Raw genomic sequence first — 70,522 nt, 5'->3', positions numbered from 1 at the left:
TTTAGTGTTTGACTCTAATTTTTAGGATCAAAATGCGTCACAATTTAGTGTTTTTCTTTGAAAACGCATTGTGGCTTCTTCAATGACCATTAAAACTCATTTAAAAGCATCAAAACCCTCCTTTTTTGGAAGGAATGGTGTCAAGCATTTCTTCATTTTGTTAAGTACCAAGGTGTAGGTACTACTGCACTTTACACTGGAGCACTATTTCACCAATAGTAGGCTGAGAATTGTATCTAGTTTTATTTATTTCCAGTGTTTGTGTTATCCTTTGCTTGCCTTTATTTTCAATTCATGTGCATTTGTACGGATTCAGGACTATGGCAGGTAATCATGGTTCCTTTGTTTGCATAGCTGAACTACGACTCTAGATTCGTAGTCTCGTAGGAGTCCAATTCTCAATATTCGATAGTTGTTTGTTGCCTGATTTGCAACTTGAGTACTTGCTAATCTTTTATTATGTAGTCTTCTTTTTGGTGTCTATTTATTATAATGTATATATCATTAAGCTGATCCCACTGTAATTAGCTAGTAACTGGACTAGATTGCATGAAGTCATGTGAATTTTTGGCTACTTGACTACTTGTACTATTTTTCAAGTACCCTTGATTTCTATTATAGTTATGATTTTAAGATTTGAAACTTGAAAGTGTGCATAGTCTGCTGATTTCTCATAGAGTGGCTGGTCACAAGAACATCCCCAATTTCCATCATTTTCTTTGTTGGGTTCTTGAATATCATAAAGCTAAGTTATTAAATAACACGACTCAATGATTTTCATGCTTTCAGACCATAAAAAAGATTGAATATCACAGGAAAAACTTAGAAAACTTTACCTTTCACATTCCTAGAAATGTCATTTACTGACAATTTTGTTGTAGTGAGTAGCATTTTTTTCCCTCTCTTTTTTGGCTATTTTATTGGCCAATGAATACCTATTGCTGCTAGATGTTGTAACTCCCCAATCAAACTGCACTTCTATTTTCTTTTGGGTGATAAATAAAGTTTCATATACTGGTAACACTAAATGTAAGGGTGCATTTGCTTCTCTGAACATCATTTTACCAGCCTAAAGAAAGAGTCTATTACATTTCTAGCATGTCTTAATGTCATGTTCTTGGTTAGCAATTGTCATATTCAATATAATCAGGTGGGGTTTATGCTTTCTCTTATTTTATCTGTTGATTAATAAAGTTTTCTTCTTTCTAATTGAAGGGCAAGTTTAGAGTAGACAAGTTCTTTTCACTTGGTGGATTTTATAGCATGATAAGAGTAGTATGTTGATTTTCTAAACGTTGGACCTCTTGTCTTATTGTCAAAGAAATAGGCTTGCCCACTTGATTGAAGTGATGGAGATGCTGAATTATTATTTGAAGCCAAAGGTACTATTTATATTTATATGTCATGCTTTCTTTGTATCCCTTCTTTCTTTCCTAAGCCTCCAAGTAGGACCTTCTGTATGTATACCATATACTAGTCAAGTGTCAATTCTTTTGCTTTCCAGCATAGTTGAGCTGTTTTAGCTTTCAAGTTGTTGAGTGTATCTTTCTTTGCTTGGAGTGTGGTTTCTTGGAACTGCTCTTCAATGTATCTTTCTCTGATGTAGTACTTTTGGTCCCTTGAATTTGTTTATGTTTGTAGTGCTTTTGGTAGTCTTGTGTCTTTATCCAATTTTACATGACAATACTTGCTAAAGAGGCTAGTACATTTTTCCCTTAACATTTAGAATCAATGGTGCATGCGGTAAGGAAGCCTTATGCAACCAACCCTTTGACAGTTCTATTATGGTGATATGCTACTTATAAGCTACTTATTTCACTTGTTTATTACATCTGTTTTGTTTATCAACTTGCCCACAACGACATTTTCTTTATGTTCGGTGGTACTCTTTGTGCCTATCACACCATATATTTCATTTGTTGCTAACAAATTTATATATGCCTCTTTCCTTTAGCGTGTTCTCCCACCTATACAAATGTTTTAAGTGCTCCATATAGTAAATTATAATTTGTTCATATGTTTCTTTTGTTTTAGTTTCTTCTAACGATCAAGTGCACGTTTTCGAAGATGGAATGTTTCGCTGATGAAGAGCATGAAGGTTTGGGATAACTTAAATAGCTCAGAAAATTCAATACATGCTGAATAACAGGTGTGCATGTAACATTAGTGGATTGATTGATTAACTATTGCTCATTCAGGACACTTAATTTTTTCCCCACTATATTGGATTTTGTATAATAGATAGATATTATTAATATGATTAACATATTGGCAAGCGTTCTGTCATAGAGTATTTTCTATAGTTATTTCTAGTAGTAGAAGTATATGAGTGTTCTACTGTGACTAGTCCATTATGCAGCTTGAGGAGGTATTGTGTAATAGACATTCCCTTTGTCAAATCCAACTATTTAATCCATTGTTTTAGTTTGGGTACCGCTTGGCAGTTTAGTTATTAACCATGTGAACATTTGTTTTGTATATGTTCTAACCAAATTAATGAAATGTGAACTTCATATGTTTACAGAGAGGCAATGTCAGGAATCAAAGGGCACACTTAATCATACTACTTGCAAATGCTCATATATGGCCTGGTACCCAAGGCCAAGGCAAGTACTCTTGATAAATTACAAATTTGGGTTTAAGCATTCCTATTAGGAAAATTAATATGATACAGATATCTAAACATATAAAATCAATCTGGTTGTCACTTTGTTGCATATGGAGCGGTAGATGATGTATGTCCACACTTTTTCTCCCTTCTTTAATAGTGTAATATTGGTCTTAATTTATCAGAGTAGCGGAATACAAGGAATTCTATGTATGTGGTTCTCATCTTATTTTTCAGAGGTGCATTGGTTTCACACATGTTGTTGGTCCTCATCCGTTTTGGTAGTTGCAAAAGTATTTTGGCCAAAAGTGGTACTCCAAAGACAAATGGCTAATTTATTGTTGAGATGATTGAAGAGAAGAAGGCATGTAATGAGATGCAGACAAATAAATGCATTGCTCACTATTTAAGGAATTAGTCAGGGGTCACAAATGTAAATGTCTACAAACTCTACATCTGATCAGGTATGCTTAGAGCTAGATTTATGTTCTTACGACTGAGCTAGGTTTGGGTGCTGTCACGTTTGAGTGAATTTATTGTTGGATTTGTTTCTCTTAGGACACGTTAGTATGTATATATTTGTTGATATTTAAACCTTTTTTTTATTAATTCTTCGTTTGCACACCATATCTATATGCTCAATTTTTTTTATGGTTACGGTTCCTATTTTAATTTATTGACCCATTTTAATTTTCTTTATTTTGTAGGGCCTTGGAGTGGATGAATTCTTTTTTACTTTGTTGGATTATAAGTTGGTGGAAGGAGCTTTCTTTGTGCAACAACTTGGAAACTGTTCCAGATACTTTGGTATATAGTTACAAGCATATGTATTAAACAATTTGTACAAGTGTAAATGCTTATAAATTTGAGTGTTACTATTTGGTAATTTTGAGCTATATTGAAAATTAAATTGTTGAAGTTATACGTGTATTATTTGAAGCAGATTGTTTTTTAAATGAGTTATCTTTTAGTTATAGAGTGCAGGACTGACTGTTCATATGGTATATAATAATAATTATTTTAAAAAAAAATTAAATATGATTAGTGATGCAAAAATGTCGTCACAAATATTTGTGATGTCATAATGTTGTCACAAATTTTTGACGCCAAAATGCCGTCACGAAAATTTGTAACGCCATTTTAGTGATGCCAAAATAGCGTCACAAAAAAAATAACGCCAAAATGCCATTACAAAAAATTGCGACACCAAATTTTTGATGCCAAAATGACGTCACTAAAATTATTTGTGACACCAAATAGGTATGACAAAATTGCTGTTATGGTGTAGTGAGTGGTCGAACTCCTGTGCACTATAGAGTATAAGGCTCTGAATGTAGCGAGCTACATGCTGACTAGGACACGTGCTGCCGTCGTACATTGAGAACCGAGGTTGAATGAAATCTTGAGGGGAAGCTTTATTGAGTACCTCGAGTGTGAAGGGTGATGCCCGATACGTTTTCAACATCTTATAGACGACCTGAGTGGCGTCCTTCTTCCCATTGCTCTGTTCGATCTGCTGGGAGAGGCTATTAATCTGTTGGTTGACCTTATTGATCCCGTCCTCAGCGGTAACTCCGTTCGAGTTCTGAGACTCGACCTGGGTTTTGAGAGTGGCATTCTCTTGTCGGAGCTGGGTGATGCTACCGATCATGGCTTCCATCTGGGTAGCCATATTCTTCACTTGTTCTTGACGGCTTTCCATGCTTCGTGGGCTTGAAAATTTTGGAATCTAAGAAGATTGTTGGAAGTGATGTAAATTATGAGTAGATGAATTTTTAAGAAATTTGATCTACAGACGACGCCAATGTAAAGGATGCTTTTAGTAATCCTTACAAATACAGGTTTAATGAGGGGATTGGGATGATTAGATAGGGTTGACCGAGTTCGTATGGACGAACTGCCTACGTATCAAGTTCTTTTTACTAGAGGGAGACTTGAATCAGGTCAGACGTAGTTCCTTATCCTCTTTATATAGGCAAGGAGCCCGCGCCTCGTGCCTTCTTGCTTCAGGTCAGATCCAAGTCTTCAGGACACTTATGAGCCGTGATGGTGAGTTATGAAGAATCAATGAGCTGCAGGCCTGAAGCTTTGGTCTTGATGGTCGTAATAAAAACATACGTTACCAGTCGTTATGGAGCGAGAGGGGCGAGCGCTAGGGAGGTCGTCTTGGGATGAGATCGTCTACTTGACTTGCCTCTCTGAAGCGAGCTCACAGGTCGAGTACGTGAGATCGGTTGGTGGTGATACTGCTTTGGGTGCGAGTTGAATAAGCTACTTCCCTGAGTGGAGTCACTATGAAGCGAACTTTGAGGACGACGATACTAGGTTGGTTGGTAATTCTGTATATGTTGAACACGTGTGTGATATTTATTGGATGTGAATATTACTCTCTCACACCAGCTATTCAAATTGTATTGGTACGGGTTGAAGTATACTTAATTTTTGCGCTTCATTATCGATACAAACTTATAACCTCGTAAATAATGGAAGATAAGCGGAATGGACATTCTTTTATTGTTTAGCATGAACTCGGATGAGACATGGTGGAACAATTTGGAGTGCGAAGATGAACCCGTCAAGTCCAAATTCACACCCTTTTTCAAAGATTATCTACGAACAGGTGTTGTTATATTAATTATTTTGAAAAATATTTACAACTATGCATAACTATTATATATTAATATTATATTGATCACTCATCCAAATTTCTTATAACGTGAAAATCTTACTCTCCATTAAAAAAAAATCACCTTTGATAAAATCCTTCAACTTCATTTTGTTATTTAACTAGTGAATGCCTATGCCATTCGGCACTCTAAACACAACGGCAGTAATGCACATTAGGTGAAGCAATAAGTTATTTCATACATTCTAAAAAATAATGAGAAAAACGTAATGAAATTTTGTAAGCAACTTTGTAGGTGGGGAGTCGCAACACAGGTTCACATTAAAAAGGGCAATAACAAAAGTTTCTCATTTTTCATAATTCCAACTTTCAAAATGTTATTTTATCAATACAAAGTGGACTGCCATTGTCTGTGCAAGTTGTGTCAGATATCGTAGCGAAAGACCACAACATATAGAAGTCGCAAGCTTTCTTATTGTAAATTTTGTACTTCTAACTATCCTAAGTCGACAGCAGACAAAGGAGGTGTGAACATCAAATGTGTGTCTTTTAAGCATGAATTATCAGAAGAAAGCATAATCAGAGTCCAATACTCCGGGGGAATTGAAAACTTGTGTTCATACTTCATATCATATAGAGCATGTCTTTGAAGTGGTCTGAACTCACGACCATATTTATATTATTCATCATGTTGCACAACAAACTACGACAATTATTTATCTTGTTTATATTAGTACTATTGTCACTCCACTTTCAACAGTACGTGTATGAATTGTGAAGACTATTTTACACATAAAAGGTTTTTGAAGGGGAGAGATGTTCAAATTTTTGCAATAAGCGCTTTGGAGCAAGGATTTTACAAACAGTACACATATGCAAGTGTGGAGGCTCTTAGGAGACTCCTACGTACGTAGACACGTAGTCGTAAACTTCTCCTCGAGAAAGCTCATTTTGTTCCTCTGCCTTACTCGCAAAAAATATAGTTCGCTTCAAAGTAAAAGGGCATTTAAGGGCATCCAAGGACAAAGAATCATCTCCAACCAAAAGAGATATATCTAAGAGTACCTTCAAGATCGGATTTGGCTTCAGTAAAATCCATCTTCACTCACACTTTCTTCTTCTTTCCTTTTTTTTGTTTAACTTCACGTCCACCCAAACAACAAAAATTTATAATTAAAATTAAAGTTGTCTAAAAACGGAACCGGGGTGGTCAATTTCCTACTATTTCATGCAAATATAAGTGTCACAAAATTGAAGTCAAGAGTCTTCGCCATAGCTGTATTAAGAGCACGTTATTGAAAGTAAAGTAGGACAACAAAATCGCATCAAGAAACACTTAGAAGCCAGACTATAGCCAAAGAGGACAACTGAAAATAAGAGCTGATGACTTCTCCACCTAGAAGGTAATAGCAAAATTGTGTGGGACAACCGTCGCCCTGAAAATCAATAAAACTAAATTCTTAAAGGTGAAAATGGATCTTAAAGGTTGTTTATGAAGAAAATTGGTATGTCAAAGAATGGGTTTCATTCTGTTCAGTAGCAAAACATTACTTTTTCCCATTTAGTTCGGGAAGAAAAAAAATTATCACGATAGCAATAAATGTTTTCCTTTACGTAAAAATAATAATAATAATTACAATAGCTGGAAATATATACTTAACCCATAAACTGAAGTGGATATTCGTGTAAACACACAGACAAACAAAGCACTTTATATAACAAAGGGTAAACCCTAGGAAAGAATATGTGAGAATGATGAAAATGATACTAAGCCTAGAAGCAAAACACAAAACAATATCGTAATACAACATACACATAATATAAACACATTGACGCATAATGATAAATACTCTAACAAACTTGTAATATGTCACAAACGATAGGTAAACACAAAGTATCAGTACATTGACAACATCTCTAACCACCATCCCCTCAAAAAGCTCCCGAGCAGCCTCCATATCGCCGACTCCAACATATCCCGCAATCATCGAATTCTAACTCCAAATATCCCTTTCAGGCATTACATCAAAACACACCCTCGCAATATCAACTTCCCCATTCTTCACATACCCAACAATCATATATCGAATTCCACGACACCAAATCCAACTCACACCTCTCATCAAACACCTTCCTCGCATCCCAAATTCTCCTAATCGAATAATACATGTAAATTAGAGAATTCTGCCCAAACAAATCTACTGCAAACCCTCTCTTCACAATCCTAGCATGGGCTTTCTCCCTTCATAAACCGACCCAAGTTCCACACAAACCTTAACTAAAAAAGGAAAAAATATAACAGTTATGCCCAACCCCTTTCCTAACCATACGTTCATAATAAAACTTAATAGCATTATCATACTCATTTAACTTAAAAGCATCAGGTTCATCTATACTTAAAAAATAACGACATCATAATTAATCATATAAGGGTAAGTGGAAAGCTTCTGGATTTTGATCATGTACACTTGAAATAAGAGAAAATGGTTGTGGCTTGTAAAAAACAATATGTGCAAGTAAGGTCACCTTCGCTTGAGTTCATGACTTGGAAGCCATAACTCCATTACTCTTTTTTGGTATTGTTCTAGTAAGAATAGAAATGAGAACAACCTTGATCTGCTTCTTCAGTTGTAGTTGTTGTTCCTTCTTCAATGGCTACTCAATCAATCAAGAAGACATGATGATTCACTTTTACAGCAGCAAGATAAGGTCACCTTCACTTGAGTTCAGGACTTGGAAGCCATAACTCCATTACTCTTTCTTGGTATTATTCAAGTAAGAATAGAAATGAGAATAACCTTGATCTGCTTCTTCAGTTGTAGTTGATGTTCCTTCTTCAATGGCTACTCAATCAATCAAGAAGACATGATGATTCACTTTTATAGCAGCAAGATGGAATCCAAAAACTTGATTTGCTAAAAGTAGGGACACAAAGATTTGGCAAAGTGAATTAATTTTAATACATTCTTACAAAAAACCCTCAAGTTTCAATGGCTCGAACATGCGACCTTATGGAAACAAAGCCCATAAAAACCAAATCAGAGCCGTTCCATTAGTGTCCCAATTCAACAATTAAAATTATCAAAGTACAGTAGCCGTTAGATTTCGTTATCAAAGTACAGTAGCAAAAAAAAAACCTTATTAGATAGATAATAGAAGTTTGATTGAGGTTTTGTGAGATTGTCTAATAATGCGAAGTTCATATTGAAGCTACTTGAATAGCAAGGAGTTCCCAATCATACGAAAAGAGATAAGATAAACACCATTTTAAAAGAAAAATTATACTTATCGAGACATTCCCACAACATATAACCCAACTATGTTTTAAGGTTAGTTCACTGTATTTGCATCCAATTTCTAATTTTTCGTTATTTATATTTTGAGGTTGGTTCAATGCAGTTGCATCCATTTCTGATTTCCGTTATTTATTTTTTGAGGTTAGTTCAATGTAGTTGCATCCAATTTCCGATTCCCGTTATTTATTTTCTGAGGTTATTTCAATGCAGTTGCATCCACAATCCAATTTCTCGTTAATTATTTTTTGCGGTTAGTTCAATACATTTGTATCCAATTTCTAATTTCCAGTTAATTATTCTTTGAGGTCAATTCAATGCATTTGCATCAAGTTTTCGATCTCCCGTTAATTATTCTTTGAGATTAGTGTAATGCATTTGCACCCAGTTTCCGATTTCTCGTTTATTATTTGATAAGGTTGCATTTGCATCCAGTTTTCGATTTCCCAACAATTATTTTTTTATATTAGTTTGATATATTTGCATCCAAGTTTTGATTTCCCGTTAATTATTCTTTGAGATTAGTTTAATGTAGTTGTATCTATATTCTGATTTTCTATTAATTTACTTTTTAAGATTAGTTTAATGTTTGCATTTGCATCAAGTTTCCGATTTACTGTTAAATATTATTTGAGGTTAGTTCGATGCATTTGCATCCAGTTTTCGGTTCCCCGTTAATTGTTCTTTGACGTTAGTTTCATGAAGTATAATATATATTTTAAAATATTTGTCATTATTGGTTTATCGTTATTTTATTTTATCAAGCACAAAAAGCCTTGTTACCAACAAAAATGTGGATATCAGGCATATCGTCAAAAGCCCTCGTATCAAAATTCGATGCAGATACTGGGCCCAAAATGCCCTGGTACCAACAGAAATATGGGTATCAGGCATATTGTCAAAAGTCCTGGAATCAAAAATTGTCAAAAGACAAGGAAACTTATCAAAAATCATCTAATAGTTAAGGTATGATTTCCAGAGCTATATATTGTTATATATCAAGGATACTTTTTTGGTTATGGGTACCAAAAATTTCATTATCATAGATATATGTCTAAGTATCAATGATACTCTTTCTCTGTTAGAGGGTATCGAAAATTTTGTTTTTTCAAAGATATATATTCTAAGTATCATTGATACTCTCTCTTTGTGGGAGGGTAGCGAAAATGTCATTCTCATAGATATATGTCTAAGTATCAATGATACTCTTTCTCTGTTGGAGGGTATCAAAAATTTCGTTTCTTCAAAGATATTTATTCAAGGTATCATTAATACTCTCTCTTTGTGGGAGGGTTGTGGGAGGGTAGGGAAAATTTCATTCTCGTAGATATATGTCTAAGTATCAATGATACTCTTTCTATGCTTGAGGGTATCAAAAATTTTGGTTTTGTTTATTGCAATGTAAAAAAATTGAATTTTAGGCACAAATAGTACGATAATAAACTATTTATTTTATTTTATTTTCAAAAATAAACAGAACGATTGGAAAGTAAATAGCATAAAGAAAACATCACTCATCATCTTCATCTTCATCTTCATCCTCATCATCACCATCATCACCATCAGTTGAACACCCATCATCACTTTTTTCATAGTAATAATTTAAGGGTCTCGAAGCCATTCATCTTCATTTTCTTCTTCTTCTTCATCGTCTGAGTACTCGCTGGTAAGGCAATCCGACCAATGAGACCACTCAGGCAGAACCATCTTTGTTGCTTTCAATAAGAGATTTACACAAATGCAAGTTAGACTCATGCAGGTTGAGGGTCTTTTTAAAGAAGTAAAAAGTTATAAAAATGAGGAAATTTAAGGGGGATTAGCAAGAAAACGAAGAGGTTTAATGGGATTAGTTGAAAATTTAATTTTTTGGTTATCTGTGTGCGGGACGGTTTAAGAGTGTTAATTCATTGAATGGTAATTCATTAAAATTTAATGGGATGTTAATTCAATGCATGTTGGTTTTTGAGTCAGTTTTCTTATTTCATTTATTGATGATAAGGTGAGTCTTTAAGTTGAGTAAATATTCAAGACATTGGATAAATATTACAAGATTCATTACCAAAATTGTCATCAAGAGAAATGCTACTAGTTCAAATCCCGATATCTGTAGTACCCTTGACTCGATACCAGGTCAAAGAAAGTTCAAAGATAACGGTATCTGTAGAGCTAAATCGATATCCAAGGTATGTTATCAATTGATACTACTTTTAAGTAGAGTAGTATCGAAATTCTAAATTTCTTTTCAAAATATTGTTAAGTATCAATTGATATTATTTTTAAGTGGAGTAGTATCAAAATTCTAAATTTCTTTTCAAAATATTGCTAAGTATCAATTGATACTACTTTTAAGTGGAGTAGTATCGAAACTCTAACTTTCTTTTCAAAATATTGTTAAGTATCAATTAATACTACTTTTAAGTGGAGTAGTATCGAAATTCTAAATTTCTTTTCAAAATATTGTTAAATATCAATTGATACTACTTCTAAGTGGCGTAGTATCGAAATTCCGGATATCTTTTCAAATATTTATAAGTATCAAAAGCTATTAACAGATATATTGTAAATATTAAACAAACCACAAAGAGCAAAATAGATCTATTTCATAAGTAAAAGAAAGTTTAAGACAATATTGTAGGGGGGATTTCCCGTCACTAAACAGATGACACGTGTATGGGAAATAACCTAAGACTATAGATGTCCAGAATGAGACAAGAACCATCAGATCAGTTCTGTGAGTAAGTAATCTCATGCGTAGCACGAGTGTTTAGTGGACATGTGTCAGGCACATGACTGACCGTCTTCCAACATAACAGTTACCCCAGTCGTTAGGAACTGATGTAGACAGTTCCTGAATAGAAGGAAACTGAAGATAGCGATCTTTGATGATAAGGAAAGAATCGTGAAGACATATCTTAGGAGTTACCTTGTAGGTATAATCTTCCCATACACGATGGGACATTATGATCAGCAATGAAACTTACCTCTCATAAAGATATGGTCTAGATTCAGACTTCTATAAAGAGGGAATTCTTAATAGGAAGATAGAGTCCAAAGATGGAAGGGAACTCACAAGCGGTGAAGATAGCCCTAACCCTAGGACTCTCAAAGCTCTTCCTATATAAACCATAGGGATTTCGCTCTTAGGAACTATGCAAGATAGGGTATAATTCTCCATAATAAACAAGGAGATACGTAGGCAGCCGTCAGACAATTCAACCCTGAACTCACAATCATCTCATCCCTTCTCCATTCATTTAAAGGTTCCAAGATCACAAGGCACAGAGGAAGATCAGGGAAAACTCGAAAAATCCCCTACATCTAGTGGCGCCGTCTGTGGGGACGAAAATAGATAAATATTTGTTTCAGACGATTGATTTAGCCTAAAAACTCTTACTGTTGTGATGGCAGGAGCAAAGAAAACAAAGGGTGGCGCTACCACACGCAGTGTCGCTGTGAGAGAAGAAGAGCATGAGACACCTGAAGCTGAAGGGGGACAACGCTGGTCACCACGACGCGAACAACCCCCTCCAAAGACCCATGACTAGCACCGACGCACTAGCAATTCCCGGTGCAGACCCCAGGAATAATGCTCAAGAAGAGCATCAAGATGGTGAGAATGCTGTCCTCACAAATCCAGAGTTTGTTCAGGCAAGCCAAGCAGTACAGGCTCTGGAACAGCAAAGGAGAAATCTTAAACGAGAAGTACAGCTACTGAGGCATTTGTATCAATCTAACACAAGGAAGGAGCCACTCATCAATCTCGATGATGACGACCTTCCAGAAGGTGGTCGTGCAAAGAACCCAAGGCATGGGGGTCTAGCTCGACGCAAGACATCTGAGTCGGAATACAACAACTCAGATAAGGACTCGAATACAGCATCCAAACCAGAGTCAACCGACCAGGATCGTGATGTCAACCCTTGACACAGAAAAAGAGCTCATACCGAGGAGCATTCTACCAAAGAAGCTGCATGGGAAACTGAGAAGAATGACCTGATCTGTCAGATGCATCGGATGACAAGCAAGGGGAGAAAAATGCAAGACTCCCTTGTTCAATCTGCCATAATGGGGGCATGCAGATCTCCTTTTGCATCACAGGTGATGAGGAAACCATATCCCCGAGGTTACAGACAACCGAAGTTCAGTGTCTTTAGTGGCAAGTCAGATCCGGTGGATCACGTATTCAGGTATTGTGCCACTATGGGACAATATGAGAGATATGACCATGTCATGTGTCAAAAATTCAAAGCCTCCTTGTCTGGATCTACGCTCCAGTGGTACCACAGATTACCTGAGCGTCAGATCAGGTCCTTAGAAAAACTATTTAGGACCTTCATAGACAGGTACTCATGCAACAAGCATCAACCTAAACGGATCGATGCACTGTTCAACATCAAGAAAAAAAATGGAGAGGCATTGAGATCCTACATGCAACGGTTCATGGAAATTTCAATCCAAATAGAGTCTTGTGATGAACAGACTGCTATAATAGCTTTTAAACAAGGGTTGGATGAAAACAACGCCTTATTCGGATCTCTCTCCAGGAAACCACCCCGTGATTTAGAGGAACTCCTTGATAGGGTTGAAACTCATGCGGGGTGGGAAAAAGATGTCCTGAACAGACGTCAAGAAGTGAAGAAAACTAGTCGGACAATTCCTGGAGTTCCTCAAGAAGGGAATGGAAATTCTTCCCCTCAAAAATCAAAGAGAGACCATAATCGTGGTCACCAAAGGGCCGAATGCCCAGAGGGCAATACCAAAATGTAGCCAATAGTGTAGATGGAAAGCAGCAGAAGAAGCCACGTGTGGAAGGAGCTGAAGAAGCTCTTCCCTCAATGGACAGAAACTTTGCCCTTTTGAACAAAATGCCAGATGAGGTTCTGGACTCGATAAAAAATCAGAGTTACCTCAAATGGCCAGCTCCGCTTAAGCCAGGTTCCCTGGGTACCAGAAACCAAAGAACCTACTGTTAGTTCTATAAGAGTAAGGGTCACAACACCAGAGCCTACAGGACCCTGAAAAATGAACTACAGGATCTGATTGAAAGGGGGTATTTGAAGCAATTTGTGGCACACGAACATGCAAACACAAAGATGACTGAGGAGATCAAACGCGTCGGTTTAGGACCCCGTGTCTTGAACCGCTCAATGGCTGACTCCAGATAAATATGATTTCTAGTAAAGCAAGTAAACGAAGTGGACAGGTCACTGACAAGGGTGCGTAATATCAAATACGGATTGCCAAACAGATGAGGATCATGAACAGCGAGCTGACTACAGGAGCTCAGGTCAATGTGGTACCCCAGAAAGATCCGCTTATTCTTTTCACTGAAGCTGACTGCCTTAACATCCAAAGTCCATATGAGGATGCGCTGGTTCTCACATTCTCTTTTGGAGATTATGATTTGCATCGCATATTGGTGGACCCAGGCAATTCAGCAGATGTACTCTACTATGATGCATTCAAAAAGTTGCAGATCCCGGATCGCGGAGATGGTTGCCACCACCCAACCCTGTATGGATTCAATGGGGACAAAGCTCTCATTTGTTGGGGAGATCCGCCACCAGAGCCACCGGGTCGGTAACTCTTATCATAAATTTTGTTGTGGTAAAAGCTAACACACCATATCACATGATTTTAGGCAGGACCTGGCTACACAGACTCAGAGCCGTTCCCAGCACCTATCACCAATGTCTAAAATTCCCAAATCATAGGAAAATTTAGACAATCAGAGGAGATCGGGTGGTTGTCAAGACGTGCTATGCTTTGGCAACAAAGCAGTCCCCACTCCCTTTTGAACCAATGGAGCAACCCGCCAAATAGCAATTACAGTTAGATCCCCCTCTCTCGGACCTGGTCCTAAGAGAGAGGGAGGATCCCCTCTCACTGGAGCCATTGGAGGAAGTGGATATTGGGGGAGGCATCTCACCAAAAACCACTTTCATCTGCACCATGTTGAGTTCTGAAGAGTGCATGGCTCTGATACAGTTCCTCTGAGAGCACAAGGACGTGTTTGCTTGGTCGTTTGAATAAATGCCAGGAATTGATCCCCATGTGGCATGCCACTGAAAGAAGAATGGGTCATGGAGAATCTGTATCGACTTCACGGATCTGAACCGTACATGTTTGAAGTACAGCTACCCTCTGCCACGAATTGATAAATTGGTGGATACAACGCCTGAACATGAACTATTGTCTTTCACAGATGGGTCGTCTGGTTACAACCAGATCCCTTTGCATGAAGAGGACCACAAGCATGATAGTTTCACAATCGAGGATGGCCTGTACTACTATCAGGTCATGCCATTTAGACTGAAAAATGCAGGGACTACATACCAGCGATTGGTAAACAAGATGTTCAAAGGATTGATAGGTGACATTGTGGAGGTGTATGTAGACGATCTTTTGATCAAAAGCCTAAGACGAGGAGATCATCTCTCCCACCTGAAGCGTGCATTCGACATTCTCAGGGAGTTTCGCATGAAGCTCAACCCTGCAAAGTGTGCTTTCGCTGTCTCATCAGGGAAGTTTTTGGGGTATCTAGTTACTAAAAGAGAAATCGAGGCAAACCCAGATCAAATCCGGGCACTCCTAGATATGCCCTCACCTAAAAATATGAAAGAGGTTCAAAAAGTTACGGGCAGGTTAGCAGCTCTGAACAGGTTCATCTCTAAGAGTTCAGATAAGTGCAAACCTCTCTTTTAGTTACTGCGAAAGAATACCTCATTTGCATGGATAGAAAAATGCCAGAAAGCATTTAATTAACTCAAAACATACCTGGGGGCACTACCAATCCTTTCCAAGCCAATTGAGGGAGAAGTCTTGGATCTTTGTCTTTGTTCGTCTAACTACGGTATTAGTTATGTACTAATATGCGTGGATGAAAAGAATGTTAAAAAGCATGTCTATTTCTTGAGCTGCACGCTTCTTCCAGCAGAAACAAGGTAGCCAAAACTCGAAAGAGTCGCTCTAGCACTTGTTTTTGCAGCAGAGAAGTTGCGACCATACTTCCAGTCCCACACTATCAGAGTAACCACATAGTACCAATTGCGGTCAATTCTAGAAAGACCGAATAGGTCAGGGTGGTTAGCAAAATGGTCTGTGCAACTGTCAGAATATGATATTATTTACGTTCCCAGAATCTCAGAGAAGGGTCAGGCACTAGCAGAATTCTTGGGAGATTTCCCAATGACCTACGCATACGCAGGGTACAACTCAACTACCCCCAGTTCAGATGATCGCATCCAGTCTGAATCTCCAGAAAACCGTCTAGATCCCTAGGAACCAAGCTCCGGGTGGCAGTTGTTTGTGGATGGATCTTCGAATGACAAAAGCACAGGAATTGGAGCTGTGTTAATCACTCTTGACATTATACGATTGGAGAAATCCATCTGGTTAGGTTGGAATGCTTCCAATAACGAGGCAAAATATGAAGCCATTCTTGCTGGCCTCATCATAATGGCTCTCGATCTGGGCCTAACACAACTCACAGTTTTTAGTGACTCACACCTGGTTGTTTTTCAAGTTGATGGTGGATACGAGGCCAGGGATGAACGAATGGCAAAATACCTGGAACTGGTAAGGGGCCTTCAGAGCAAGTTTGAGAACATTTAGTTCTATCAACTGCCTCGGTCAGCCAATAGACACGTAGATGCTTTGGCATATGTTGCTTCAATATTGGGCAACAGAGAATCTCGTTCAATCCTTATCGAGTTTCAGGAGAAATCTAGCATTCAGGCCCCAGTTACAACAGTTTGTGTTGTTCCAGCCATTACTCCAACTTGGATGGATCCATATAAGTCCTGTAGGAACCGTTATTCAGAATGCAAATATTTCTACAAACCGCGAGAACCACGCGCAGCGGAATTAATAGGTTCTCACTATTTGTGATTGGAAAACATACCTTTGAATCCGATTTAGATAACTCTGAGAATCCAAGCTTTATCAAATCCGAAATCATCCCCTTGATCTTCTGTTGTATTCCTTTAGAACAGATTGGACGTTGTGTGGACAACGATCTACCAACCCCCTTCTTTCTCTCAAGATCATAAACGAATTCAAATCTACTTTTCTTGCCTCTTTTTCAGAACTAGTGAATAGTGAATTTTGGCCAGAGAGAAAGAGTATTCTATTTATAGGCTACAACAGGGACTATGAGGATAAATTAGGGTTGGGCCTCCTGACGGGCTTGGGCTTACCATGTTTGCCCTGAACACACGACCCAAGTCCGTCAACAAATGGCTTATTCCACTAAAGGCCATTGTTGCACTACAGCCCTAATCCCAAATTATGTGTCAGCATTTATGGGCTCCATATTATATGCTCGTTGATCTCCCCGTGTTTAAGATATCGAATGTCCGTTGATTAAGTCAAGTTACTGACAACTACATTAATCAACTTCTTATGTCCTTGAGTAGTACCACTCAACCTCATTGTCATGTCGGAATAAATCCACCTGCAGGGTTTACATGACAATCTTTTTGAGCTCCTCAAGGGGACATCATCAACCTGACTTCTTGTGGGACACAGATTCCTTCTATAATCAATAGTACACCTTACATACAATGTCATTACCCAATCCATCGAGTTTGTTGATTCACAAATGAATCTCACTCATTGATGATTTAAAGCAATGTACAATGCATATAAGTGCCCGTTATTATATCCGGATTAGGAGGACAAGCATCCATAAGAACAGAGGTGTTTGTTCTCTTATATAGTCAGTATAAGGAGAAACAACCTCACTTGGTCCTATTCAATATACACAAAGTGTATTAGTGTAATCCTATAGTCAAGATAGACTAATACCAGATTATACTACAACCGTACCAATGGTTTGTCCAAATCTATCTAGGTTGTGAACGATTACTTATACTTTATAAGGTACTGATGATATGATCTTCTGTGCGTTCACACCATATCCTCTACAACATAAAGTATTAGACACATGTATATAACTAATAACATATATAATATGCATAACATTTGCCCATATGATTCTCATTCAAAATATAAAGAATTAGAGTTAATACAAAAGTAATGCTTTTAGTATATAACCCTATCAAGTCCTACCTCAAAGAAGGGACATTCCCTGAAGATAAGAGTATAGTAAGGCGTCTGCTTGCAAAGATACAAAGATTCACCCTCGTAGGAGACGATCTGTACAAGAAGTCCTTTATGGGACCTTATCTCATATGTCTCTCCCTAGATCTTGTTGAACAGGTTATGCGAGAAGTTCATGAAAGAATTTGTGGCAACCATGCTGGGGGAAGAACTCTAGCTTTCAAGATCCTAAGGCAAGGATACTTTTGGCCTTATATGCAAAAGGACGCGCAAGTTTTTGCCCGCAAGTGTGAAAAGTGTCAACGATTTGCTCCACTTATCCATGCTCTAGCAACAGAACTGCACCCATTGGCCAGCCCATGGCCATTCGCATAGTGGGGAACTGACATTGTAGGACCCCTACCACCCGCTCCTGGCAATGTCAGATTCTTGTTGGTCGCAACGGATTACTTCACCAAATGGATAGAAGCAGTTCCCCTTGTCTTCATTCGAGAACAGGACATCAGAAAGTTCATTTGGAACAACATTGTCTGCAGGTTTGGCATACCCAAAGTTATCATTTCAGATAATGGGTAACGGTTAAGCTAGAGAGGGGTTTGCCGAAGCGTGTGAGGAGTTTCACATCACCCATCTGTTCTCAACTCCAAGGTATCCACAAGGTAATGGCCAGGCTGAAGCCTCTAACAGGGTCATCTTGGATAACATAAAGCGTAAATTAGATGACGAGAAAGGTTTATGGGTCGAAGAAATGCCTAAGGTCCTATGGGCGTCAACTACACCCAAAGGTCAATCAAGTGGTGAGTCTCCATTTTCATCGACCTCTGTAAACTGAAGCTATCATACCTCCAGAACTAGTAGCTCCCACTCAGAAGTCAGATATGGTTCACACTCTGGACAACGAGGAGTTGTTATGTAGAGAAATGGATCTCCTAGATGAAAAGCGAGAAGGTGCCACACTTCGCTTAGCTGCTAACCAACAGACTTTGAAGAGATCATACGACAAAAGAGTCCGGATTCGATCTTTCAAAACTAGCGATCTAGTTTTCCGTGAGAACCCAGAGCCCAACGACAAACTTCGACCTAACTAGGAAGGACCATATATCATCGACAAGGTTGGTCAAACTGGTTTGTACTACCTACGCACTGTTAAAGGTGACGTTCTTGTCAAACCATGGAACGGACAGTACCTTTGCAAGTACTATCAGTAAATTGTTATTTCATGCTTTGTTATGCATATTTTACCATCAATAAAGTTCTTCACCTTGCAATCAAATATATTCCTTGCACGTTCTTTATTATCCTCAATAGACTAAGCCTTTAGGGAATTATTTGCTCACTATCTGTTCAAGAATATTGTATGCCAATTTGCTTTGGAACCAGTGATACTGAGTAAGGGAAAGTCTAACTATCAGTTCCTTTCTTAGCCCCATGCAGCTGGAACTATATGCTAGTTATTTTAAACTACAAATATCCTCGATGGGTTAAGCCTTTAGGGAATATAACCACGTTAACTGTCCAATAAACTGTATGCCGGTTTGACTTAGAACAAGAGATAGTGTTCTTGTGAGCTTGAACTGTATGCCAGTTTCGGCCGCTCTCAAAACATCAAACGCAGGGGTTGCTAGGAAGATCTGGGTGGGATCCAAATTCTAGCACACCATCATTAGCTTGGAACTATATCAGCATGATGGTGCTGAGGAAGACTCCTCCACTACTGTTCAGGCGATACCCTTTTTATTTTTTAAAAATAAATTGGACCTATCATTATTAAACACAGTGTTGTGCTCATGGCACCAAGTTGCTTTTGCAAAGGCATATGCTTCTATGCGATCGAACTCTCAGTTACAGTTAAGTTGAAATGGCTCCCATGAGATCCTGATCAGATTCTAGTTATGCTTCATATTAATCTGTTTAGCCTGCTAGGGTCACCTATTGTTGTTCCAAATGAACTTTGGGGGCAACAGGGGTAGAGTATGCACAATAATATATGTAATATAACATAAAGTACTTCGAAGGCATACATAAAATAGAAGAGCTGCAGAGCTCAGTAAGTAAATAACATGAATAAAATAGAAGAGCTACAGAGCTCAGTAAAGTAAATTGTATGTGAGCTACATAGATCGATATTATAGACCCATAGAATAACTGTTTAAGAATAAATGTTTTTGTGAATCATCACCTGAAAAGCTTATGAAGCAGGGGTAGAGTCAAACTTTGGTTCACCATCAGTGCTTGCTATTGCACCAGCATTAGGAACTCGTGCTTCACTCTCAGGAACAGACTGTGTTATTGGATTAACTGGAACGGTTAAAGGCTTAACAAAATACTCACTTGAAATTAGAACTGGCAAAAAAAAAAAAAAAAAAAGTTGAATGGGAGGCATGTCATTATCGGTGAAAACGCCCAATGGTAAAGACGATGAACATCAGCGTTTTCACTATTAATCAAAGTTTAGAACTAAATTATGTGTACTTGTGAAGTTGTGATGCCTTGGTCTGGAGGAGAATACTAGTTTCTAGTGCTAAAATTGGTCTTAAGCCACGAAGAGAAAAGAAAGCAATCCAAAGATGAAAGATGTCATTGGTCCAAGACAAACAATTTGGTTTGTAAAAGCAATGAGGGCCAATGCGAAATCCGAAAAAAGTTAGTGGTCGTGTGAAAGCATTTAGCCAATCAACCATCTACCAAGTGGTCGAAGTCTCTCAAAGCTTGCATAGTTTACATGGGCTTTATCATTTTGTTGTTTTGATATTGATTTGTCTCAATTTATATCAAGTTACCAACTTCTGTTTAAGTGTTATATTCCTGTGCTTTATTTTGGGTTTTAGGCTTTTAGCTCAAATTGCATCCAGAGTTGAGACGAGACTCAGGTGGATGGTTAAAACTTCCGTGTGATGGGTTGGGTTCGGAGTCAACTCAATAGCAATCCATCTATGCATCTAGTGTTCATCGACACGTTACTATATCAATGTCTTGATCATTTGGTTCCACACCAAGACCAAACAATGAGGCTAAACTGATCCAAGAAAAAGATAATAAACGTTCAGTGGAAATTCCTTATTTGTCTGATTTTTCTTAGTGTCAATTCTTTATTTGCCTGATTTTTCCTTAAAAGTCTCATATATTTTTTGGAATTAGCCTAAGTGTTTTGCAAAGAAGGTATAGCTATAATATATATATATATAGATAAAACCAATTTAGCTGATATTAATTGACAAATGTTAGTACTCGGCGCTAAGGGCATCCAGATTTAGGATTGGCCCGGCCCTCGTTATTGGTGGTGAGTGAACTTATTATTATAGTTAAGTTGGTTAGCATTTCTAATTTGCTTTTCGGCTCTCTTCCTTCCTTCCCTCCCAAGAATGTCGAATCTTCCAGAAGAAATGATAACAAACATTCTTTCCAGACTTCCTGTGAAGCCTCTCTTGCAATTTAAGTCTGTATGTAAGTCTTGGTACTCTTTAATCAATGATCCTATATTTATTAAAATGCACCTTAAGCATGCTACTCGAAACAATAACTTGAATGCTATGTATTTTGATGCTTCTAATATCTATACCACAGACTATGATACATTATTAACAGAAGCAATAGAGGTCAATTTTCCATTTAAGTCTTCTAAAACTGTTGTTGATTATTATGGTTCTTGTAATGGTTTAGTATGCCTTGATGTTAATAGTAATATTGTTATATGGAATCCAAGTACTAAAGAATTCAAGAAATTGCCGTTGTCGTGTGAGGTGTTTTCGAAACGTGCAAAGGGTTCAGTGGCAACCTTATTGTCTGGTTTTGGATATGATCCTAATTTAGATGATTATAAGGTTGTGAAGGCGATGCAGTATTCCAATGGTAATGACTTTGTTGGTTCGGAATTTGAGGTTTATTCATTGGAAAAGGATTCATGGAGAAAGGTTGATGGTGCCCCTTACTACATTTGTGGTGGGAATAGTTTGTTTGGATTTGAAAATCCTCATTGGCTAGCCATGACCGGACGTTGGACGTTTGAATCGAAATGCATTGTTTATTTTGATCTCGTGGAAGAAAAGTTTTATGAGATTCAGCATCCTGACTGTGTAAACAATTTAATGAAGGTGGGTCTGTTAGGAGGGTCTCTTTATATACTCGATGATAACGAGACTTGGTCTGACATATGGGTGATGAAGGATTATGGTGTAAAGGGTTTATGGAATAAATTGTTTACCATTTCCCATACATGTCAATATTTCGAATACTCACGCTTTTCTGAAAATGGCAAAGTTCTTTTGGGCGATAAACCAGGATCTTGTTTTTATGCGACCCAGAACTTGAAAAGGCAAAGTATCTTGAGGTTCACGGTATTTCAAAGATGTGTTGTGCAGAGGTATATGTGGGGAGCCTTGTATCACTTAAAACGGGTACTTATGTGGGGCAAGAACAAGCAAAAAGGGATAGCATCAGAACAACGGGTTTAAAAAGGTAGAATCTATCATTATCTCTTTTGTTCCTTCTTTAGTAAATGGCATTGTATTAAATATTTACATAATGAGATAACCGTTTTATGAGTTTAAGGTTGAACACCATAGGTATTAGATAACAGCCCAATGTCAAATGCATTTATTACATATGGTTAAGGGAATTTTCAGTGCCCTTTACACTACTTAGTTTCCATGATGGCATATCGTAACTCAGATGTGGATTATCGTTTCTATTACAGAGGATTTTTACTCTTAGTGATGACAATGTAGAGGGCAGTAAAATTGAAGTACAAAGAAAGAAACAAGTAGAAGAATTAGCATAGTATCTATTCTTTCTGTCTATTAATCCATATAGAGTTGTTTCGAAAAATTCAGAATTAATTCCTTATGCTCTGTCTGTTATATTGCTCTTGTCTGTAAAGTAGGTTTTATTTGATATTTTCTAAAGTAATAGTCGTTTGTTTTATTGCATATCTGTGAAACCATATCATTTTCATCTTTGATGGATTAACGAAATGCACTTGAAGATTGCTTTAAAAATCTTGTCCTAGTTTTGTACTCCTTTCATCCTAACCCAATGCTTTTGGTTCGGATTTGTGTTGCAAGTTTTAAAAAGAGAAGCTGGGTTTAACTGTTTAAGACCCTAACTAGCTAATTGTATAACATAAATGATTACTATTCTAGTGTACCCATCACCTCTTGTGTAGCTATTTTTACGTGTATCATTAAAATGGTGAAAGAAAAGAAAACCGTCTAGATACATGGCTACCACGGGTGGTGTGACTGGGTTTATTGGTATTTTTTCCCCCATTTATAGTCATTTGTGACAGTTTCTTGATTATTAGTCTGTCTTTTCTCTGTTTTTCTTTTGTCTGTTTTCTACACATGATCTTATAGTAGTGTTCCATATAAGGAAATAATATTCAATTTATAGTAATTTAATAATAACGTCGTCGACAAAATGATTCTTCTTCAACAAGATACGTACATAATGTGATTTACATATGTTAACCTTTTGCTTCAATCGAAAAAAAATCATTTTATTAATCAATTCAAATATTTTTGGCTGTCCAAATGGAAAGTAGAAGGAAAGAGTTACGAACAATCTAGGCAATAGTTAGTTTGTGTACGTATGTTTGTGTTCAACAATAATGACAACAGTAACGTCACTCATTCGCAGATCTTTTTTTCTTATATTATTTTCTCTAATAACCTTCTAAACTGCTTTTGAAGTTGAATGCTTGAGTAAAACCTTTTCACTCAGTGATAACTAGATAAAATTGTTTTGTGCTGTAAAAAAAGTCTTGTGTTCTTCCAGTATCTCTTAGGGTCCCAAGTCCTCGTTCCATAACGCCTACATTCGGATGACTCCATAATAACTGTTTTTGGCAAGGCTGTTTTAAATGAGATTGGTAACTCAGTGATGCTGGCGGGGTATGAACCTGGACCCCTGGTATCATCACCCAAAGGTTTTACTGACTAAGCTAGCTGGCACCTGCATGAGTCCCATAATCAACTATACTACTAGGGTAAATAATTTGATCGCAGTTGTGAATAATACCAATCATTGCCCCCAATCTAATATGGTTGCGGAGATCTCATTAGAGGGTTTCTTGTTCCTCTTTACGTTTGTATGTGCTCCGCAACGCTTACTGGTACTATTCACGACTGAATCAAATATGGACATCATCCTCAACTTCGTCAAATAACCATTCACAGAGTTGATTGTTTCCTTCCTTTCTGAGAGGGAGGAGTATCTACTGCATTCTTGTAATGAGGATATGCTGGATTGTGGATACTGATATGAATGAATGACTTGATTGTAAATGACCACTCTAGAAGCAAATTAGCGACTGAAGCTGCTCCACCTGCAAGTCATTCAATGTGATGTCAATATATCATTCTTCAAGCCCATAGGAAAACCAATTCAAAATGGAACACCGGTTCATGTTGATCGAGTAGTGGTGGATACCAAGGCAGTGGCGTGGTATTGGGTTGGCGGCACTATTAAGAACTGAGGCTATAGTTTTCAGGACTTGATGGCCTGTTGGAAAGCCCTATTTAGGGACTATTATAATTATGTTGGTGTGCTGTTTTGGGATGATCGCGGTGATTCAGGGCTAAACAAGTCCAATTGTGGAAAGTAGGAGTTGTTCCTTTACAGGGGGTTATGTCTGTTGGTTTGGGTGTGCTGAAATCCTCCCTCACTCAGCCTTTCCATCAGACAATGGTAAGCATAAGAGAAGTTTGTCCATATCCTTCCTGGTTCAGACACTTTTATGTCAGTAGATTGTAACTTATATTTTATATGTTTCTCATGAATAAAGTTTTGTTCATAAAAAAGAAAAGAAAAAAAAGGCTAGAGCATTCCTCAAGCTATTGAGAAAGCAGGAAACTCATTAATGGCTCTTTTTTTTTTTTTTTGATCGGCAAGCGAGGTTGTTAACGGGGTCCCCTACCCCTTCTCATTAATAAGAATAATAGAGTGAGTTACAATCGGATATAAGTTTGTCCCATAGCATCATCATTTACAATTTTCTTTATATCCTCAGAAAATGAGCTAGGGACAACTTCAATGAATCTAACATATGGAATATTACAAGCTAAAGCATCTGCTAACTTATTGCATTCCCTGTAAATATGCTTAATAGAAAACTCATTAATGGCTTTCATGTAGACTAGAAACACTATTTGCATGTTTTTTGTTTGTATCATGATTTATACTCTCAATTTTCCTTGCGGGATATATTAGAAAGGTTTAGATGTTCTATCAATTTTCTGGTTTTATTTGAACTTACTTTGATTGTCTCTGACTAGCTAACGAATATCACTTTGCTTTTTCTGACTAGCGTTGTTGCAGTCTTTGTGAAATCGTTGTCATCTAGCTAGTGTAAATCAGACCTATGGTGTCTATCCTTTCATCTTTTGGTTCTTTATTTCGTGAATTCCATATGAATGAAATTCTAAGCAGCACGTAAAATGATATATCTGATGATACAGCTAAGCTAAGTAGCATTGACATGGCTATGCGTGTCGGTGGCCGACGTGGTGACCTATATGAAGTAGGACATGGGGACACCTCTAAAAACAAAATTACTATTACTCTTCTTTAGTTGCAGAACTAATTAACGGGCCCAAGTGAAGTCTGACATGGGGACACCTCTAGGTGGCATATCATGGAGTCGTGACTGTGTTAATGGTTTGTGTCCTTAGTCTTTTGGAGTTGAAAAACCCTAGTTCGAAATCTATTCATAATGTATTTGTGTGTCTGCCACGGATACCTATTCGACACAAATCTTTTTTAGAATATGAAGTTTCCATGTTACGTAGCAGCTGACCAATACTGCTATAAAAGTCTCTTATATATAACTTTTTTGTATTTGTTGGTTAATTTCTTTCTCTGAATGTCGTGATATTAAACAGGCGAATCAGTCTCCGTGTACTTGCTAATCTGCTTCCTCCTGCTCAAAGCATCATTTCTAACTCCAGCATTTAAGAAGCTTGTGGAATTAAAATATCTGCAGTTCATTTGAGTTGCCCAAAGACAGGTTTGAATGAATAAAACCCCAAGCTTGTTTTTATAGAAATGCATGAATTATCTACAGGTCTTTTTTCCTAATCATCTAATCCTCCACTTTTCAGGAGATTTGATGCTAAGGGTGTAGAGCAAGCGGAGTATATAGGAGAAGCTGATGAGAAGTAGCAGTCTTGCTAGCTAACAAGCTGGGAGTGCAGCTGGTCATTTTTTAGAGTGACAACAAAATGATGATACAAGCCTTGCAGGAGAGACAGAGAAAGCGGGTTGGAGGAATTTTAACTTAGTAGAAGACCTTTTATTTTGTCTATCGATCTAGTTTCCTGGGTTGTAAGTTTGTATGGATTAGGAGAACAGGTAATGAAGTGGCTCATGAACTTGCTTCTTGGGCAGTGAAGCATGAGAAAAACTTGCAGTTGTTTTGTTTAATCCTGTAGACATGTCCTATTACCGAATGTCCTTTATCAAATTAAATTTGTTTAAAACAGATAATGTTGTGTTTACTTTGGTCAGCTGAAGACATTCATTCTCATTTCCTTCCTTGCTTTCTATTCCGATGGAAATCTGATTTGCGAGTTAGAAGTTGGAACTTCTTCATCCTCTGAATGTTGCCAATTTTAACAAGGATGACCTAGTATCTACAATTAAATTTCGGAAACTCAACGTGTTTTATGTTCATTCAACTTAACATGGGGCCCAAGATTCAGGGCATGCCTTGGGGCCCCAAAAGCATTGATGCAATAGGAAATGTCAACGGGTAATAAACACTACTGAGTTACGGTGAAAAAACAAATTTTCACTTGCAGTTGCTTAATGAAACGTGTTTGTCTGCCTGAGAAAAAATATTTTGTAAACTATATATGGCTATGCTGAACTCACTTTCCGAGAGAGAGAAACCAAGAATGTCGAATCTTCTAGAGGAAATCATCACTAGCATCCTATTAAGACTCCAGGTGAAACCACTTTTACGATACAAGTCTGTATGGAACCAGAAAGAGGTCGATATGTAATAAGAAATTATGTCTAAAAACCCATGTTTTGAGATATTTCTAGAGCTCATTATAACTCTTATAAATAAAGCACCTCAGTACCAGTTGTAATTGCCAATTCACATTCATTTATTATTGTGTCCAGAACTTGAGAAAGTGAGAGGTTAATAATAAGATATTCGGTTTTCACTAGCCAAGTCTTAATAAATTAATCTCCCTAGACTTATGTTCTTCTTTTCTTCTTTTTCTTCTTTTTCGTGTTATATATAATAGGGTTAACTAGTATTACCCCCTACTAGATGAGCCAATTAGGATTTCCCCCAACTAGATGGAGAAATTATGGTCTCCCCCTTGAGTACACAAAAAAAAAACTCGGTCAACCTAAATGGACTTTTTTTTTGTGTGTATTCAGGGGGGGACCCTAATTTCCCCATCTAGTTGGGGTAAATCCTAATTGGCTCATCTAGTAGGGGGGTAATACTAAAAGATCCTATATAATAATCACCACTAGCATCCTTAGGCCTTTTTCATAATCACCAATGAGCTCCCATGTGATCCTTAATGCTCCAAATTGCTCCCTTTTGCCCCATTAACTCTAATATTTGGCAAAACTCTCTTTTTTACCTGTAAAGTCATAAAACACAACTTACAAGTACTATTAGTCCAATAAGATGGCTAAACAAGAGGTATAACTGAGGGTTAAAATACACTTTTTGAGCACTTATCAGAAGCGAAAGTAGTTTGTAAAGACCATCTCTACATTAGCCCTGAAAGAGTAGACATATATTAGATTTATCAAAGATAAAGAAGTGAAGAGAATCAAATGCACAAACGATATTGTTATCACAACAAAACTGAGCAATGGAAAGTAAGTTTTTACGCATTGAAGGAATAACATAGACATTCTTAAGACGAAACTAAGAGGAACTGATAGGAAATTAGTTGGTCTAAATTAATTAGACTAATCTAACCCTAGTTAAACTGCAAGTGCACAGCTATCGTTGAAAATAGTTGTGGCAAACGGGTCGATCCCACAGGAATTGCTACTTCAGACAAACGAATATTAAAATTATATTTAACTAATTCGAACAATATTCTTTTATGGAAGTTTGAATTACTATTAACTAAAATTAACTAATTACTATGAAAGCAATAAATTAAATGGATTAACTATTAACTAGAAAAAACACTAAGGCATTGAATCCACCCTAGACCCGTTGTAGGTTATCCTAGTCAAATCGGTTTATAGTTCTCTTTTAATTACGAAGTAGCACGAGGGAAAGGTAACCCTAGCTTTTAAAAAATATAATTATGAAGCTCTTATATTTATTAGATTGATTGGATTTCAAAGAAACGAAAATATAAATCCCTAACAAGAGTTGTCTTTTTATAGCACAACTATTCACGCATTTATTTAGACGATAAACGTAGTGCATTGATATTAATAAGAGAATAATCTAACTATTAATTAGTCGAGACATGAAAACATGCAAGATATAATTAATGAAAGTAATCCTATTACTATCTAAAGAAATCAATCAAGTTTAATCTTTAAGTTCCGAGAACAGTAAACTAATTAAACATAAAAAAAAAACCTATACAAGTCTAGGGCTTCATCTTAGCCTTAGCTAATAGTTTAGCTACACATAATAATCAAACTGAAAATAAAGTAAAGGTTAGGAGAACTCATGTCGACAGTGAAATCTCTTTGGCTTTCCTTCATCTCGTTCTCGATTTCCGTGCATCTCTAATTCTCGCTCTTCGGCTCTCCGGTGTTATGTTCTGTCCTCTGTGTTCTGGAGCGCCCCCTGTTTTTATAGCTTTTCATTAGGTCCCCAGAATTGGGAAAGTTCTAATTCGGTTTAGCTTCTGCAAGATTCGAAATTCTCTCGACATTAGAAACCCCCAAAGATTTATTGCTCACGTCTCTTAATAGTAGGAATCGGATATTTCATACCAAAAGTGGATTGGAATTAGAAGGGATTCGTGACTGCAATTAGATTGGTCTTTGCAAGCATTTTGGTGATTGGGCGATCGATTCGGAAAGAGGAGTGTCGGGTTTTAATTACTGTTAGTTCACTTTTGACTTGTGTGAAATAGAGAATAACAAATGGCTTTGATTCGGTAGGAGTAAGTGGAGTATTTGTTTGGTTCTGGAAGCTTTGATTTAGTCGCCGGAATTATAGTAGATTTTTGGTTATGTTCGTACGAACTGAATTTGGAGAAGGAACTAAAGTTTCGATCCGGTAGTCCAGTAGGTAGGTTAATTGGGTGCATATGGGCTGGTTTTAAAACTTGCACATGGTCCGGTCTATAATTCTAAATCCACCCCCTTGCTGGTCACATGACTACTTAATCTCATGGGCCCAAATCCTTTTACTCTTTTTGTGTCATATTTTACTTAGTTGGGCCCAATAATCCAAACCCAACCAAAGGCCCATCCAGCGATCCAAATGCAATGAACAACTATCCAAATGCGATCCAAATCCAATAATAACCCATTTCACCCTCTTTCGGGACACCTCCAATGAACTGAACACCCAATGTTAGGAGCTCACGCACTGATATCTTAAATCTCGCTAGTTTCGGCACTTTTAATAAACTCAAATCCAATTCTGCAAAAATCATCAAAAATACGCTAACTAGATCAAACGAATAAATTAAACGAACTAACTAATATAAAATTGAGCGTAAATATATAGCATTTACGTGCTTATCAAATCCCCCAAACTTACATTTTGCTAGTCCTCGAGCAAAACTAAACTAATAACAAAAACAAAAATTCTAACTCACTTTCGTAGGAATCACGATTACACTTAGCATGTGTAACAAGCCTTTTAAACCCCTAGGTTACCCCTAGTGGACGAGTTTAGTCTCGTGAGGGTTTTCAGAAACGGTACCCACAAACATTAACATTACATGACAAATGGTGAAACAGTTTTCTCAGAGATAAAATATTTTGCCAACTGATAAACAAGTTCAAAAATTATTAATCACCACAATTTACATCATCATTACCAAGACGCATCACTACTTCCAAAGATAGAAATCATTGACTACTTTCCAAAACCAAAGCGTGTGCGTGTGTTTAGCCAAACTAATATAATCTCTTATCCAAGTAACGGAATTCCTAACTTACTATCCAAATAATATATCAACCTCAATCCTCACCATTCATACACTCACAAGAAAGTCTCTCTCTTATATAAGTTTTCAATTTTACCTTTGTATGCAGGGAAATGAGTAAAATAATAGAACATCCCACATACTTAGCCAGAAAGACGGACTTATAAAATTTCAAAAACAAATTAGTCTCATGGAAAAAACATCAATCACATGTGAAGTGTCGGGTCCTTCACTTTAGCATCCTCTCACCTATTCTACACTTCATATCGTACTTTTGTGATAAGTCTGGGTATTAAGACGGGGCTTAGGATAGGTTAACAAGAAAATGGTAAAAAGGATTCAAAAATTTCTGAGAATAAACTAAAGACTTTTCTTGCACTTGATTTTCTTGGAAAATTTCTTCATTTTGTAAAACACATTACTTTACTTTCTCACTACTTCTTCTCAATGATTTCTCTTTCTCTTTCTTTTTTTTTTTTTTTTTTCTTATATATATATATATATATATATATATATATATATATATATATATATATATATATATATATATATATTTCTTTCTTTTCTATTGAATCACTTTGAGCAAAAGGAATGATTTTCTTCATTTGATTTTGGTAGATTTTCCTTCCGAATCTTCTTTCTTCTAGCTTTCTCCTTAGTCTTTTAGAAATTCTCAGAAATATGGGTAAGGCTAATAATATGGGTTTACACTCCTTATCTGGAGTTGGGTTAAGTATAGTTGGTTTGAGAAGAAAAGGCTTAATATATAAGGCTCAAAAGGGGTTAACATGATGATCCTATTAGGTGGGATAAATAAAGGCTAATTGGCTTACTACTTGACTTACCAGTATGATATTCCGCTTCGAATAGACTACAAGACCTAATGGCTATCTCCCCAGTTGATGTCACTTCGTGATCGACCAAAATAAGAAAAAAAAAATGAGACTATACAACGAATTTTAGCACAGAAGAATGAATGAGTCAACTTGGACTCTGAATTTACGTAAAATACTCTCCAAGAAATTCAAAAGCTCAAGTCTCATGGGTTAAGTCTCTATATTCCTCTTCTAGTTCACTAGGAGATTAAATTACTCTTCAATTTGACGTGTATCAGGTGGCTAATAGTGCAAATTTCACTTTGGCTTAGACTTTCATCAATAAAATCTATTTATAGAGGTAGAAAATATTCTAAGCAACAACTTCAAAAGTGACTCTTAACTTCATAGATTCCTTGAAAATCAGTGGCTTTAGAAATCAATTTTTTTAAAATTTCTTATCATAGAAAATCACCATTAATCATACCATGTTGGACATATTTATTTTTCGCTAAACAAACATTTTGTTCCCACCCCCAAACTTATTATAGACATTGTCCTCAATGTTAACATAGATGCGTAATTTAAAATATAACAACATGGACAAGTAAAATTATATAAGGAAAGAGGTTACCAAGAGCTTCCAAAAACGAAAAATAATATCTTTGAGTCACCTGTAGAAATTAGTACCTCACAAAAGATATAACAATGATAATATAAAAGAGGACCAATTTACTACAACGACTAAAATTTGTCGCGTGTCTCATTCCATAGAGTTACACGTCTCCAAAAAGGCAGAGAAAAGGTGCTAGAGTGGAATGCATGATACACGTGCACAAAAGACTCAACAAAAATAAAAACATGGGTTGCCTCCCATAAGCGCTACAGTTAACGTCTCTAGCAGACGAATGATTCGCACACCCAATTTTTAGATTAGCACTTTGTCTACCAACGAAACATAACATGAATGCCCCAAAATTCAAAAAATTCGACAGAGTCTCCTCTGTATTTTCGACATTTCATAAATATAAAACCTGTCATAACCTGAAAAGCACAATAATATGTTTCTCATTGGTTAACCCAAATGGAGACTAGGAGCTAGAATGAAGTATTTGGGAACAATGCGAAGCGACTCTTACAAAAGAAAAACAAAATCTAAACTACTAAAATACAACAAGCATACTCATTCAGTCATGATAAATAGGATCAATAAGATCCACCTCTTCCACATCCTTATTAGCAAAACCATCAAGATATGGTTTCAAGCGTTCACCATTAATCTTAAACACACGACCATTCGTAGGATCCTCTATCTTAACAGCGCCATGAGGAAAAACAGTTTTAACAATGAAAGGACCAGTCCACCTAGAACGTAACTTACCAGGAAAAAGACGCAAACGAGAATTATATAGTAAAACTTTTTGATTAGGTTCAAAAGACTTGCGAAGAATAGATTTATCATGAAAAATCTTAGTCCGCTCTTTGTAAATCTTGGCATTCTCATATGCCTCATTCCTTAACTCAGCTAACTCATTTAATTGAAGCTTACGTTGTGAACCTGCTCTACGCATGTCAAAGTTAAAAGTTTTAATGGCCCAGAAAGCACGATGTTCTAATTCCACAGGCAAATGACATGCCTTCCCAAACACAAGCCTATAGGGAGACATACCAATGGGAGTCTTATAAGCAGTCCTATAAGCCCAAAGGGAATCATTAAGACGTTGAGACCAATCCTTACGGTCAGGTCGTACCGTCTTTTCTAAAATTCGTTTAATTTCCCTATTAGATAGTTCAACTTGGCCACTAGTTTGGGGATGGTAAGGGGTAGCAAGTTTATGAGTAATAGAGTACTTTTTCATTAAGGATTCAAATGCACGATGTGTAAAATGAGTACCATTATCGCTTATAATTGCACGAGGAGTACCAAAACGAGAAAATATATTATATTTCAAAAAGTTAACTACAACCTTGTGATCATTCGTTTTACATGGCACCGCCTCAACCCATTTAGAAACATAATCTACCGCGACGAGGATATAAAGATAACCGAAGGAAGGAGGAAAAGGACCCATGAAGTCTATACCCCACACATCAAAAAACTCAACAACCAAAATAGGGGAAAGAGGCATCATGTTCCTATGGGAAATATTACCCGTACGCTGGCATCGATCACATCCTAAACAAAACTCATGTGTATCTCTAAAGAGAGTAGGCCAATAAAACCCACACTGCAAAACCTTAGCAGCCGTCTTCTTAGGACCAAAGTGACCACCACATGCATGGTCATGGCAAAAGGAGAGAATACTACGAAACTCACTCTCAGGAACACATCTCCTAACAACTGATCGAGGGGCATGACTTAAACAAGTATGGGTCATCGAAAAAAATACTTAACCTCAGCAAGAAACTTAGATTTATCTTGTTTTCTCCAATGAGAAGGAAACTGACCTGTAACAAGATAATTAACAATATTTGCATACCAAGGCAACTGGGAGACAACAAAAAGTTGCTCATCAGGGAATGACTCATTCAAAGGCAAAAGACTAGTAGAAGACTCTACTATAAGCCTAGACAAGTGGTCAGCGACTACGTTCTCTGTACCCTTTTTATCCCTAATCTCAATGTCAAACTCTTGTAATAAGAGGACCCAACGAATAAGACGCGCTTTAGCATCTTTTTTAGAAAGAAGATACTTCAAAGCCGAATGATCAGTAAACACGACAACCTTAGACCCTACGAGATAAGACCTAAACTTGTCTAAAGCAAACACAACAGCTAACAATTCCTTCTCGGTTGTAGTGTAATTCATTTGGGCATCATTAAGAGTTCGACTCACATAATAAATTACATGGGCCAACTTATCAAACCGTTGACCTAAAACAGCCCTAAGAGCATAGTCCGACGCATCACACATTAACTCAAAAGGTACATTCCAATCAGGTGGTTGTATGATAGGAGCGGTAGTCAATAAATGCTTAAGCTTCTCAAAAGCTTTCAAACAATCATCATCAAAGACAAAATCGACGTCCTTACCAAGTAAAATGCATAAGGGACGAGAAATCTTGCTAAAGTCTTTAATGAATCGCCTATAAAATCCAGCATGACCTAAAAAAGACCTAATATCTTTCACAGTCTTAGGTGGTGGAAGACTAGAAATGACATCAATCTTGGCCTTATCGACCTCAATGCCTTTACTAGAAACGATATGACCAAGAACAATACCTTGTTGAACCATAAAATGACACTTCTCCCAATTCAACACCAGATTCTTCTCCTTGCACCTAATTAACACTAATTCCAAATGGTGCAAACCCTCATCAAAAGAATCACCAAACACGAAGAAATCATCCATAAACACCTCAAGAAACCTTTCTACCATGTCAGAAAAAATGCTAAGCATGCATCTCTGGAAGGTACCAGGTGCATTATATAACCCAAATGGCATACGACGGTAGGCAAAAGTTCAAAAGGACAAGTAAATGTAGTCTTTTCTTGATCCTCGGGTGTAATACATATTTGATAATAACCGGAATAACCATCGAGAAAACAATAATACTTATGACCGGCTAAACGTTCAAGCATCTGGTCAATAAAAGGAAGAGGAAAGTGATCTTTCCTAGTGGCTAGATTCAACTTACGATAGTCAATGCAAAAACGCCACCCAATAGTCATACGGGTAGGAACTAACTTACCATTCGCATTCTTAACTACCGTAATACCAGACTTCTTAGGGACAACCTGAACCGGACTCACCCATTGACTATCGGAGATGGGGTAAATGATACCCGCATCTAACAACTTGAGAACCTCGGCTCTCACTACCTCTCTCATGTTAGGATTAAGCCGTCTCTGTAACTCACGGGTTGGTTTAGCATTCTCCTTTAGATGAATATGATGCATACAATCAGTGGGGCTTATCCCATTAATATCAGCAATAGTCCACCCTAAAGCTGTTTGATGGTCTCTAAGAACCCTAAGCAATTTACTCTCTTGTTCACTATCAAGATTAGAAGCAATAATAATAGGCAAGGTCTCATCAGGCCCCAAAAAGACATACTTAAGAGTATCAGGTAATGGCTTCAACTCAAGCTTAGGAGGACTCTCTATGGAAGGAACTGGTTTAGACTCAGAAGGAGAAAGAGGTTCTACCTTGGTTTTCCACTTATTAGTATCTAAGATTGGGGTGGCATCAAGCAAAGCATTTACTTCACAAATAGAATTATCTACACCAAAATCACCACCAAAGTGAGTTAAACAAGACTCAAGAGGGTCGTCAGAATAACTTTCCAAGAAAGTCTTGTGAACCACACTGTCAATAAGATTAACATCCCAAAGATCATCAGGTTCAGGAGGTTGTTGACTCACATTAAACACATTAAGTTCTGTAGTCATATTACCAAAAGAAAGCTTCAACACTCCATTACGACAGTTAATGATAGCATTGAATGAGGCAAAAAATGGACGACCTAAGATGACAGGAATATGGTGTTTAAGATCTTGAACAGGTTGTGTTTCTAGAACAATAAAATCAACTGGAAAATAAAATTTATCAACCTGAATCAAAACATCTTCAACAATAACACGTGGATCGAGTGACGGTGCTTTTAGCACAAGAACTGGGAATCGTGTTATCCGGGTTTAGGAGCATTTATTTTTTTAATTAAAAATTCAATTCGATTTGAGATTTGTTGCTTATTTTCTGTGATTGTGCATCATCCCTCATCTTTCATTTTACGTCTGTTGTCTTTCATTGTAGAGTTAGGTTTTCATCATCTAGAGTCAGAGGTTGTGTATGGCGTAAAACCCACATTCGAAAATCGATATAGCACCTTTTGATCCGAAATCGAAAAGAACATTTCATAAGGGACCTACTAATCCAAACCAAGGCAAGTTAGAAAAACATTTGTTAGAAATGGCAGCAGAACCCGGAGTTAAAACCCTTAAGGACTACTATTATCCAGTCCTTAATTCTAATCCTTCTTGCATTGATTTGCCTGCGTGTGATGCTAATTTTGAGTTAAGGGCGGCCATCATAAACTTGCTTCCCCAGTTCCATAGTCTTGATTCTGAAGACCCTTATCTTCACGTTAATGAGTTCTTAGATATATGTGGTACTCTTAACTTCCCTAGAGTCCAACCAAAGATTATCAAACTCTGCCACTTTCCTTTTTCACTGAAGGATAAGGCAAAGTTGTGGTTGAATTCCTTAGAGTCTAAGTCTATCACTACTTGGGATGAGTTGAACATTAAGTTTCTCATTAAATTCTTTCCCATGCACAAGACTACTAGTCTTCAGCGACAGATCATGCATTTTACTCAAAAAGAGGGTGAAGAGTTTTATATATGTTGGGAAAAGATTTAAAGATATTCTTTTGAGGTGTCCTCACCATAATTTTGTGAAATGGCAATTAGTGCAGTTTTTCTTTGAGTGGTTGTCGATTTCACACCGTCAGTTTGTTGAGTCCCGAAGTAGGGCAGATATCCTCTCTTTGCAAGAGGACGCAGCTTGGAAACTTTTTGAGACAATCTCTGAAAGTTCTCAGCAATGGGAATCTCCAGGAAGGGCCTATGATAAAAGTGTACAAGTAGCTGCTGAACCAAAAAGGGGTGGTGTTTATGAGGTGAGAGGCGATTTTAAGATATATGAGTGCCAAACTAGCCAATCTTGCTAGGGAGGTGGAATCCTTGAAGTTAAACCGCAAGCGCACAGCTATTGTTGAAAATAGTTGCGGCAAACGGGTCGATCCCACAGGAATTGCTACTTCGGACAAACGAGTATTAAAATTATATTTAACTAATTCAAACAATATTCTTTTATGGAAGTTTGAATTACTATTAACTAAAATTAACTAATTACTATGAAAACAATAAATTAAATGGATTAACTATTAACGAAGAAAACACTAAAGCATTCGAATCCACCCTAGACCGTTGTAGGTTATCCTAGTCAAATCAGTTTATAGTTCTCTTTTAATTACGAGTAGCACGAGGGAAAGGTAACCCTAGCTTTCTCGAAGATATGATCATGAAGCTCTTATATTTATTAGATTGATTGGATTTCAGCAAACGAAAAATATAAATCCCTAGCAAGAGTTGTCTTTTTATAGCACAACTATTCACAGATTTATTTAGACGATAAATGTAGTGCATTGATATTAATAAGAGAATAATCTAACTATTAATTAATCGAGACATGAAAACATACAAGATATAATTAATGAAAGTAATCCTATTACTATCTAAAGAAATCAATCAAGTTTAATCTTTAAGTTTCGAGAACAGTAAACTAATTAAACATAAAAAGAACCTATACAAGTCTAGGGCTTCATCTTAGCCCTAGCTAATAGTTTAGCTACACATAATAATCAAACTGAAAATAAAGTAAAGGTTAGGAGAACTCATGTAAATGATTGAAATCTCTTTGGCTTTCCTTCGCCTCGATCTCTCAATTTCCGCGTCTCTAATTCTCGCTCTTCGGCTCTCCGGTGTTATGTTCTGTCCTCTGTGTTCTGGAGCGCCCCCTGTTTTGTCCCTCCCCCTGTTTCTATAGCGTTTCTTTAGGTCCCCAGAATTGGGAAAGTTCTAATTCGGTTTAGCTTCTGCAAGATTCGGAATTCTCTCGACATTAGAAACCCCCAAAGATTTATTGCTCACGTCTCTTAATAGTAGGAATCGGATATTTCATACCAAAAGTGGATTGGAATTAGAAGGGATTCGTGACTGCAATTAGACTGGTCTTTGCGAGCATTTCGATGATTGGGCGATCGATTCGGAAAGAGGAGTGTCGGGTTTTAATTACTGTTAGTTCACTTTTGACATGTGTAAAATAGAGAATAACAAATAGCTTTGATTCGGTAGTAGGAGTAAGTGGAGTATTTGTTTGGTTCTGGAAGCTTCGATTTAGTCGCCGGAATTAGAGTAGATTTTTGGTTCTGTTCGTACGAACTGAATTTGGAGAAGGAACTAAAGTTTCGATCCGGTGGTCCAGTAGGTAGGTTAATTGGGTGCACATGGGCTGGTTTTAAAACTTGCACATGGTCCGGTCTATAATTCTAAATCCACCCCCTTGCTAGTCACATGACTACTTAATCTCATGGGCCCAAATCCTTTTACTCTTTTTGTGTCATATTTTACTTAGTTGGGCCCAATAATCCAAACCCAACCAAAGGCCCATCCAGCGATCCAAATGCAATGAACAGCTATCCAAATGCGATCCAAATCCAATAATAATCCATTTCACCCTCTTTCGGGACACCTCCAATGAACTGAACACCCAATGTTAGGAGCTCACGCACTGATATCTTAAATCTCGCTAGTTTCGACACTTTTAATCAACTCAAATCCAATTCTGCAAAAATCATCAAAAATACGCTAACTAAATCAAACGAATAAATTAAACGAACTAACTAATATAAAATTGAGCGTAAATATATAGCATTTACGTGCTTATCAGGAACCAATAGGAAGTCCCATGTTACCCATGTAAGTACTGGGAAGCTTATCACCATTGCCACGAAGTATTGAGTCAGGTCCAGTGTAAGGCGTACGCTGGTGAAGATAAGTCGAGTCTCCAGTCATATAAGTAGAAACTCTTGTATCCAAGTAGTAGACAGGATCATATGCCTGTTGTGGAGTATAACCAGATGGGCCTCCTGAGTAAGAAGGCTGCTGAAGAGCAGGAGAAGCAATATGTAAACCAGCAAATGTAGAATGTAGGGAGCCAAGGACCTGAGGTCTAGAAAAACGAGGCAACATGGGACAAGTGGTAGCAAAATGCCCAATGCCATGACAAAGTTGGCAAGAGCCAACAGTAGGATGTGCTCCAAGAATACCCGGTGCATCTGTTCGATGTTGGGGAGGGCCCCTATATATAGTTCTGAAAATCAGTTGCATCTGTGTGGTACTGGGAAGGACCCTTATAGGTCTTTTTACCTTTCTTACCCATATGAGAATTCTGGGAAAAGGCCAGAGAAGCTAGCAATGCTGAAAGCCCCAAGGGAGCAGATGCACGGTGATGAGACTCATAAATTAGAAGCTGAGAGCGAAGTGCCGAGAACTGAGGCAAGGTCTCGTGGCTCTCAAGTGCAGTAATCAGCATCTCATATTCAGAACCTAGGCCACAGAGTACTGCATTGACCAAATCAGTGTTTTTGACAGGTTCACCAATAGCAGCTAGAGCGTCGGCATATGTTTTGGCTTCTTAAAGATATTCAGAGACAGTGCGAGTACCACGAGATATCTCGTTCAAATTTCTCATAATTTGAGAGGAATTAGCAACAGATCTAAGAGAAAAATACTCCTGTAAACAGGACCAAATAACAGTGGAAGTTTGACAGCTAATCACAGATGAGAGAATAAGAGTAGACAGAGTGGCAGAGAGAATGTTGACAAGTGTCTTATCAGTGCGTAGCCAAATATTATAGCAGGGATCCGTAATAGTAGGACATGGGTATGAACCATCAACAAACTTATAAAGATCTTGGCCAATAAGGAAAGTTTCGATCTAATGAGACCATAACAAAAAGTTATCATCGTTGAGTTTGACCACGACAAGATTTGTAATGGTATATAGGGATAATAAATGTCGTCACTGTGGCAGTTGTAGCAGTTCCAGAAACAATGGATTTGGTTGAGCTATTAGTTGACATTGTATAAAAGTACTGACTATACTAAACAACTAAATATATCAACCCAGGTGATATAGTGAACAGTAAATAATGCAATTAAATTGCAATAAGTAGATGATGGGAACATTTATAACAAAAGTCTCGCAATAATAGATCGAGAATAAGAAACACAGAAGAATTGTGATGCCGCAAGAATGTAAGACAGTAAGAGAAATCAAGACTAGAAACCAACCACGCTGTATGAAAGTGCCGAATGAGAAGCAGGAAGTGGAATCCGTTGGTGCCAAAAGAAGAATAATCACTAGATGCCAAAAAGTGAGCTATTAAATGTACTGAACAAATGAACAAAGCTTGTTATTTTGTTGATGCTTTTGCACGTGTCTTGAAGTGAGGTTTTGTGCAATAAAGACAAAGTCTAGAACACATATACCAGGCAACGACTTTTGGTTTGTTCACTATATTCCGATTTCTTCTTTGCAACAACTGAATGAAAATGGATTAAATAGATCTAATAAGAGAAAGAGAGGGAGAAGTTGATGACAGCTAGGGTTGGGAGGAATCTACCTTTACTGATACTATGAAGAGAATTATATAGGTTAGATGTTTATTCTTCTCTCCTTTGAAGTATATATAAGATGTTTACAAGCCCAATAAGGCAATAAAGATTAATACAATAAAAGAAGAATAATACATGATCTTCACTAATTATGGTAACACAAGTTATTGCTTAACAATATCGACTCCTATTTTCATTTTTAAGAAAATGGTTTTCTTAAGTGTCGTTATTAACCTACAATATATATCAAATCTACTTCAAATGGACCTATGCCCATTGTCTAGCTATTTGTATGAAGATGATTTGATATTCACAGGAAATGACCCGAGCATGTTTGCTGAATTAAGGGAGGCTATAAATTGTAAGTTTGAAATGACTGGCATGGGGCTTATGCCTTATTTTCTGTGGCTTGAAGAAGTGATGCTGGATTTTTTGTCTCGCAAAAGAAGTATGCGGCGGATATCTTGAAGCGGTTCAAAATGGAGTCATGTAACCCTATAAAGACTCCAGTTTAGCAAGGTGCACTGCATTTGTCTGAGTTTGATAATAGTGAAGCGGTTCAAAATGGAGTCATGTCACCCTATAAAGACTCCAGTTGAGCAAGGCGCGCTGCATTTGTCTGAGTTTGATAACAGTGAATTTGTTAGTCCTACGTATTATCAGAGTTCAGTAGATAGTCTACGTTACTCTTGACATCTAGATCTGATATTGTCTTTGGAGTTGGTGTTATTAGCTGGTTTATGGAGACACCAGGCCAAGCTCACTTGCTTGCTAGAAAACTAATTCTGCAATATGTCAAAGGTCCTCTGAGTGTTCATATTTTTTATGCTTCTGGTGGTCATTGTGATCTTGTTGGATACACAGATAGTGACTGGCAGGTGATGTGGCTGAAAGAAAGAGCACTTATGGTTTTGTGTTTCTTACTCATTGAAGAAACAACAAGTTGTTGCCCTTTAATTTCCACTGCTGAAGAAGAGTATATCGCAAATGCTTCAAGTGCATGCCAAGTTGTTTGGCTGTGCGGTTATGTGAGGAGCTGCATTAGAAGCAAGCACTCTTTACAAAGACTTATTGTGAGAACAAGTCGGCAATTGCTCTCACCAAAACCTAGTGTTTCATGGGAGAAGCAAGCACATTGAAATCAACTTCCATTATATTTGCGAGCTTGTCCAAGATCGCGAAGTTGCAATGGAGTTTTGTAAATCCAACGATCAAGTTGCAGATATTCTCACAAAGCCATTGAAGGCCAAAGCCTTTTACAAGTTGAAGCACAAGATGGGTGTTTGGAGCTCGATCTGAAAGTATGAGTTTAAAGGAGGCTGTTAGATTTTTGTAAACTCAAGTTGGTATTGTTTGTCTTGATTTCAATAAAGAGTTGTGACATGTTTGTGTGACCAAGTCTTTGTTTGAGTCTTTACCTGTTTTGCATATTCGTAGGTTGTGCCACAAATATAGAAAGCGGTGGTGGCTTAGTTGAGTCAATTGAAGTGTTTTCTTCAGGAGTAAGTAAGTGGCCTGTAAACTCCTATAAATTAGTGATTCTTTGGATTGAATTAAGTATATCGCAGTACATTATTTGATTAAAGTCTTCTCTCTTTCTGAGTTTTTTCTGCAATAGTTTATTTTTATTTTTTTTCTGTTTTGATCATGAGGGGTATTTGATCATTTGGATATCAGCTAGTATATTCCCTTCGAATATCCTTAAGTCTTGCATGACAAATGAACGTGTTAATGGAAACAGGAATACAAATTAGTTTTTTGGTGCAGTAATAAAATTTTAGAAATATAATTTGAAGTGCCAGTCTATATAGTTTTCCACATTCTACATAGTTTCCCACAGCTAGTATTATATTTCGGAATTACCATAATGTTGTTGCTTTTATGATCTTAGTAGGGGGAAATTGCTGAATTTTCATAGGTGTTGTGAACGCTGGTTTTATGATCACAACTATCACATTAGTTACGTTGGTTTTGTGATTAAAAGATGTTAGAATATGTCAATATTAGAATATGTCCAATATGGAAAGTCCCATGTTTCTATAAGTGTGGACATCCATATCTAGTAGTTTCTATTGTCATGTTTTAGTTTTAGTATAAGTATGTAACTCTGGGTAGAGAACACTAGCTAAAATACAAGATCTCTCTTAGACTCTATATTCCAACCCTAATCAATCTCTAGTCTTCTCAGTTCTTATTCTTGATTTATCTAATATATTAATGTCACAACTCTCCTAATATCACCACTAACATAGAATTCAACATGGTATCGGAGCGAGATTAAGTGGTATGCTAGGAGAGGAATCCCTCACCAAGAAAAAAATCAAGTTTCTTTAAGTTTTTTATTATAGTATTCAAGTCAATTTTCAAGAAGAAGAAGTTCTTATATCTTAATTCAAGTTTCAATCTTTCTCTGGAAGGATTTACTATTCATCGGTACTATTCGCCAATACTATTCACCATTACTGTTCATCATTACTATTCACCAGTACTGTTCATCGTAATATTAAAGTAAGTTTTCAAGATTCTGCTAGTGTTTAAAGTTTGCTTGAAGAATGCTAGGAGAGAGATCTAAAGTTTCTCAGTATTGGTTTCTTAGTATTGTTTAAATTCCGAAATCTCTCATCTCATTATTCTCTATGGTTCGAATCTCCTTCTTCCAGAATCTCTCTGTCTTAGTATTGTAAGAGGGGCACAACCTCTCTGTATCTCGCAGTCTCTGAAGTTAGTATTGGACGAGACGCGCACGCGCGAAGTCTAAGCCTTCTGCTACGCACCCATGCCGTGAAAAAGAAGTAAGTTTTCTATGTACTGATTCGTTTTTCCAGTGAAGAGGACGCACATGCGCTCAAGTATAGCCAGGTGCACTGCCCATGCCGTGAAAGGGAAAAAAAACTTTCACGAAACAATAGTACTGAGGGCGCGCGCGCGCTCAAAATTGGCCTTGCCAAGACGCGCCCGCGTCCATGCCTCCACACATCAGTTTTCGAGATTTTTGAAGTATCAAGCCTTTGGAAGGTAGTTTTCACTCTCATCCAGGATTGGAGGGGTAGTATTGTTTGTATGTCGTTATGGATGTTTGGGTTTCTAGCTTCCTCGCAGTTGGTATTGTTGACGTCTTCTGTCTCAGTTTCTAGAACATGATCAAGTTGTTTTTTTGAAGTATTAGAAGGGCACATGACCTCTATCTCACGAGGAATTATTCTTTCCATCTTCCACTGTTCCAGAAGTTTGCAGTCATAAAAAGGCGCGACCCACCCGGGCTCCACCCTCTATAATGAGTATTGTTTGATGCATGTTCTGTTAGATTTTTTTTTTTTTTTTTTTTTTTTTTTTTTTTTTTTTTGTGTATTGGAGTATGAAGTATTGTTTTTTGAAGTGGTCATTGGTTGGTTGCATAAGTTGGTATTTGGTTTTCTCTATTTCAAGCTCAAGTCGGAATAGACAAGTCTTTGTATGTTCCTACTCAACCTTGTATATTCTAACTTGAGAGGGGGAATAGGGAGACATGAAGACATTCAGTAGCATTTGAGGGAAGGAGAATATGGAGACGTATGAGAAAGAGTACTCATGTCTCCATATTCCGGCATACCTTTATGAACTTTTCATGACACTGCATATCCACTATTCAGTCTTCAGTATTCAGGTAGCAGTCAAGTCTAAATTGTAGTCTTCAGTATTCAGGTAGCAGTCAAGTCTAAATTGTAGTCTTCAGTATTCAGGTAGCACTCAAGCCTAAACTGCAGTTGTAGGGGTAATATTCCGTCAGTGTCCTATATAAAGACATGTGGTGGAGTGAGATTGCACCGAATGATAATTATTAGAAAGATAATGGAGCATAAGATAATGGCTCTATAACTGATTTGGTCAGTTCTGGTCAATTCCTACGAGTTCAGGACGGTTCCTTTAGTTAGACTAGTCAGTTCCGCGAAGTAGTTTGGGAACTGGGCAGGTCAGTTCCGGAATTGGTCCAGAACTGGATGACGACCTTGTACAGCTATATTTAAGTATTAGAAGGACTCTTAGACGTGTTTAGAATAGGTGTTCCATTTATAGCAGACTTCTAAGTCTAAAGGCTGATTATGGAAACCTAGTCCAACTATGTCTCCTTCTATGTGATAACTTCTATTCTGATGTTGATCCTATCTTGACAAGAAAATAGGAAACCCTAGCGAGAGGATGGTTTCTTGGTAGCCGAGGAAGCCTTATTCTAGGGCCTTCCATAAGTCACTATATATAGGAGGCAGCAGCATGGGAATATAGGAAGGAACCCTAATGGCCAAGATATAGAGGCACCTCTCTGGAGGCCGACTTCTGGTCATCTCTTCTTCCCCACTCAGTATGCTATTCGGCCCTATAAAGAACTACGACAGACTTGATTCCTGAAAGAGGATACGTAGGCAGCCACTTCGTGGTTCAGTCCATATTATCAAACACTCCTATTAGTTTCGGGAGATACGCTTTGAACTAAAACATGGTGTGAAGACATCAGCAGAAGATTGTGGGATACTCGGAAAATCTCCTACATCTTATAGCGCCGTCTGTGGGGACGAGAAGATATTTGTGATTTTCTTATTTGAAGTGTTAACCGACAATTTTGGTGAATGTTTTCACTGAAAATATTGTTATTCAAGTATTAAGTAGTGGTGCACATCGGATGCTTAAGAAAACAGATTTGTTAAGATTTGATATTTGCATCACAACCACTATTTTTTTCTTGCACTATTTCTATTTCATGTTCCGCGTTATGGACGCTAGGACACGCCGAATCACTCTTGATGAAGAGCTCTTGGTTACAGTTTTTACACTAAGTGTGGCGGCAAGTTTTTAGGCAACCATGGTCACGCTCTTTGTCTGCAGTAAGGCTTATGCTTGCTCTGTACCTGTCGGTGTTTCACTTGACAAAGAAAACACGTACTGGAGGTAAGCTTATTCACTTTCTTTAGGCGGTAGTTTGGTGGTGGACACTGATTGTCCAACCACATCTTCTTGCTATTAGTTGGTATAGCTGAGCATGAGATTTAAATTCTTGATGTGAGAAGTCAGAAATATATATGCTTGATTTAAATTTTCTTTGTCTAATCCCAACGTAAAAAACGGTTGTGATCGGAAATTCCAAATCTTGCTGGATGAAGTTTCACCTTTTGGTTGTTTATGGTGCTGCTTTAGATCTGCTTAGGTTTAATAATCTATGATCTACAATTTGAAAATTTCTCTGTTACATCGTGTATTCGTATCAAAGACGATCACGAATCTTTGAAATTACATGGCAATCAAGGTCATAAGTAAGAAGTTTGTCTTATCAGTATGGAAGTCGGGGCCATCCAAGTGTTACGCTGGCGGTGGTCGTTCGGCCACTTCCAATCTTAGAGACGTCTTCACGTCAATGTTCGGTGGGGGACTTGTGCAGTCCAGCCACACCTATATGATACATCAATCTGGTAAAAGTGACTCGTCAGCCATCGAGGGGTTTAACACTTGATTGGTTTAAAGTCGAGCTTCACCTTTCAGTTGGTATCAATTCTTCAGAGTAAAAGTATCAAGTTGATTTACTTGAGGAAGCCTGGTTCAGTGTCTTCATTTGTGAATAGTTCCTGCTTGTGGTAATGCTCGAGAATGGAGTAGAAATGGAAGTGAGCCTTTCCTAACCTCATGGTTTGTACAACCTGGTGATGAAGGTGGCATGTGCTGAAGAAGCCTGCCAAGATTTTCATGTATAAAAGCTGATTGAGTGGTACTACCACACAGGGGGGTGGTTGCCAGACCCACTGCCTATCCTGCGGTAACTCAAGTTCTATCCAGTGTTTGGTGGGGCACCAGTGCAGTCCAGACATGTGATATTTTCTTAATTGAAGTAAGTTGAGATGAGTTTTGGTATTTTGGCCATAACTTTGGCTACGGTTGTCAGAATCACGCGTGTAACCCCAATTCGAAAAGATCTCGGCGGCACGCACGCTGTCATTATACAGCAAAGCTCTATAAACGCTGTTTTTGAGGTTAAAATCCACTGTTTTCCCTTCCAAATTCATTATTTTTAGATCTTTACCGTTTTGGAAGTAAATACGAGTCCAATTTGGGCTAGATTTTTGGTAGATTACTTTTATTATTGTCTAGTTCATTATCTCTCAGCAACATGAAAAATCAAAACATGATAGCTTTCATGAGATTGAGCTCGTGGTTGAAGTCGTCTCTTCTAATCGGGAAGTGTTTCAACCCATTTCAGAGATGTATTGACTTTCTAGCTCTATGCTACACCGGGGGTGGTTGTTCAACCACTTCCAATTCTGGCAAGGGATAAGTTCTTCTCGTTGCTAGGATGACATAACCCATGAAAATCAATGCACATAATAGATAGATGTATGTTGCACTTGTGATGATGGAGATTATATAACAATTTAATACGTTCGTATTCAGTTTGGAAAAGGAATGGTGATGTCCAAGACAAATTGAACTTTGAGCTTGTACAACACATGGCGTTGCTGTGTTTACACAAAGCAAAACTTATTGTGTGGAATTTGGTTTAGTAGTATTGCCACAGTGGGCATGGTAGTCCAAGCTCTGAACCCACTTGGTAGGCCAATCACTTCCAACATTAGCTACAACTTGGTTTTTGGACATCATTAATTGGTGGGGAAAGGGACACTCGCTGTCCATCCACGCATTAATGGTATGTTTATATTAGCTTCAATTGTGACGACAACTTGGAGTAGTATGCTACAATAACTCTAGCTAGTTCGCTGGTCTTGCTACAATGGGGATGGTCGTTCGGCCACTTCCAATCTCGGAGACATCTTTACTTCAGTGTTTGGCGGGGGACTGGTGCAGTCCCACCATGCCTACATGGTATTTGATTCAGTATGGTGATTCGTCAATGACCTATGGAATTCAAGATTTCAGTGATGGGATAGTTAAGTTTCACCCTATCGAAGTGAGACGTTGTAAGGAATCGCCAAAAAGGGGTTTCTAAAGATGATCATGCAGGTTTGTCATCTTTGCCATACTTTAGTATGACACCAAGAGCATTATATCACTCAGGGGGTGGTGCAACCACTCTATTCAATTAAAAGTTCATGGTGAACTTTGGAATTTCTTGATTGAAATGGTTCATTCATGCACTTAGTTTCGACAAGCGCTAAGAAAAGCAAAAGTGCGATATCTTTTTGTACAAAGCTCGATTTTGCAAGCGGTTTTTTAGGATTGGAAGAAGTTTCTGCTAGCTCCCTCATGGTATATGGTGCAGCATCCACTTCTCTACCAGTTTGCACAGGAGCTCAAATTCTTTTGGGCACTGCAGATTGAAGTTTTAATCTTGACAGTTTCGGCACGAGACAGAGAAACAGGCATATCTTCCTCTATACAGGTCGGTTTTGCATGCCATTTCTTGTGTTGGAAACTAGATTACAGTGTCTTTTCGGTGATATGAGGCACTACAATTAGTTCTTATGCATTTGGTTCAGTAACTTATATCTTTGGACGGAAGTCATAAATTGGTAGTTTTGTGGAGGAACATGTTCATAGCACTACAAAAAGTTCTCCTTGTGATACATCAGGTCGGGTATGCAAGCTGTTGAATGTTTTAGAAGATAGACTCGGAACTTTTCCATTGGTGTATGGGAAAATGTCTTGTTCTTTTGCAGCTGGTACAGAAATCCAGATGTTTAGATGAGTGTGAAGAAAACTAGGAGTCTAGCCAGTTTTGACACATCTCACGGATATGGGCACCTCTTTCTCTACTGAGATCGGAGCTGCAAGCCATTTGTTTCTAGTATGGAGCTGATTATTGTCACACCCCGAATTTCGACAGAATTCGGAAAAACATTATTTGTTCCCGACTCTTCGATCTCCGAGGTGTGACGCACTCTCAACTCCCAAAAACTCATAAACAGTTTAAATATGCGGATAAATAAAAACCAATAAAAATTTTAAACTTAAACCAAAGTCATCTTCATTACAAAAATTTACAAATGAAAATGCAAATAACCTTATCTCAACTGAAAATCTATATCACCTCAAAGGAAAATAAGGCCTATCTTGAAATGCGACGCTAACACAAACCACAAGCAGCAACCAATCTTCTTCAACACTAAACCTGTCAATACTTATCAACTATATTCATTTAATGAACACACCCGATAAGCAAACATGCAAATCGGGTCAGCATTATAAAAATGCTGGTGTGAGTAGCTCTAAAATACAACATATAATTATACATATATATACACAAACCATACGGCAGTTAGTTCCTCCATCGAGGCGCCTTAACTTTCAACGACTAATACAACATCCTTAAGTACAATAATTAAGGCAGGTAGTTCCTCCACTGAGGCGCTTTAACTTCCCACTAACCACACAACAAACTATACGCATCATAAATAAGGCATGTAGTTCCTCCCTCGAGCCTTTAGGTTCTAACTAAACAAATAACCAACCAAACATATTATATCCGTACGCATTTCATGCTCAATTCTGAGAGTGGGTCGTCTGCCCAAGTAATTAGTTTGACCCACACTTCTGCAAAACCATATACAATCATCTATCTAAAGATACATCATTAACCAACACATTACCATAATTATATTATTTAAGGCTTTCTTTGTGTGTCCCTAAAATCACGTCGTATCTATGTCTTACCTAGTTTCCCTGGCTACCACAATCGCTTCCCAACGCCGAATATGTACATCCACATGCCTCCCCTTACATAATGAACCACTCCGAGCGTAACTACCCTGGGCGGGATGCCGCACACCAGGTAACCCTCACACGAAAGCCATTATGTAAGTACTGCCACTATTCGGCATAAAATATCGCGCGTCTTGTTCTATTTTGCGAACGGAATAATCAAGCCACTATTCGGCTACGCCAGAAGGGCCATTCAGCTTTACTAAAACGCCAGAAGGGCTAATCACATTACTTACGCCCGAAGGCCATTCAGATTCACTGAAACGCCAGAAGGGCCAATCAAATTGCACACGCCCACACAGGGCAAATCACATGAGTTGTGGTAACTAGGTTCTAGGATTTTCGTTACGTAATTTATTCAAATATCATACATTAATGACTCATAATAATTCCACTATATCACGTGCAGGTCAAATAATTTATTGCACTAAGCCACCATATTTAGAAATATCTCAATTATATCTCGTAACCACTTTCATTCTTTCACGTGCCAATGTATTATTGCACTACGCCACAATCCCGTGGGAAATATCCACAAATACTCTACTAGCATCTCACAGATAAAATAATGGAGTGTTTATACATTTATTTCTCCAAAACTATTGCACTTAATATATATATCCCAACATATTATATAATGTCACAATATCAACGTCAAATCTTAATTAGATAATGACCACCAAATTTATACAAGCTTCTACAGCATTTTAGCATTTGATTTGTCCATACAATTTACAACATAAAATGTAGCACAATTAAATGATCCCGATCCACAATCAAAGCCCAATATATATATGCTTTACACACTACTCACGTCAAATCTTAATTAGATAATAACAAACAATGTTATATAATTTTTGACAATATTTTATTACTATATTTGTCCATATTCTTAAATATGAGAAAAACTGGAAAAAGTCAACATTCCACAGTCAACGGTCAATGGTCAACAGTCAAAGTCAACGGCCAACGGTCAAAGTCAACACATCATGGTCGAAGTCAACACATCATGGTCGAAGTCAAAATGTCGTTTCTATGTTTAACAGGTGCGTGGTCATAGCCATGGTTCATGGCTAAGGTCAAGGTGCATGGCTCATGGGCTCATGACTAAGGAAATGGTTTGGACCCAACTGGCCAAGCCTATGACTTAACCAAAGGTTCGAATAAAGTTAGCCGGATCCAACATAAAAGCCAAACCAGAAACCGGCCCAACAATAGATTTAGCCCAACTAGAAATATCTAAAAGGGACAGATCCACTTAAAACCAAAATGACCCAGCCCACAAAATAAAAGAAAACCAGCCCATGAATACAAAAATTAGAACTGGCCCCATCAAAAACAAACTAATTGGAAAAGGCCCAACCCAACTAATAGAGTTTTGGCCCAACCAAAACTTAACCATTTCGGCCCAAGTAACAAAAACCAAAAGAAATGAATTCGGCCCAAAACCCCAGGCCCAAGAGAAACCGACCCAGACCCAACTTACCCCAACAGGTCGTCTTCTCCCTCCAGCAGCTCTCTCCTCCACCACTTCCAGCCACCACCCACCGGCGCTCCAAACCAAACCGAACTAACTCGGTTTTGTACCCCCCAAAAAACCCCATCTTTTGCTACCCTCAAACTCGAGTTCCCTCATACTGCGAAAACTCAACCAAAACTGAATCTGGAATCTTCATGCCGCCATTAATGGCTTCTCTCTGAGCTTTGACAACCCTCCTTCGACAGCCCCACCCACTACAATCAACTATACCCTAGTCTAGGTAAAAGCCCCACACTCCAATTAAACAAAAAAAACAGCCCAACCACCAGTTCGGCCACTGATAAGAGTAGATATGAATAGTCTACCTACGAAATGAACTATTGATTCACTACGTAAGTAAACTAAACTTATACTTTTACGTGCTTGAATTATCAAAGATTTCTACTCTCAATCCTATGAGATATAGTGGAGTAGATAAGTTCGTTCCACTCCTAGTGCTCTAGCATGGATGTTTTCTAATCTAACTAGTCGTTTTTAAGTCTATGAGAGTTTTACGAAGGGAATTATACTACGATGCAACTACCCACAAGATGCAACTTAATCGATTATCTAAATACTTATGGGAAGGCTACGTTGATTCTATGATAAGGAGTTAGAGGGGGATTGATTCCACCTTAACTCAACTTAATCCACTAACGATTTAATCGTCAGTAATCCGAATGAATCGCGGAAACAATTTGGTTATTCCTAATCCCTAATTATACATGGCATTTCTACCAATTCATAACTAGCATGTGAACAATTAAACCCATTCTCATGGTGAACTAATCATTTTTAGAGTGGAATAGAAAATCGGCGACTCTACGATAATCGAATCAAGCTTTCATCAAGGCTTCACAACCCCCTCTAATGGAGGTTTAGCCTTGAATCATTCATAATCATTTCCATTTAGATTAAAACTAAACATAATATAAAGCATTGAAATTTACTTAATTTAACAATAATGAAATCTAATTTAATGACTAAATTGAAATAAGGACATGAATTGAAATTAGATCTAGAATTGGAATTGACAAAATCGAAATTGATGAAGAATACTACTTTATTGATCTAATCAAATTGAAGAACAAGATCCAAAAGTTTAATCTAATAAAGGATTTGAAACTAATTACATAAAACAATTAAATCTAGATCTAGAAGCTATTTTAATGGCTACTTTCTATTCTAAGTTATTTACCCTAATTCTCTACTATTTTATCTACCATTAACAAAGAATTAAGCTTTTGTTTTTATACATTCAGATCCAAAAATCGTGCATGGGCTTGGAGCCATGGTTTGGGCCAGAGAATCAGGCCCAAAACCCAATTCTTTCAGTCCAAAAAGGCCTCTTCAGCTGCAGTTGGCTTCCACAGACTTTTCGTCCACTTCTGCTCCTCTGATTGGGTCAAGGCTTGGACCATTGCAAAGCTCTTTCCGAGCCGGTCGTTTTGACATAAGGTAGGCCTCAATCTGAGGTCTGAGTCCAAAGATATGGCATTCGAAGTTCTGGCTGACTTTTTGCTCCTTTATCTCGCTAAAGTGGCACATTTACGCACATAATGGACTTTGAAGCCGAAATACATAAAAACACTTAATCAAGATTAACTCTTACTTATTATTCACATAATTGGTCTAACAGTATGATTATTAAGGGGTTAAAACTACAGTTTTGGGCTCTTATCAAACCACCCCCAAAACAAAGATTTTGCTTGTCCTCAAGCAAAGATGAGAAATTAGAATAAGTGACCAAAATGGAGTTCTACCTAATCTCGTTTTTTGAGTGCGATTGCATTGACCATATGCAACAAGGCCTTAAACCACTAGGAATTCCCTAGTGGACGAGTTATAGCCTCGTCGGAGAGTTTTTCGGTGAAGGTACTCACAAACTTCATCTATACTACAACGACTAAGAAAATAAAACTATTGTTTCCTTATTCATGCTCAACTATCTATACATCTCTAGCAATTACATAAGAATAACCAGTCAAAACCCTAAGTTAATATATGCATAATAATCAATCATCTACAATAAACATATATACAATGAGTAGTACTATCAAATGTTTAGCGGGTTTGTTTCGAGAACTTCGGAATGGCCCTTAAGTAGGTTCTCACAATAATAGTCAAGAAACAACACTCGATTTTTCCACTCAAGTTTTCATTTACTCCAAATGTACGGTGGGCACACTTTACCTTACAATCTCAATGACAACAAGGAAGTTAGGGGTCGATCAAACACATCCGCCACTTACTATCACACTAACCTATTCCTAATTGAGCTAGAGGTCTTTATTAGGTGTTCACGGGATTAGGAGGTGGTTTAAGAAGGAAGGAAATGGATATTCAAAAAGGACAAGTCCGAGAGATAATAGAGTCTTCAGATATTAATGTAGAGAAAACCTTGTTATTTTCTTTGCTTCTATACTTTGTTTCCATCCTTAGCCATATTTTTCTTTTTCTTTTTCTTTGGCTTTTGACTCCCTTTTATTTTTTTTTTTTTTTTGGAGTTTTTATTTTATTTCTATTTTTCTTTTCTTTGGATGGAAACTTCTTTTCTTTATTTTACGGAAGCAACTAACAATTTTTTTTTGTTTTACACGTTTTTTTTTCTCTTCTTCTTTCTTCACTCATTCTATTCTCGGACTTATTCTAAATTGGGTAGGTTGATTTATTCTCTTTTTTTTTTTTTTTTATTTTTTTTTTGTTTTTGTAACAGGGGTAAAGGAATTGTGGTTTATGGAAGGGCTAATGAAAGGCTCGAGTGGCGACTAGCGGAAAATAATTCATAGGTTTGAATTTTCGGCTATATCGATCCAAAAAGCGCCTAAATTCTCACTTAGGATATGGTTTAGTGATCAAGCAAGTGGGACGTGTGATTTCTATCCCGGATTTTACTTCTCCCTTGTGTCATTTCTCAAATGTTTTCGGCTTCATATAAGGCTTTAGGCTATATTTCTCACAGGATTTGTAGAATAAGTACTCTAGCCTAGATTTTAAACTTTCTTCGCTAACAATCATAGATACTCATGTAATATATTTATAGATAGATGCAAAGATTATTACCCACGATTAACCTAAGTTTCTAACAATTATTACGATGCAAATGACTATGTGAGACTTCTAGATTGTTAAAAGCATGGAGAAAGAAACAATACCAATATTCCTAAGTGTATAGCATGACTTATTTATTTATAATTTTAAATTTTTGAAATTTTAACTAGAAAACAAATGCATATTATGTCTATCTATATCGTAATGATGTCTTAATTACACGCGTGTTTCTATGCCCCCAAACAAAAGCATGCTTTGTCCTCAAAGCATTTAAATAAAGAGGGTAGGAAAAATACCATTGAAACGCGTGAATTTCGGACATCCGCAAAAACAAAGTTAGAACGCATCTAATATAGGAAATAAAACCGACACAACTCTATAAGAGTTCTACCCATTATGGGGTTAACATAATTAAATTGCTTGGGACATAAGCGCACACTCAATGTAACTAAAACTTACCTCCACTCCGTTGTTGTTATCGTCATCTTCGCCATCCTCTACTTCTATAAAGAAGTGAGGGTTCCTTAGCCCCGCCATGCTATGATAATTTGCCGGGCTTCACGCCATTTATCATCTATGGTTGCTAACCTATTAAGTGCCACTTGGTCCGATGGGGTGTAGAACTTAACTGGTGAGGTTGTATCCGCCACCCATGCCAAGTCATTGCACGGAAAGATCGAATAATACTATTGGTGGGTCGCGACCGTGTCTACCTTTAATCCAATCCGTGAAACGTGTACAAAAACAGGGAAAGAAACATAGCATAATACGTGAAATTAGAACATGCATAAGAAGGTACTTATGCCTCATGGTATGGGCTCGTGCTAAACTAGACATCAAAGTCCCTGGGAAGGTCATAGACCGGGCGCCCATTGGCTAAAGCAAGGAAAACGCCGCAAGTGGCGCCATTCACGTAAGAAAAACGCCATTCCCTAAAATGTTTAGCATAATCCAAAACATAACAGTTCCTATGTTCATGGACAGGGCTACCAAGGGCAACGCGTTATAGTCCCCTTGGTCCTCAATACTGGAAAATGCCCGCCCCATAAGCCTCGTGCAAAGACTCATAAGTATAGACATGCATATTATCGACCCAATAGCACCATGGGTCTTGTATCTCGGCCGGGCATAGCAAGTCCAAGAACAAATGCTAGCAAGAACCGGTAATTTCCATTGGTTCATCGTCAATGGTGATGGAGAACACTTGTTCTCCATCCGGTCTCTCAAAGAAAATGCAGTTATTATAAAAATAAGATGCAAGTCTTTGGAGAATAAAGTTCAGCCGGTCTTACCATAAGAGGTTCCCACCAACGTATGTGATCACCTCATGAAACCAAGCACCGTAAGTAGTGCTTTGGAACAAATCTTCAAAGATCGTTCGGTATTATTATGGGAGATGTCATCTCAAAACTACGCTCGGAATAGCTGCAAAACGACCGGCACAACTTAGCGAAAAAAAAACTGAAATTTTCGGGTGGTCCCGAAGTCGGCGCTGGCCATTAACATATAGCTGGCGCATCTTTGTATTTTAGAATTCCAGTAACTTAGCTGGTCGCTTTGACTGTATGCTGGCGCCTTCGAGCAAATTTTTCTCGAAGTGTGTAGGTGGCTGAAGCTCAACTAACTAGCTGGCCGCCTCGAAGTTGCGATTTTGTGAAAATGGAGACGAAACGTGGGAATCGGGCGGGTGTGAAGGGTGAGTGATGGAGTTTAGGTGTAGTGTGAGTTGTGAGGATAGATTGTATCAAGTTTATATAGGTATAAAGTTGCTAGAATGGATCGGAAACTTGCCAAACTTAATTTGACGGTTCAGGAAATCCAAAAATTTCCAAACTCGAAAACGAAACAACTCATCTCCGGATTCTAATTCAAACCCAAAGATCTCTTATTTGGATTTTATGACCTGAATGTACCTATTTAATCTAGATTTCATCCTACAATGATTCTCAATCATAGATATGCCTAAACTACCATATTTTCACCTTACTCATGAAAGAAATTCTAACACTGTGGTTTTTATAAAAAATACACTTGACATAATCAAACCACCCCCAAACAAGTTGGGAAGGTGGGGGTCAATATGAAACAAGCACACAAACTGAAAATAACCCCTTATATTAAAATTTTCATTCGGAGGTCCTTTCACTTACAAAATTCAAATTACGGAAATAAAAGTTACATTACAATAAAACAACAAAAGTAAATAAAACAACAACTTATAAAACAAAAATAACTACGACTATCACTCTTCATCCTCTCTAAACACCTGCGCCGGTGGTGGCCGAGGGAACCTGATCTCTAGTGGTGGCTCCCGGGCTCCGTAGGTCCAAAGAAGCTAGCCGTTTCGTCGACGACGCTCATGCCTCGTAGGCGTGTCCTCCTCGAGGCAGAGTCGTATGAGGTGGGGAAGCGTGCTAGCATATCCACTCTAAACCGGCGGGCTTCCATCTCGGCCGCCGCTCCCATCTCTCATCCTCCTCCGGGTGCGGATCTCGGTTGTGATGAATGGTCGCCTGTCGAGTCCGGAGGTCCGCGCAGAGTGTTGAGTGAACGCGATGCCCCTATGAAGCATAGTCATGCGCCAAGATCGGACCAACACCTCTCGAAGGCATCCGTGATCAAAGCAAGTCCCATCCTCCCATCATCCTCCCGAATCAACCTCTGTCCCCGACCTCCTCTTCTTCTTCCTCTCTATCCTCGGCCCTCCTCCATACCTGTTGGGCACACTCCTATAGAACGCGAGGTTACGGTGCGGGGTAATGTAAATCCTCTCGGATGCGGGAGTTGCTTTCATCTTCTTCAAAGATGATCTTAGTAATAAGCACAGGGGAGAGGTGCCAAAGACCTTCCGAACCCCTAATAATGTTCAAGAAAACTCCGGATGCAGAAATCATACTTACGCTCCCGAGTACCCATAGACGATGGAGGCGTGTCGGACCGATGTCATCGACCTTGTCCTTGCCTGGGACATTCCGACCAATCCACCGAATGTAGCGGTTGGTTGGTCCCGAGGGATGCTGGCGAACACAATGGGAGTTTGGATTGTAACTCCCATTGATGACAAGAACCCATCAACGGCTCTACCCGTCACAAACCGAGGATCTTGTAAAGTGGCATCATCAGATTGATTCTAGGCGGAATGCCTAGAATCTCAGCCAACAGCCCGTAGTCAACTCCCTTCTCTTCTTCCCGACCATCACAAAATCCCTCCCTCCAACTCTCTAGTGTTGTAGAATCGTCGGACCAAGTCTTCGTGGTAGAAGTCTTCGGTCGAAAGTACCGAAGACTATTCCAGTCTCTACTAGCCATTTCGTCACCGTAAAATGGGCGAAAATGGTCGGCAGTGAAAACTTGTCTCGTTATGATGATTCGGCGTTGAGCCATCTAGTGTTTGGAATGGAGGAGGGTCTAAATCTGATGTGGTGGTGGTGGATTAGCTTGACCGACCTAAAGAACGATGGTGGTGATGGAGTGGTATGCACAGCACCAATTTTTATAAATTTCGGTGGTTTTCTTGGTATAAATCGGTGGGGTTTGTGGTGGTTGTTGTTTGAAGTCGATTTGGGGTTGGGATTTGATTTTTGGCGTGGGTTTATGGTATTTCTTTTTAATTTTTATTTTCTAGGTTTGGAGGTTTGTTAATGGCGGTGGAAGATGAAAACGATGAACTGTTGCTAAAGAAGGTAAGAGCGCGAGCGCGCTCTCCATGGGCGCGGGTGGGCGCGGGTTGGGCCCAAGCCCAAAATCGAAATTTTCGATTTTTTTCGATTTTTTTCGCGAATTTCAAATCAAAATTCCCGCTTCGTTACCTGTCCGATTTTTGCGAATGAGATATGGAAATGATCAGGAGAGAATTTCCTATCCAATGATCCATAAAACACTCTATTCCGACTTCGGATGACATACGTGATAGTGGAAAACGCCTCAAAATGCGTGCATGACGTAAGTTATGCTTAACGAATGAAATCTAAATGAATAGATCATGTCAATCCGAATCGTAATACAATAAAACGGCCTAAGCAACTCTAATGGGACATAAAACATTTTAGTGCGGAAACATTTAACACCCCACCCCCAAACAAATTTTTTACTGTGTGAAGCTTAGAAAATTTGTTTTAGATGGGTCTTTTAAAGTCGATTTCGAGACTTCATAGATTACTATGTTTATTTTATTTTTTATTTTTTATTTTAGTTTTAGAAGGAAAAACAATAAGCAATAAAGACATAATTCACACCATAGAGAAACATGACTCAAAAATCCGAGAAAAACATGCAAGAGTGGAAAACGTGAACTATGTGAACCGTGGACTTAGGATCCGGTACTTACAGCCCACACACTCCATAGGGAGGGCCCGGTTACCTTAATGGTGCACTCACCAATATATTGGAATGAAAGGAAATGCACCAACACAGAAATTTGAGTCGTTTATAGTCAGATACTCAAGACTTTATCTAAAACATATGTATGAACATGCAGTTGATCATATATCAACAACCGAAATAGTTGTGGATCATTCCATAAATAAATATCACAGAAAGCATATCCAAACACAATGAAGCACCAAGATTTCCTACGACACAGCCTAGTGGAATCCAAACGAAGTCGGATAACCCTATTGTGTAACCTATCATGCACCTTCTTTTTCCTTTTTGAATGCGTGGGTGTTTTAGTAAATAAGTGTGGAAAAGTGAATGGTTGTGGAGGATATGGTGGATATGGATAAGTTTTAGAAAGACGTACCGTGTAACAATGATGGTGTGGTTTTGGCGAACTCATTCATTGTGTGTGTGGACTGCCTCAATTCTGAAAATGAAGGTGTCAAATAGTTTGTCCTTAAGTATCCGTTTGCTAGGAGGATTTAAAAATTATGAAGCACGGGAGAAACAAAAGGATCGAGTGCAAACTCGAGATTCCTTTGAAAGGGTGGAAGGAGGGGAATCGAGGTGGATGTTGTGCAAGTTAGTTCTTGATAGGGTGAAATTTCACCTTTCGAAAAAAACTCATCAAATTCCTCATCTAGATTGGTCATATCCACATTACTATGGTAGTCCTCTACATCTTTGAGAAAGTCATCTATCCCGGCCCTCATCAATAATATGTGTATCGACTAGTGTAGGAATGGAAATATTGAGTCCGACTTTCCAAAGGAAAGAATTTTGGGCATATGACTATCGGGGAACGTGTTGTTGAAATAATCTCGAGCAAAGCTCTCGATCATGCTAACCCCGTCCATCCATAGATCTAATCGGTAATCGTGTGTCCTTGTTTTAAAACATTGACTTCAATGACAAGATGGCCAAAAGACATGGACATTGAACCATCACGGCAATTAATGAGCGATTGGCGTTGCCGGAAAGGACGCTTCTAAAATAATGTCGGGAGAGAGTCGTTAGCGACTCCTCGTGATCGAGGACTACAAAATCAGCCGGATAGTAGAAATCCCGAACTTTTACCAACACATTTTCGACTACACCCTTAGGATACTTAATAGACCGATCAGCTAATTGCAACGCGTCATTTTAGTGGGTTGCATCTTGTCTAGACCTATTTGTCTATACAAATAAAATGGGAGTAAGTTGACACTAGCCCCCGTGTCTAATAGCGGTGGTGGTCGATAGGAATCTCCTAAGGTGCATTATGCGATGAGGGCGACCGGGGGTCCTTGTACTTAACAATTCCATTATGTTCGGATAAGGTTGGGAATTGTTCGTTAAAAGGCGTCTTTTGGTATATTTGTCTTTACGCCTAGTAGTACACAATTCCTTAAGAAACTTAGCATGGTGTGGTAGCTTTTTATAGCTTCGAGGAAAGGAAGGTTTATAGTTAGATTCTTGAAAACGCCCCTAATCTCCTCGTAAGTTGTATCTCTAGTTAACATGGCTAATTTTTGTGGAAACGGTGGTTTTACGTCTATATTTAGCAATGGTATCACACGGATGTTTAACCGTGGCTTTATGTTTCTTAGGTTGTACAGAATCGGTACCTCTACGGTGGTAGGCTCTTCAGTTTCTATTTGATTATCTAGTAAAAGAGCGGGGTGTAGGGTTCTTGGTGGGGTAACTATAGGCATAGTTACCTTGTTATCAACCACTCTGCTAAGCGGAGAGTGGTGATGGCATTTATCTCACCTACATTTTCATATTCATTACTAGTATTATCGGTGACCTCAAAGGCTGTGTTTGTTGTTTTAGGATTAGGTATTCGTTGCTACTGGAAACACACCTTTGGGTTGAGCTTTATCTTGAGCCATTTGTTGGGTTAAATTATTAACGGATTGTAGAAGGCTGTTGGTTAGATTGAGCCATGGTTTGGAAAAGTTTTGGCTCACTTGTATGAAGGTGTCAAGACGATCCGGTTGGGTGGGTGTAGTGTTCACGGTGGTGTTATTCGAACTATTTCCGTGAATTATTTATCAGTGGATTTTGATAGTTATTATTTAGGAACGATACCTCTATTAGCATTATAATTATTATAATTACCTTGACCTTGTGCTTGACCTTGTCGAGGTTGCACTTGGTTGTTATAATTATTAAAATTACCCGGGACTCTGCCCTTGTCGTAGTGGAGCTTGGTTAAAGCCGTGCGTTGGCCTAACATATTGATTATTGTACCCCTCGAGGTGTGACTTGTTGGTTATTCCTCCAACCGAAGTTGGGATTTTGTCTCCAGGGGGCTTAGGTTCACTATTAATGGAACAAGCCCGCTCATAGGCTATAGGGACGATGGGAGTCGGGATGCTCGGGACTCAACAAAAACTACATGGGTTTGAATTTACATTCATGCTGGGGATAGGCTTTTGTTGTACGAAATGGCCTCTACCTTTTTAGTGAGTGATTCGATTAGAGTTTTAAGCTCGAATCGTGTTTAATTTCAAACATACCGGCGCCTTAAGCTGTTGAAGAAGAACTAGGAGCGGGGATATCATCACTACCCCCAATTATTATTTTCGCTTAGTTTGGTCTTCTAAAAATTTATAAGCCTCGAGGCTCCCTTTACTTAAGAAACTACCCCATTCATAATGTCAAGGACTTCTTTATGGTGATGTTGAAGTCCTTTGAAAAAGGCAACGAACTAACGTGTCTTTTGCTAGGTTATGGTGTGGACACTCTATAAGCGATCGGTGAAACGATTCCAAGCCTCGAAAATGATTCATGAGGATTTTGTCGAAAAAGAAATGAATCTTGGAAAGCATCTCATCCGTCTTTAGGGGTGGGTAAAAATGTTCCATGCTTGGTGAACAAGTTTAGCCCACGAGTCCACGTAATTAAGCGCTTGGGCAAGTTAACCAAGACGCCGCCTTATCGGCTAAGGTGAAAGGGAATACCCTTAATTTAATTTGTTCGTACCAACCGTAGGATGGTGGAATGTTGTTAAGACTTGTTCAATCCTACGCGATGTCTTTGGTAAGGTTTTTCATGGTCTAAACCATGAAAACGGGTAACAAATTAAAAATATTTGGAGGGATTCTCAAATCCCCGGTGGGTCTGCTAGAACGATGCAAGATTTGGGGCTATCGCCAAGGCTTTGTAGAAGTCGAGAGAGAGGTCTCTCTTTCTTCCCCATTATATCGGTGGTGTGTGTGATATAGTAGCTAGAGGTGTAGTTTGTGGTATACTAGATAGACTTGTTTGTTGATGTTGTTGTGTATTTACGTTAGGTGTTTTGTTCGCCGGACCTTAATCTCATGCAAGACTAAGTCGAGCTTAACTACACATGCAAAGTCAAACAATACGATGTACTAGTATAAACCTCTAAAGGAGACGCGAGGTGTGGAAGAAAGGAATACTGACAAGGCCCTTGCTTCGCTTATGAATAGCGTCTTGTATAATGCGTGTTCAGGTGTATATAAGAGAATAGAACACTGAAAAACTTGACAACTCAAGTTCGAATCAAACTGTGGAAATCCGAAATTCAGCTAAGGCGGTATTTATATCTTATCTCTTGGGCTATATAAATTCGAAAGTCCGGTAACTTAGCGCTGGTCGCTCTCTTTGCTGGCGCTTAGTGTATGTATGATCAAATTCCAGTAACATAGCGCGGGCTCTTTTTTTGCGGGCTTCGGTGTATTTTTCGCGAATTTTTCCAAAACTGAAACGGCAACCACAGTATGAATCAAACAAGGGTGGGCGGGTGAAATGGGACTTAAAAATTACTAATTCTATTATGAAAACAATGCTAAAGTGCAACTAAGATGGCAGCGGCGCCATTTGATAAGAGTAGATATGAATAGTCTACCTACGAAATGAACTATTGATTCACTACGTAAGTAAACTAAACTTATACTTTTACGTGCTTGAATTATCAAAGATTTCTACTCTCAATCCTATGAGATATAGTGGAGTAGATAAGTTCGTTCCACTCCTAGTGCTCTAGCATGGATGTTTTCTAATCTAACTAGTCGTTTTTAAGTCTATGAGAGTTTTACGAAGGAAATTATACTACGATGCAACTACCCACAAGATGCAACTTAATCGATTATCTAAATACTTATGGGAAGGCTACGTTGATTCTATGATAAGGAGTTAGGGGATTGATTCCACCTTAACTCAACTTAATCCACTAACGACGATAATCGTCAGTAATCCGAATGAATCGCCCAGAACAATTGGTTATTCCTAATCCCCTAATTATACATGGCATTTCTACCAATTCATAACTAGCATGTGAACAATTAAACCCATTCTCATGGTGAACTAATCATTTCTAGAGTGGAATAGAAAATCACGGCGACTCTCTACGATAATCGAATCAAGCTTTCATCAAGGCTTCACAACCCCTCTAATGGAGGTTTAGCCTTGAATCATTCCGCAATCATTTCCATTTAGATTAAAACTAAACATAATATAAAGCATTGAAATTTACTTAATTTAACAATAATGAAATCTAATTTAATGACTAAATTGAAATAAGGACATGAATTGAAATTAGATCTAGAATTGGAATTGACAAAATCGAAATTGATGAAGAATACTACTTTATTGATCTAATCAAATTGAAGAACAAGATCCAAAGGTTTAATCTAATAAAGGATTTGAAACTAATTACATAAAACAATTAAATCTAGATCTAGAAGCTATTTTAATGGCTACTTTCTATTCTAAGTTATTTACCCTAATTCTCTACTATTTTATCTACCATTAACAAAGAATTAAGCTTTTGTTTTTATACATTCAGATCCAAAAATCGTGCATGGGCTTGGAGCCATGGTTTGGGCTGAGAATCGGGGCCCAAAACCCAATTCTTTCAAATTCAAAAGGCCTCTTCAGCTGCAGTTGGCTTCCACAGACTTTTCGTCCACTTTTGCTCCTCTGATTGGGTCAAGGCTTGGACCATTGCAAAGCTCTTTCCGAGCCGGTCGTTTTGACATAAGGTAGGCCTCAATCCGAGGTCTGAGTCCAAAGATATGGCATCCGGAAGTTCTGCTGACTTTTGCTCCTTTATCTCGCTAAAGTGGCACATTTCTGCACATAATGGACTTTGAAGCCTGAAATGCATAAAAAACACTTAATCAGTATTAACTCTTACTTATTATTCACATAATTGGTCTAACAGTATGATTATTAAGGGGTTAAAACTACAGTTTTGGGCTCTTATCAGCCACCGTTAAAGCTTCTTCTCCGAGCTCCTAACCGCCCCCAACATCACTCAAACCCCTCACCGCAAGTCTACAACCCATCATCCGTCCACAACTCAACAAAAACAACATTTAACAGTTAAATAAAAGTGGTACTGGCGATGTCTTGGTCATAGCCTTGGCCGCCATTAACGAACTCCATGCTCCCCGCCGACAAAGATCCAACCAACCTCCAATAACCCACATCAACCACTTGCACACTTGACCCGACATCAACCCACAAATTTCAACCAACAAATACCCCAAATCCACAGTTCAACTAAATAAAATATCTACCCGCCACGGTATCCCGGTTCGACAAGCCGCATTACCAATACAAATTTCCAGAGTTTCAAGTTTTAATAACACGACATATTTCAACCGAAAAGAAATCGACAGTAACGAGAATTTAATAAAATAAATCCATAAAATATCTACTCACCTTAACTAACAGCTCGACGAATTCCTCCTAGCCCGAGTCGTCGCGCTCCACCCTCCAGCAAACGAGTTTCTATCTCTGCCTCCATTTTTATTATTTTTTTATTCTCCAAGAACCCTATTCTCTAGAACAATGTGATTATATACTTGGGTTTGAAACCCAAGCCCAACACAGACTCGGGCCCAGAAATCAGGCCCGCGTATCCCAAATCCAATCCAGCCGATTTTTAAATAAATAAATAAAATACGTATTTTAAATACGGGTGTTATAATTATAATGCTCACAAAGGTGAATAGTTGCCTACCTATTGCACTGAGGCTGGAACCAACTCTAATCTATATTCTTAAGAGTCGAGAATTATGATGGAACTGTTGGTCTTGGTTTCTTGACTTTCTTATGGAATGGGGGCAGTTTCTATACCATCCGCCTAGCCATAATAGACAACTTCACTTCCGCTCGGCCTAAGAAAAACTGGGGGTAATTGTGTATCTTATCATTGTTACTTACAACTTTGTTTTTGATAGGATTCTTAATGTCGTCGCTTACAACTTTGCATAAGTTTTTCTTCGACCGACCAGTGAAGATTCTAACTCTAAAAGTACGCGACATGTGACATCAGGAATTAATTGAACATGGTTAGTCACATGAAAAATTGACTCCAATGTTTATATTAAGTTATGGATAAGATCCTTGATGGAGTGCACCTCCAGGAAGGGTAATCACTAGCATTGGATCGGTGAACTGCATACCAGTTCGACCTGGATCTGACATGCTCACTAGCATTGGATTGGTGAATTGCATGCCAGTTCGACGTGGATCTGACAATGCTCACTAGCATTGGATCGGTGAACTGCATGCCAGTTCGACTTGGATCTGACAATGCTTACTAGCATTGGATCGGTGAACTGCATGCCAGTTCGACCTGGATCTGACAATGCTCACTAGCATTGGATCGGTAAACTGCATACCAGTTCGACCTAGATCTAACATGCTCACTATCATTAGATCGGTGAATTGCATGTCAGTTCGACCTGGATCTGACAATGCTCACTAGCATTAGATCGGTGAACTGCATGCCAGTTCGACCTGGATCTAACAATGCTCACTAGCGTTGGATCGGTGAACTGCATGCCAGTTCGACCTGGATCTGACAATGTTCACTAGCATTGGATCGGTGAACTGCATACCAGTTTGACCTGGATCTGACAATGCTAAGTGAACTACATGCTAGTTCGACCTGGATCTGACAATGCTCACTAGCATTGGATCGGTGAACTGCATGTCGACCTGGATCTGACAATGCTCACTAGCATTGGATCGGTAAACTGCATGTCGACCTGGATCTGACAATGCTCACTAGCATTGGATCGGTGAACTGCATGCCAGTTCGACCTGGATCTGACAATGCTCACTAGCATTGGATCGGTGAACTGCATGCCAGTTCGACCTGGATCTGACAATGCTCACTAGCATTGGATCAGTGAATTGCATGCCAGTTCGACCTGGATCTGACATGCTCACTAGCATTGGATCGATGAACTGCATGCCAGTTCGACCTGGATCTGACAATGCTCACTAGCATTGGATCGGTGAACTGCATGCCAGTTCGACCTGGATTTGACAATGCTCACTAGCATTGGATCGGTGAACTACATGCCAGTTCGACCTGGATCTAGATGCTCAAATTCTTGATGGATTGCACTTCTAGGAAGGGCAATCATCAATATTTGTTCGGTGAACTGTATGCCAGTTTGACATAAAATTTAGAATCTTCGATGAGTTGAGCCTTTAGGGAAGCTACCATCATTATCTGCCAGTTCAACTTGGAACTAGAGATAGTGTTTCTAGGCGAACAAAGTAATGATACTTCAATTAGTACTCCAGACATCACCAAAGGAGTTGCTAGGAAGTTTCGGGTTGGATCCAGAACTTAGCACGCAGTTGTTGCTTGGACCTGTGTCGGCATAACTGTGTTGAAGAAGACTCCGCCACTCTTGACTTAGTCAACAATGTCATCCTCGATGGGTTAAGCCTTTTGGGAAAATGACCACACTATCTGTTCAGTAAATTGTATGCCATTTTGACTTGGAACCAGAGATAATGTTTCTGGGGACCTGAGCTGTATGCCAGTCCCTTGTGTTCCCATGACATCACCGCCGGGGTTGCTAGGAAGATTTGGGTTGGATCCAAATCCTAGCACACGATCACTGGCCTGGACTTCTGTCGGCATGATTGTGCTGAGGAAGACTCCCCCACTGATGTTTTAGCGATAACCTATTTATTTTTTAAATAAACAGGACCTATCATTATTGAACGCAGTGTCGTGCTCAAGGCTCCGAGATACCATCGTTTAGAGATCCCATCCAATGTTGTTTCTCTCCTACGATCGTGATCTCCACTATGGTTAAACACCACTATGGTTAAACACTTAAACATGATGGCTCCCAGGATGTCCTAATCAGATTCTGGTTATGCCTATGTTTTACCAGTTCAGCCTTTTAGGGTTACCTATATTGTTCCAAATAAACATTGGGGGCATCAGAGGTAGAATATGCATATTAGTCCATGTTATGTCGTATAACAACGGGATTGTTTAAATGCATGCATAAATAAGCACATAACTTAAGTGAGCTTAAGTGCTCAATTCGGTATATCCGATTGAAATATGGAGTCGCGAGTGTATCCTAGAATAAGCTGGTTAACAGTTTAATCTGAGCATAGACACTAGGTTATGGGCAACTTCAGAGAACTTCTCGCTCAAAGTTAGAGTTTGAGCTCAGTCCACGAGTGGATTGGAGTTCACCTCATATATATGAGCATTAGAGGTGTTAGTAACACTTATTCACTTAGAATTCAAACTAGTTATTGTTAGAGATCAAGATAACATGGATTTAAGCCAATCAAAGTAAAGTTCTGAGGTGAAACACATAATTCATAGGAGATCTCCTACCAAGAGTCACACCTCAATGGTGTCAGCTGACTCTTGACAAGAGGGGGGGCATCTATAGGGGTAATATTCCGTCAGTGTCCTAAAAACACGTGGTGGAGTGAGATTACACCGAATGATCATTATTAGAAAGAGAATGGAGCATAAGATAATGGCTCTAGAACTGATTTGGTCAGTTCTGGTCAATTCCTACAAGTTCAGGACAGTTCCTTTAGTTATACTAGTCGGTTCGCAAGTAGTTCGAATCAAGGCGTGTCGATTCGAATTGGTCCAGAACTGGATGACAACCTTGTACAACTATATTTCAGTATTAGAAGGACTCTTGGACGTGTTTAGAATAGGTGTTCCATAGCAGACTTCTAGGTCTAAAGGCTGATTATGGAAACCTAGTCCAACTATGTCTCCTTCTATGTGATAACTTCTATTCTGATGTTGATCCTATCTTGACAAGAAAATAGGAAACCCTAGCGAGAGGATGGTTTCTTGGTAGCCAAGGAAACCTTATTCTAGGGCCTTCCATAAGTCACTATATATAGGAGGCAGTAGTATGGGAATATAGGAGGGATCCCTAATGGCCAAGATATAGAGGCGGCTCTCTGGAGGCTGACTTCTGGTCATCTCTTCTTCCCCACTCAGTATGCTATTTAGCCCCATAAAGAACTACGACAGACTTGATTCCTGAAAAAGGATACGTAGGCAGCCATTTCGTGGTTCAGTCCATATTATCAAACACTCCTATTGGTTTTGGGAGATACGCTTTGAACTAGAACATGGTGTGAAGACATCAGCAGAAGATTGTGGGATACTTGGAAAATCCCCTACAGCAGTCTTCAGTATTCAGGTAGTAGTCAAGCCTAAACTGCAAGTATGTTTCAGGTAGCAGTCACGCCTAAACTGCAAGTATGTTTCAAGTAGCAGTCAAGCCTTAACTGCAAGTATGTTTTCGTGTTGATCAAGCCTAAACTACACTCATCAGATCTGTGTAATGATCAAGTTATAACTACACCAAGATTCAAGATTCAAGATTCAAGATTCAGAGTACCCATAATAGTATTTTGTTAACATTAATTAACAGTGATATTGATAGTAGCAGCCAAGAAGCACACATCAAGTCAGTGTTATTGTTTTCAATTTATATTATGACAGCCATAGCAGTGAATGGAGTGAGTAGTAGCCAAGCAGCGCACCACTAAACCGGTGTTATGATTTCAGTTTGTGACTGTGGTACACCTTAAGTATTCAGATTAGGTCATTGCCTACACCGACAGTTTCACCTCCAGAACGTCTCAACAGTTATTTGAGTTCTTCAACTAAAGACAGTTCTATGTGAAAGGGGGAGCAGTATTCTTATCTTTTGTTTTTTGTAATTCAAGCTATAATTTGCATAGTTTGCGTAATTACAGCTTGAGGGGGAGTGTTAAAATACGTCAGTATTAGAATATGTCCAATATAGAAAGTCCCATGTTTCTATACGTGTGGACATCCATATCTAGTAGTTTTTATTGTCATGTTTTAGTTTTAGTATAAGTATGTAACTCTGGGTAGAGAACACTAGCTAAAATACAAGATCTCTCTCAGACTCTATATTCCAACCCTAATCAATCTCTAGTCTTCTCAGTTCTTATTCTTGGTTTCTCTAATATATCAATGTCACAACTCTCCTAGCATCACCACTAACATAGACTTCAACAAAAAAAAATATTAATGTTAACAGTTGAACGTACTACTGTTTTTCAGTGTTATCTAGTTGATTTAATTTCTTTTCGGTGAGAGAATATAAGCTTTAACACGGTGAGAGGAATTATTCCAAGAATGGACTTGGAATCATCAATAGTTTCTTTTCCAGGTTAGGAAAACAACACTGGTTATGAAAAATCTCAAGCTTCCATCGACAACAATGTTTATTAGGGTCGGTGTTAATGGATTGGTTCCGGTTCTCTTTGTAACGGTTCCTATCGGGTTCGGGTCTTTCAGGTTTTTCTTATATTTAGAAAACCTGGATTCATACCCATTAATTAAGTCTGTTCCGATTCAGGTTTTGATTCCTTCTCGGGTTATACATTATTATTGCTAAAATTACTTTTTTACTTATGTAATCGATATTAAAGTTGGTTTTTAGTGTGATAATAATATTTGCCACCGATATTTTTGTCCTCTCAAAAGAAGTAATGGTTCTAAATTCAATAGTTTTAATTTCAAAGTTTTCTAAAAACTTTAAGTATATCTAATAAATTGTACGTACACGTGTATTTTACAAACACGTGTACATTATACTATACTAATTTACGTACATACGTCATATATAGAATAAATACATGTACTGTATCACAATTATATCGTTAGTTAATTAGCATTGCATGTATTTATTATCCTATATATACACATATAATATATCAAACACGTACACGCGTATTAGTTAATATATACAATGTATTAGCTAGCTAATTCATAGTATACGTGTAGACGTTAACATTATTAATTAATATTTATAATACACATGTTTAATGTAATATTATAAAACATGCATTTAATAACAAACACACATTAACCATATACATATATATATATATATATATATATTCAAAACAACATCTAAACAGCAAAATTCAAGCCGTTGGATCATAGCTGATCAGATCAAGATTAAAAAACGAAATTTCGAAATTGAACCCATAAAATATGAAATTTCGTTTTCACAAAAAATCTAAATTTTGAAATTTCCCACCAGAGACAACAAACTCACGGAGGGTTTGGGTTTTGAAATTCTTCTTTTCTTAAATCAAACCACGAAATCATCAACAACAAAATCAAACCCAAAAACCCAAAATTGAAAACCCAAATAATTCGAAGTTCATGGGCGAAGCAATCAAAACCGAAACACCTCCGAATAGCTAGATTTGCCATTCTCCTTTCTATTCCCCCTACTTTCCAAATGAAACACTATTTACTAATTCAATTGCTAATATTACGTTTTTTTTATATTTGCAGACGTTCAAGCGTAGGAATGGTGGCCGTAACAAGCACGGTCGTGGTCACGTCAAGTTCATCCGTTGTTCCAACTGAGGAAAATACTGCCCTAAGGTTATTAGATCCCCTCAATTTTTATTTATTGTAATATTAGAGATCCGTGTTTATTTATTAATTGGATAATAATAATAATAATAGGACAAGGCTATTAAGAGGTTTTTGGTGAGGAACATAGTTGAACAAGCCGCTGTTAGAGATGTTCAAGAGGCTTGTGTCAATGAAGGTAGCCTCTATCATTTTCAATGTTTTTGATTTTTTTTTAAAGTATCATTTTTGATGATGGGTAATTTTGAATGAAGGGTATACTCTACCTAAGCTGTATGCTAGGATGCAGTACTGTGTTTCTTGTGCAATTCACTCACATGTCGTGGAGGGTTCGTTCAGGACTAACGGGAGGAACCGTGAGCCACCACGTAGAGATTCAGCGAGGAACCTTTTTCTTGAAATTTCATTTTGGAATTGGAAAATTGATTGGCGGTTTTTTTTTGTTTGGCAGGGGAACTGCGGAAACTATAAAGAAGGGGTTAGAAACTGCTTTTCGTGGGTGATGTTATTCTTGCAAACTATCCACTGCCCTTCAAACGCATACTTAGCAAGGTCGTACATGTGTTTTAAGTTGGAGTTATGGGGATAGTTTTGGGTGGTGAACACATCTTTCCAAGGCTGGGATACATGACCCCTCCTGCTTGGTATTTTTCAATGCACCAAAATAGATTTGGAACCATCGCAACCGCTTGGCTTCTTGGAAATGTCATGCAATCTCAAGACAGGTATTCGCAACAATTTCGTTTACCCTATTCGACAGATTCCATAGGCAGATGGTGTTGTTCTCATTGACAACTTGTCGAGATTGTAGTAGTAGTAGTAGTCTGTTACAAGCTGTAGTTCAACACGAAAGTGTTTGGACGCTCAAAGTGGTCTACTGGCTTGTGCTCTTCCTGTCAAGTTGCAAACGATGCCGTGGGTAGTATTCGAACTGTTGCTTCCTTCTTTGCAGAGCAAAGAACGATGGAACTTTACCAGAATGATGGGACATTATGCAAATTGTGGAAGAGTGCTCGACTTCAGTTGCTTTGGATGTAGCTTCTGGTTTGAATGTTGTTGCACTGGCTTGCCTTCATTGTATGGCGGTCGTTCGAGTTCATCTTAGAACTTGGATTTCGGATGATCGGTATAATTATTTACTTCATTTCACGCAAAATCAAGAATTCAGGTGGTGGTTACGCTTACTACACGAGAATACTAAAGCTAAACTTGATCACCCGGCTTTCCCCGGCGTAAAAGGTCGGTCAAGTTTTAACATATTTAAGTTTTATTTTTATATATTGATTGATTGAGTTATGTTTTTTTTTTCCGTGTGTGCGATGTGTCCAGAGTCATGCGGAATTGGTGAGGATTTTAATGATAATTTGATTTATGGATTTTAATGATAATTCAATTAATGAACATATAATAGTTTCTTAACGATTTGGGACTAAACCATGGTGCTACAATCATTTCTCATGAGCTAGGAGACTTTTCGATACACCTCCTTGGGATATTAAATATGCTCATACACAT

The 70,522-nt window shown here is 38.2% G+C and overlaps 3 protein-coding genes and 4 long non-coding RNA genes across 8 annotated transcripts in view; 4 read left to right on the top strand and 3 right to left on the bottom strand.

The window, feature by feature from the left end:
• LOC147494296 (uncharacterized) overlaps positions 1-3,564 on the top strand; it is a 3,876-nt gene extending 312 nt beyond the window's left edge. Inside the window, exons 3-6 of the mRNA XM_086568095.1 lie at positions 1,320-1,382; positions 2,035-2,098; positions 2,525-2,606; positions 3,316-3,564. Coding sequence (XP_086424221.1) covers positions 1,320-1,382; positions 2,035-2,098; positions 2,525-2,606; positions 3,316-3,442 — 336 coding nt within the window. The 3' untranslated portion in view covers positions 3,443-3,564. The remainder of the gene's footprint in view (positions 1-1,319; positions 1,383-2,034; positions 2,099-2,524; positions 2,607-3,315) is intronic.
• Positions 3,565-9,906: 6,342 nt separating this feature from the next.
• LOC147494295 (uncharacterized) lies at positions 9,907-19,904 on the bottom strand. Its single transcript, XR_015199369.1, has 2 exons — positions 19,770-19,904; positions 9,907-10,234 (listed from the first exon to the last, which is right to left on the bottom strand). It is a non-coding gene; the product is annotated as an uncharacterized LOC147494295 (long non-coding RNA).
• A 63-nt stretch (positions 19,905-19,967) lies between these two features.
• Positions 19,968-26,066, top strand: LOC147494294 (F-box protein CPR1-like). 2 transcript variants are annotated; one of them, XM_086567025.1, is made up of 4 exons: positions 20,817-22,045; positions 23,884-24,274; positions 25,468-25,592; positions 25,687-26,066. In XM_086567025.1, exon 1 carries the CDS (start codon positions 20,953-20,955, stop codon positions 22,039-22,041), a length of 1,089 nt encoding a protein of 362 aa, XP_086423151.1. In that variant the 5' UTR covers positions 20,817-20,952; the 3' UTR covers positions 22,042-22,045; positions 23,884-24,274; positions 25,468-25,592; positions 25,687-26,066. The 2 variants fall into 2 exon arrangements, with proteins under 2 accessions (XP_086423150.1, XP_086423151.1); XM_086567024.1 differs by lacking the exon at positions 23,884-24,274 and having other exon boundaries at positions 19,968-22,045.
• A 2,020-nt stretch (positions 26,067-28,086) lies between these two features.
• LOC147494293 (uncharacterized) lies at positions 28,087-30,065 on the bottom strand. Its single transcript, XR_015198507.1, has 2 exons — positions 28,526-30,065; positions 28,087-28,437 (listed from the first exon to the last, which is right to left on the bottom strand). It is a non-coding gene; the product is annotated as an uncharacterized LOC147494293 (long non-coding RNA).
• Positions 30,066-35,421: 5,356 nt separating this feature from the next.
• LOC147494292 (uncharacterized) lies at positions 35,422-35,871 on the top strand. Its single transcript, XM_086568094.1, has one exon. The coding sequence runs from the start codon at positions 35,422-35,424 to the stop codon at positions 35,869-35,871; it is 450 nt and encodes a 149-aa protein (XP_086424220.1).
• Positions 35,872-36,703: 832 nt separating this feature from the next.
• Positions 36,704-38,083, bottom strand: LOC147494291 (uncharacterized). Its single transcript, XR_015199368.1, has 2 exons — positions 37,952-38,083; positions 36,704-37,857 (listed from the first exon to the last, which is right to left on the bottom strand). It is a non-coding gene; the product is annotated as an uncharacterized LOC147494291 (long non-coding RNA).
• LOC147494290 (uncharacterized) lies at positions 37,854-41,277 on the top strand. The gene is made up of 2 exons (XR_015199367.1): positions 37,854-39,731; positions 40,009-41,277. It is a non-coding gene; the product is annotated as an uncharacterized LOC147494290 (long non-coding RNA).
• Positions 41,278-70,522: the final 29,245 nt, after the last annotated feature.

The sequence above is a fragment of the Coptis chinensis genome, chromosome 6 (assembly GCF_015680905.1).
Source record: "Coptis chinensis isolate HL-2020 chromosome 6, ASM1568090v1, whole genome shotgun sequence".
Taxonomy (NCBI): Eukaryota; Viridiplantae; Streptophyta; class Magnoliopsida; order Ranunculales; family Ranunculaceae; genus Coptis; species Coptis chinensis.
Note: the sequence above shows the minus strand (reverse complement) of the source record. Positions and strands in the feature narration are given on the sequence as shown.

What these genes read in the sequence shown, in the direction of transcription:
- LOC147494292 (XM_086568094.1), top strand. Translation starts at nt 35,422, where the DNA reads ATGGCAGCAGAACCCGGAGTTAAAACCCTTAAGGACTACTATTATCCA.
- LOC147494294 (XM_086567024.1), top strand. Translation starts at nt 20,953, where the DNA reads ATGTCGAATCTTCCAGAAGAAATGATAACAAACATTCTTTCCAGACTT.